This window comes from Medicago truncatula, chromosome 5, assembly GCF_003473485.1.
Source record: "Medicago truncatula cultivar Jemalong A17 chromosome 5, MtrunA17r5.0-ANR, whole genome shotgun sequence".
NCBI classification, from domain to species: Eukaryota; Viridiplantae; Streptophyta; class Magnoliopsida; order Fabales; family Fabaceae; genus Medicago; species Medicago truncatula.
This window is the reverse complement of record NC_053046.1, coordinates 27,126,307-27,191,313: the sequence shown is the minus strand read 5'-3', so window position 1 is coordinate 27,191,313 and position 65,007 is coordinate 27,126,307. Positions and strand designations below refer to the sequence as shown.

The following is a 65,007-nucleotide window of genomic DNA, read 5'->3' as shown; positions in this document are numbered from 1 at the left end:
CAAGCTATGTATGAATAGATTTTCATGAGTCTGACATATAACTCTGAATCCTTGGTTTCATTCTAAGAAGAGCCTGCTGAATCTCAGGGAATTTGCGCTTATGAGGCGGATAAATCTTTAAGGACAGTGCGATCAGCATGCCTCAGGTTATATAGCGGTTTACTATTGTGTAGGTTTTATAGAATTGTCAGTGGAGGATAATGATGGAACTGCATCGATGGCCAAGTCATAGACTAATACACAGCACAAAAATAAGTTTACTTGATATTTCTCTTGTTTATTCTCTTTGATACTTAATTATTTCTTGTTTTTATATGTTGATTATTATTTGGATATAATTCTATGTAAATATTTTACAACAATCTTAAGGATTTATCTATTTTATTGATTAAACCCTAATCCCAAAATTATTTGTGCTCATAGTAGATGAGAGTTATTGTTTAGCATTATACTACCTTTGAATTCGATTGCCTACAAGACCATAACTTTTGGATGTGGAAGAAAACCTTGATGTGAAGGTAAGGAACGAAAACCAAGAGTTTAGTGAACTCGATTTTGTGGAAAATGGAGAATAAATTCTGAAAGCCATATATGCCTCTCAGGTTCTATCTATTTCTTCTTACTTATCATTATTAAATATGATATACTTGTGTCAATTATAAACGATGTATATCTATATTATATTGTGTTCAAATTTAAGCTTATAAGAATTACTGGGTACGTGTATCCAGTTTTGGATGCAAATTATATTTGTTATGAATTGGTGGATAGAACATCTAACTTCGATAAGTCTGTTATGTTTTGTTTTTGTTACAGGAAGTTGCTGATGGCGGTGGTGGGTCTGTTCCGACTTGGTTTGTTCATATACCTTGATCCTGGTTTCTCCTGGAGTTGAGATTGGGTTCCCTAGTCAGTTGATGCTCGAAAGGGTTAGGTGCGTAGAGGCTTCCGTGATGGTGGTAGTTTTCTTTGATGGTACCTCCAGACTTTATCTGGTGTGGTTGCTTTATGCGCCGTTGGTGGACTGTGTAGATTCAAGACCGCTTGCGAATTCGTGCTTTGGTTCGTATCTGGTTGGTTTAACCTGAAATGGTGTTTTACCTGCTTCGTCGTTTTGAAGGGGTTTGTGGAACTTGGATCGTTACTCCGTTGGCAGACGATTCATACGCCTACTCAACACTTTAAATGCTCACTCTGTATTTTCTTTTGCAATTCGGTTTCGCGCCCACACGTGGGTTCGCTGGATTGTCCGTGGTAGTGATTGTTTAGGGTTTTACTGATTATTGTCCGTGGTAGTTTGTGGAACTTGCATACTGTTATACCCTGTTTTTGGACCTAAAAATACTGGGCCCAATTTCATTTCAAACTTTGTCAATTATCAAATTTCAACTGCACAGTTCAATTTGTCTCTGCCTCGCAGTATTTTCAATCACAATTTTACCTATGTTTTTCTTGCATAAAACCTTTCAAAATGTCTTTACTTGTCTTGTAAGTCATTCAAAAGTGTCTCTGGATCATTGCATTGCTTTTTCTACAGTTTATTTCAAAATTTGCAAAAAGTCATACAGAAGGGTATTTTGGTCATTTCCTGCAGTGGGACCCATTTTTATCCTTGTGACTATCTCTGAGTCTTTTCGGATTGTTTTTTACATTTCATCAGTAAACCTTGTTAAAATTCATTTCAAACTTGCGTCTGAGTCAGTGTTGAGTCAATTTCAATCTGTTTAGGTCGTTTTTAGCCCTAGGGGCATTTTGGTCATTTCACACGAAATTTTGGCATAGGGAGGTTACTTTGAAGTACCTCATTTAAGCCATTGGTTCGTTTTAGTCCGTTTTGTCAGTTTTATTTTTGTTTCACTTTACGTTTGGTCAAAATTACAAATTTTAATTCATTTTTTTTTACTTTGCATTTTAGCCCCTTAATTTTGTTAAAATTACATTTAAGTCCAAATTGTCCAATTTTATATTTTTTTATTTTTTTAGTTCTGTTTTTAAAATTGCAGTCCAGTCCTATATTTTACAAAATTGCAGGGAGGTCCTCAAGGTCCAAAATTACAAGGCCGTGCCATTTTTCTCCATGTCCAGATGTCACAAATCCATTGGCTCAAGTGTACACATGTCAACTATATAAACAGTGAGTCAGATTCAAAGCAATTAATCACACGCCACTTCACCAAAGAAGAAAAACAGAATCAATTTTTCTCTCTCTTGTCAGTTAGATCAAAACCAGAATCACAGAGAAATCATCAAGAACACAGAGAAAAATCAAAAACCCTAAATCACCAGAATCACAAAATCATCAAGAAATTCATTGAATTTTCCACGATTCTCAGAGATTCGCCAAGGAATCATCATCATTGAATCGTTGCTCTGCAATTCGAGTGCGAGTCCACCACTGAAAGCGGCGAACTCCAGCACGATCGCAGAGGCTTTCCCGGAGACGAAGAAGAGGGACGAAAATCCATATACCGAACCTGTGAAGAAGAAGAGCGGATCAGAACAGCAGGGAACCAAACCAGAACCAACGGAACAAGACTAAAATCAAGCTTTCCTTGAAGATCCGGATCGGAACCACCAAGAAAACCACAGGTAAAACTCAAACTTCCTTTTTTTCGCAAAAAATGGATAAAAAGGAGAATCAAGTATAAACATGTAGGATTCTAGAAGCACGTAGCCAAAAAGCACAAAGAACAAAGAAAAACTTCATTCAAAACCGCAACTTCAAACTTAGATCTACTCCGGTTGAAAATCTTTTTCAAAAAACCAAGCTCGGATTCATGAATAGCACGAAAAAGGATGTTTAAAAACGTAAAAAAAATTTTGAATCGGAGCAAGGAAGTTTTTCTGGCGGCGGCGCCGCCACCTGGAGGTGGCCGGCCACCGCGCCGGAGGAGCTAAGCCATGCCGGAGAAGACAACCGGATTTCTAGAGAGAAGTGGGAGCTTCTCTCACTAGGATGAGAGAAGAGAGAGAAGGAGAGGAAAAAATGAAAAAAACCGGAGCCTTTGTGTTTATATAGCCAGTGAACCGGACCGGTTTATTTCCGGTCCAGTCCCCTTTGATTCCTGGCCGTTTGATCTAGGGTTTCAGAATCCTAGATCAATCGTGTGGCTCCTGTGCAGTCTGAGTTTTGAGTGTGGGCTTTGGGTTTGGGCTTAGTTTTCTTTCACGTTTTTTGTTTTTTTTGCTATTTGCACCGTATTTCTTTGCTACTTGCACCTGTTTCTTGCTCACTTTTTTTACAAAAAAAAATCCTAAAAATCCTGGTTATTTCTTGGTATATTTTTGGCATTTCTATGGTGTTTCTTGCATAAAAAAAGATGTTAAAGTGGCATGAACTAATTCCATGTGTTTTTACACTTTTGGTATGCATTTTGCTATGTTTTGTTCTTGACATTTTGATATTATGACATGGATAAAGGATGCCTAATATGATGATGAATATGCCTCTGGAAATGTGTTTTTGTTTGCTGTTTTTGAATATGATTTTATGAATTTCTTGTTTTGCAAGCAACAAGTTTAGTTTTAAGGAATAAAGTGGCAAATTTCTCTATGAACTTGGTGTGATATTTTGCATGCATATGCCTCCATTAATTGCATGTCATGGCTTGAAACAAAATTTCTTTCTAAATTGCCATGATGTGATGATTATGGGCCACTAGCATCTTTAGGTATCATATCAAATGTCTTTTAGGTTTATTACCACTTTATTACTTTTTCTTTGCCATCTTTATGCATTTCCTTTTAATTACTTCCTACTATTGTGTGCTTTATGATTACTAACCATTTCATCTCATGTGCCATACATTTCATAGCATTCCACCACTCTCTCCACTTTCTTTAGCTTAGCATTTATTTTTTTCGCAAGTTTTAATTCATTTGGTAATGTAATTTGTTATCATTGGTTTGTAGCTTGGCAAAGAGGCCATAGAATGTATTTAGGCAATTTTTGTAATATGGACTATGGACACTATGACGCACCGACACGCACACACTCACCTTAGATGTATGCATAGGATTGTATGGTTAATTAAGCGTTTAGGTTTTAAACACTTAGAGAAAATCCATCTTTTTTTTCAAAAAAAAACAATTGAATTTCACTTCAAAAATTTTCATAATAAATATGAAGTCAACACTTCATTTTTTTTCCTTTTCTTTTTCTTAAGAAAAATTCAATTCATCTTAATCATTTAGACTTTCTTTTTAATCACTAATCAAGCCTCACTTTTTGCTAAATCTAATGCCCTTGAGGCCTCTCATCTCTATTCTTCAAAATCTCTTTTCAAACCTAAAATCAACCAATAAAAACAAAAACCATCTTTGAGCAAGAACTACGCCGGTTTTGATCCCGTAAAACGGTACGTAGGCAATGAGTCAAAACTCATCCAAGCCGAAATAAAATCAAATTCTACTTCTTCTCACCCCCCATTCTTAACTAATCATACCTTCTTTTTCACAAATAAGCAATAAAACTAAAGCGTAGAAATAAACTTAGGAGAGCGGTTCTTATGGAATACCATAATCGCTCCGGGTGCCTAACACCTTCCCGTAGCGAAAACGACCCCCGAATTCGGAAACTCAAGGGTTTTTCTCCTTTTACCCTTCCCAAGAAAAAAGAGAGATATCAACGGTCAAAAGGTTCAAGTCCAATTAATGGCTTGGCACCCAAAAACCATGATAACACATACTATTGTGATTATTTTGTCATTGAATAATTGATTGATTTACATGAGTAGAATTGAGAGAAGCTTTCTAAAGCTGAAGTTTAATTATATTATTGAAAAAAAATAGAGGAACTCATAGAAATACATGTAGGATATGCATGAGTGAAATAAGTGCAACAAAGATGTTGTCGCTTAAATTAATTTAAGCTAACCTATATATATATTGAGATACACTTTAAAATATTGGTGACATATTATGGATTGTTCATTGTATTAAAATAATACGATGATGTTTTGAAGTGAACATATATATTTGTGTGGATTTATTTTCCCCTATGTGGAGGAGTTTTCATTTAAAATATATTTTAAGTAGACCTGTGTCATAAATCCACGTATAGAGTTATATTTGCCCAATGTAGGGGGTTGTCGCTTAGAATTTATCTAAGTAGACCTGACGAATTATATCAAAGAAGTCAGTTTAACAATATGTGAAATATTATTTAGAGTTGATGTACCGTTGCATTGAAATGCAATGATGTTAAATGAAATTAAATTCCAATGAGAATAAATCAAAATGAAGAATTATTTTAAGGGATGTTGTCGCTTGAAGTCATTCAAGCAGACCTGTATAAATACAATTATTGAGATCAAGTTTATTGTTATAGACTTTGATAAATATATGAAGTTGATTGACTTAGAAACGCGTTAGTCAATCTTATATGATGAAAGAAAATTGTCTTCATCATTTGTGTATAAAGTAGCTACTAAACAAAGCCTCTTGGGATGAAATAAATTTGTGTACATCGAGGGGATTGAGACTTAAGCCACTCGAAATTAATAAGTGATGGAAACCCAACCTTTGTGATTGGAGATCCCATGAATAAGGTTCATATGGGTAAGAACAAGTCACTTATTAGTTCTGCTAGCACCAAAAATTAGTTAATTAATTTTTGTTTTCGTCCCTTTCCTATGGTGTGTGTGTGAGAAGTGCTAGATACTGCATTACGGGGATAAGTCTATCAAGCTTTTAATGAATTTCATATCCCTTATGGGTGGTGTATGATTTGCAGCATGCACTTGATGAAATCACCTATGTGAGTGTCAAGTGGGATCGCTTGTATGTGATCTTGGCGAAATCTCTGGAGCACTCATGAAAATTTCCAGGCACGTGCACGGCCTATTTGCGAACCACAGCGCCAATGACAAGAAATGTGGGGCTGTGATGCGGGTGTTATACGGCTAACATACGTTAAGTGATATTGGTTCATATAGCTTGTTACACCAACTTCACTATGTGTTAAGTATTATCATTCTAGAATTGGTTCATATAACTTGCTACACCAGTTTGATGCATCATATCCAGGTGTTAACCCAGTAAGTCTTTTTTTTATTTTATTTTAAATTTTTGAAATATGTCGGAGATTGTTGTAAATTTTGATTATATTTCAAAAGTTTTATACTATATTGTTAGAAGAAAATTATTATTATTTTATTTATAATTAATACTAATAGTTAACTTAGTCTGATTCTTTTAGCCACATTATTTTAAATTGATTTAGTCTAAGGATATTTACTTTCATCTTAAAGAGTAATTAAGGCACATGTTTTTTATGTTGTAACCGAAATAGAATTGATAAGGCACGTTGTAGCTGCTGTTGTTTTTGAGGAGATTGTGCCTATTTATGCTCACAAGCTAACTGCCAATTTTAAGAGAGTTTTATGTTCCTTGTAGGTGCTATCAATATCAAGATGAGGAACACCATTTTTCTTTTGGTATAAATACTTATGCACAGGCTAAACAAAAATCCCTCCTTTACTTTTTATGCTTCAAGCTATACATGAATAGATTTTCATGAGTCTGACATATAACTCTGGATTACATCCTCTTGAAAGAATTTCTTCTTGATAGTTTTGAATCCTTGGTTTCATTCCAAGAAGAGCCTACTCAATTCTGGGGGATTTACGCTTATGAGGCGGATAAATCTTTAAAGACAGTGCGATCAGCATTCCTCAGATTATATAGCGGTTTACTATTATGTAGGTTTTATAGAATTGTCAGTGGAGGATAATGATGGAACTGTATCGATGGCCAAGTCATAGACTAATATACAGCACATATAAGTTTACTTGATATCTCTCTTGTTTATTCTCTTTAATACTTAATTATTTCTTGTTTTTATATGTTGATTATTATTTGGATGTAATTCTATGTAAATATTTTACAAGAATATATTGGCTATAAGCTCGGTATAAGCTGTGCTAAGCTCAAAATTATGGTTTATTAAAATATGGTATAAGCGGCTTATGAAATTGTTATAAGCTATTTTATTATTTACCCAAACGTATTTGAAAGAGCTTATGTTAGTAGATAAACTCTCATAAGCTTAAAATAAGCCAATCTAAACGGGGCCTAAATATAAAACTGAAACAAATTTTCGAAAGCAGTTCAATGTGTAAGGTTTGTCATGGAAGCAATAATGACCTAGAGTGGATGCAGAGGGCATGGGCGGAGTTAGTGTGAAACATGGTGTGGCAGCTGCCACACCAAATTCTAATTTTTTTTTTCTTTTTTATATGCATAATTCATAAATATAAGGCCTGGCACGGGAGAAGGAAATTGAAAATTGAAAAAACATACAGACAAACACCTTTCTTCTCCTCCTCTTCTCACAAATCACAATCAATGAATCAAATATCTTCTTACAACAAACAAACAAACCTCTCTTTCCACTCTCATCAGTCAGCAACATAATTTTCTCTCTTCACTCTAAGTCTAAGCCAAGGTAAGTGAAATAGTCAATTGATTCTCTACTTTCTCATTCATTCTACAATTGCTTTTTTAGGGTTTTAGAATTGTGAATTGGGGATTTGGGGGTTTTTTTAGGGTTTGAATTGGGGTTTTAAAATTCTGCAATGAATGAATTTAAGCAACTTTAGGGTGATGTGAACTATGATTTCAACATGTATGTGCAAGTTTAACAATTCATCATTTTCGTTGTTTATTTTGCTACTGCCGGTGCCGAGTTTTATGGCTTTGTTTGTTTTGTTTTATTAATAATACAAGTTAAAAATTGCTTGTTTATGATAATTGATTATTGTACAATGGTGTTTATAAATTATAGGATGAAGAAATTCTTCCCTGTGTTGTCTAGAGACAAAGCTAGTTCTTCGACTACGGATATTTTGCTTGTTGTATATTCCAGCATCATGATCGAATGGTTTTGGTGTTTAAGTGTGCCGCCTATATACGGTCACTTTTGTATTTTCTGCCGTTTTTTCCGCGAGTTGTGGTGTGTCTTACACCCTCTCAACGATGAATAATATTTGCCGTAAAAAAATGTTATATATTATTTTTAGTATAATTGTATTATAGTTTCTTTAAAAAATTTGCCACACTAATATACAATGTCTAGATCCATCCCTGACAGAGGGACTTCAATATTTACGTCATTAATGTGTTTGATACTTCCATGGCATGTGGTGAGTTGGTATTTGAAGGCAAATCTCTGAAATGTCTCTTGGATTACTACTGTGATGATGATATTGACAAAAAAAAAAATCAGGAAATTTGCTATTTATTTTATTGCCTATAATATCAAATGAAAAATGACACATCAGACACATATATAGGAAGAGCATTTTGAGGTGCCATGACTAGGTCAGACTCGAACTCGACCTGCATGTGTGTAGGCCAAAACACGTTCAATGGGACACGACTGGGATCCCGTAGGCTAAAAATCCACCTGGGGTTTTTTCATTACCCGTGACACGCCGCAGGGCGCTCCTGGAGGTGTCATGACTGGGCCTCGTCCTGCCCATGTCCAAGCCAAAATTTCATGTGCTTGCTCATTAATAAGTTCATGCCGATAGGATGTTTCGTTCACAACTGGGACTCGATGTGCCCATGCCGAGGCCAAACCACGTTGGGAGGGACCCCGTAGGCCAAAATCTCACGCGGTTGTATTATTAAGGTCATACCGATAAGATTTTTGGTTCATGACTGGGACTTGAACTGCCCGTGCATAGGCCAGTTAACTCACGGTAGTAAATTCTAGTTTGGGTTAATTATGGAAATTCAGGATGGGAATGAGCAAAAAGGAGAATAGTGATTTTCAAAACAAGTCATCTCCCAAACCCTAACTACCTTTGCTAAAATCTAGCTAAAACGAAACAAACTCAAAACAAACTTGGTTACTATGTGTTTTAACCAAACAAGCCTTGATTAAAACACTAATCAACTATACTAACTTGAATTAAAACTAACATCCTTCCTTAATTCAAGTTTTCACTCTCACCATACCAATCAGGCTTCTCAGTTTGATGAACATGTCAACCTTCACAGGTTTAGTGAACATATCAGGAAGTTTTATATCAGTAGATCAATGGATAATATTCAGTGCCTCTTTGTTTACTTGTAATCTAATAAAATGAAAGTTGGCTTCAGTGTGCGTGCTCCTTCCAAGCAGAACTGGATTTTTAGCCAAGTTTATAGCTGATTTGTTGTCCATAAACAGAGTTATAGGTCTATTTACTTCAATTTTCATCTCCTTTAGTATAGATTCAAGCCAAACTGCTTGACAGGCTGCCAATCAACCTGCAATGTACTCAGATTCACATGTTGACAAGGCTGCCATTGGTTTCTTCTTAGCTCACCAAGAGATCAGAGCATTTAGAAATTTGAACAGGTAGCATAAGGTGTTCTTTCTATCTTGCTTATTCCACACCAATCTGCATCGAAATAAGCTATCAAATCCATGAAATCTTCAATCAGACATTTAGGAAACAATATGTCATACTCTAGTATTCCCTTAATGTATCTCGTGACCCTTTTAGCTGCTAGCAAGTGAGAAGTTCTTGGTTCACTCATGAACCTACTAATTATACCATGTGCATAAGCAATATCACGCCTAATATTGCACAAATACCTCAGTGATCCCACCATCTTCTTGAACAATGTAGGATCAACTAGTTCTTCATCTTCATTAATCACCAATTTCAAATTCACCTCAGCTAGCGATGATGCAGGATTGCAGCTTAACATATTGAACCTCTTAAGTATATCATATGCATACTTCATCTTATGCATATCATATGCCTTATGTGGAACATACTCTAACCATGTTAAATCAATGGTTACAAAAACAAACATTCAAGGTTGCATATTTAAGATTATAACTTTTAGCTACATGTAAGCTACATATCTAAATTTGTGTAATGCAATATAAGGAAAAACACCAAAGAAATACGTAATAACAACATGCATTAATAACCGAAAAAGAAATTTTAGATTTTGATACCTTAGTGAAAAACGATTGGTGATGAGAAAACGGGAGAAATGGAACGATTAGTTGAGAAAGGTGAAGCTTTGAAACTCGATTTCCAACTGCTTAGAGGAATATAGAAAGTTAGAGAGTGACATGAGAGTTTAATAGAGTATTTTTGTTTGACTGCAATGTGATATGATGGTGAACAGGAGGTTTGCTTCTCAATGAAGAAAAATGTGTATAATAGGATGTAACATTGATTAGCCGTTGGGCAATAGGGTGTTGTGGCACCAATAAGATAAAAAGTGGTTTTTACGGCGAGAATAATAAAAAGGTTTAATTGCACTTTTGGATCTCTATTTTTCTAAAAGTTGCGGTTATGGACCCCTAATTAATTTAAATACAAAACAGCCCCATATGTTTTGATTCTTTGGCAGTTTTGGACCCCCAGTCCATTGTTGACTCGATCAACATTGACGTGGCACCCTATGTGAGGTGCCACATGTCAATTTTTTTTTTTTTGCCTTGGGGGTCCAAAACTACCAAAGAATCAAAACATAAGGGACTGTTTTGTATTTAAATTAGTTAGGGGTCCATAACCACAACTTTTGAAAAGATAGGGGTCCAAAAGTGCAATTAAGCCTAATAAAAAATAACCTTGAAAGTGTGAAGAGAATATTTGACTGAAAGATTGGACATGGGTAGCTACGTAAGAATGGTAGTAACTTGCTATCATATATTGTAAGTAGAGTAATGCTAGCAATACATTATTTTGAACAATCACTTTCTAATTGGTTTAAATCATCGTGGGTCTACACTTTGAAAATTGAACCTATACAAAATAGTGGGATATACATTAATTTTATTAAATAAAATAGTAAATGTTAAAGAGAGTGTTGAAAAGTAAGTATTGCTAGCATTTCTCATGTAAATAGATAGATTTGACTTGCATTGTTTCAAATTCTACTAGTTAAACCCTTTCTTCACATTCCTTAAAAAGGCAAAACCCTTCACATTCTTGCAATCTCAATTTCAAAATTAGGAAACAGGAAACGAAAAAAATGGCGGGACCAGACCCCTCTCCTTCTCCAAAGATCCTTCTATCAAAGTCCGGACTCGTCACCTCAAAACTCAGCTATGGCGGTTCCGGCGAAGAAGATTCCACTCCCCACCGTCCACATCTTCCTTCCGTCGCATCCCTCAACCTTCTCTCCGATTCTTGGAATTTCCATTTCGATCGCTTTCTCCCCGTACGTTCTCTCTAGTTCATCATTTTTCGCTTAAAATCTTTACAATTCGATATTCGTCAACTGAGAATGAAATTGGTGTAGTTTTTGACTGAGAATACGGATTTCACGGTGATTGGAGTGATTGGGAGACCTGGTGTTGGCAAGTCTACGATTATGAATGAACTTTATGGTTTTGATTCAACTTCTCATGGTTCGTTTAGTTTCTTTACTCACACATGATTTTTGAGTGTGTGTGTATATATATATATATATATATTTTTTTTTTTATCATTAAAGATGGAACTTTGTACTTCTTATCGAATACGTGTCTCATGTCTGACATGTGTCACTGACACATACAATTACAGTGAATTATGTAATTTTCTCAAAATTGTAGCAGTGTCACCGTCAACGTGTCTTTTTTGTGTCTGTGCTTCGGTTGAATTAAACTCAGTATCTCGAAGTTTACAATACTCATGTAATCATACTTTGTGCAACAACCACATACGCTCTACTTTGATGGTAGTAAATATTCAATTTAGTCCCTCGACAAAATGTCGCATCTAATTTAGAAGGGGAAAAATGTACAGATTAGAATTGACATCTTTTAAATAGTGTTTCGCGGTTGTAGAAAATAGATTTTGTTCAAATTCTACTACGTAATAGTGTTATAGCTTCACAGCTGCAATTTGACAATATTTGGTACTAAGGAGTGTTATGGACACTCTACTTCTAACGATTTCTCTAACACCCACTCTCTTATTGGATGACACTCCTGTGGTACCCACAATTTGAAAATGGACATGTGTTAAAGAGAGTGTTAGAAATAGAGTGTTCTTAACATTTCTCTTGGTACTAAATAGTGTATTTTAGAACAAGAGAGATTTGTTTGACTTCTGATATGCTATAGTGCACGAATCTGGCTCCTCTGCATTCAGAAATCCCAACATTAACACATTTGGGACATCGGTAATAGTTCAATTAAGATTAGACGGTTCAGATTCAAGCTTGGTATTTTGAATAATAAAATGAAAATAAAAATTTGTTTTTTTAGACCATCTGATCTTGATGGGATGGTCACCTATGTCCTGAACATGTGAATGTGATATTCCCCTTACTGTTAGAATCCAATTTTAGCGCTATAGCCACTATTTATGTGTCCTTTAATTGACTAAGTTGTCATAATTTTGTAATTCTGTTGAATAATATGTGGACTAATTTTTTAGGAGTACACTAGGTTCAACATTTGTCTTAGGGACTAGAATGCGTCTTTACTATAATTTCAATTTTTTCTATTTATTTGAATAATTTTATTGATATATGAGAACACAGGGATGCTACCACCTTTTGCCATACAATCTGAAGAGAATAGAGCTATGGCAAAGGATTGTTCTATTGGCATTGAACCAAGGATATCTTCTGAACGTATTATTCTTCTTGATACACAGGTTCTATGTTCTAACCATGATAACTTCATTGCTCAAACAGTTTTCTTCTTCTTTTTCTTATTTGTGTGCTTATTTGTTATTTGTATTTATAGCCTGTATTCAGTGCTTCGGTTTTAGCTGAGACGATAAAACCTGATGGCTCTTCAACAATTCCAGTGATGAGGGGAGAATCCTTGTCAGCTGAACTGGCTCATGAGCTTATGGATATTCAGGTAAACAGTGACTCCCAAGCAGAGAATACTTTTTCGATAAAAATATAATTCTGTGTATAAACTTTCTAGCTTTATCATAATTGGTCTTTATTTTTAACTTTTACCGACCGGCGACCGCTGTGTCTACTGTCTGATCAATTTGTTTCCGTCGGGATGCTAAAAGATTCTTTCTAGCTTGCTGTTTTTCTAGCGTCAATATGTCATATTCTGCTGGTGGTGTCAGAGGGAGTCCTTGATAATAGCATGTGGCATTTGATGTTTATGATATTTGCTGATGCTTCATTTTGTGTTTAATGTGTTTATGATTATTTCATGCGGTGTTGAGTATGCTGTCATTTGAAAAAGTGTTGTGCCTTTTGGTTTCATCTTTTATTTAATGCATTTGATGGGTATCTTCTTCTGAGCTCAATTTTTTTTAAGGAATTGGGCTAGTCGATCAAGACCTTCCCTTCACTTTCTGAACTGCACAATGTTATATGAAATCTAGTGGTTTAAGATTCATCCATTATTTTAACAATGATCATTTCGGTGAATTGTTGCAAGTGGGACTTTATTAGATGTTTTTGTGTTGGAAGACCTTGTCATTTGCTAATCTTGTTTTTCTGTCAACTGATTTTGAAGAGGGAAGAACAGCAAGTGAATCCATAATATCAGTTTGTGGATCATATTACCTTCTTCTTTCGGATTTGTTTCTTCACCCAGTGAGAAATTAACTAGTAGTTTAGTAAATTTGTAACTACCCTCTTGGATTTTTATTTTACTTTATGCTTTTAAAAATGCCGGACTTCTCCTGTTGCTGATATTCTGGTTTGTTCATATGATGCTTACTTGATCAACCTTCTGCCGGCTTTGAGCATTGAAGATTTTAAGGGTCTGTTTGGGAGGAGGGGGTTCTGGTAGGGTTTTGAGGGAAAGGGCTTTGGAAGGCTAAGATTATATTTTAAAATATATTTGATATTTTAAAAAAATTCAAAGAACAACATGATAAATAATCATGTAGTACTTCAGTCGCACTTAATTGATTTTAAAAATCATTTTATAGTATTCATAATTTAAAAGAGAAAGGTAACCCCCCCTTCCCTTCCCCTCCAAACATACCATGAATACCTTATAAGGACACACACATGATGTTATTGAATTAAAGAAATGCCATATGCTTGTCTTTCAGTCGACAGTTCTTCTGAAAAAAAAATCTGTTTCTGGGCACCTTTGTCTTGCACATCTTGTGCAGACACTTGCTTGATTCTTTTATAAAATTATGTTGTGAAATCTATTGATGTATTGAAATGATTGACCATGCTGTGCTTGTTATAATGTAGGTTGACTTGCTGAAGCATGACATTTCAGACCCATCCTTGCTGGCTTCATCCCTTTCACAGAGCTCTAACTCCGGGATTGAGAAAGATAACAAAGTTCCTGAACGTGAATACTTGGCTACTCCTGTTTTTATACACACCAAGTAAGAAATGTCTTTTTGCCTGAATATATTTTAAGGAAATAATTGGCATAAATGAGTCATCATTCATCAAATGCTGTAATTATTGCATATTGCAATGCATTCAATATAGACCCCAAAGATGCTTCATGATTTCTCCAAACTGTTTGCATCTTGTACTTGGTTAAGGGGAATTCTTGAAAGATCTGAAGTGATGAATGGTTTTTTTTTTGAAGAAGCTAAACTAACCCCTCAAATTGACACCAGAGAGAATCGAACCTGAGACCTTGAGGAGGAGCACACTCCCAAGTTCCAAGCCAATACCACTAGGCCAACCCAAGTGGGTTAAGTGATAAATGGTTAACTTGTTTTATAACCTGATTTTCTACTTATTATTAGTAAAACTCCCTCTTGGTCCAAGACCCTTGGTAGCCAAAAGTTTTGTTGAACCCCATCTATTTCATGTCAAGCCATATGCATGAACCCATTTAAAAGAGTAAACTCAAATATGAGATCTTAAAGGGAATCAAGTTTCTGACATTAATATCAGAGAACTCGTTTTCCGAAACTTAACCTTTAAATTACCTTTATTAGAGTCTCACTCTCACCCACTGCATGTTTCACTAAGGGTCTGTTTATGAGTTTAGGAGGGGAGGGCTTTGAAAAAAGGAAGGATGGAGTGGAAAGAATAAAGGACTTTGGGCGGTTTATTTTTCTTCATGATACAAAATCTCCCTAATTTGAGGGAACTCAAAAATTGTACTGAATGAGGATTTTGGGGGATTTGGATAAATTCTCCAAATCCATTCTATGTTGTTATCATACGCTCAAGATTAAAAATATACTAATGAGAAGTATTCATTTATCATTATCTACGAAAACATTATTTCAATGTTTTTGAAAGATTTCCCCTTTCCTAAGAAACTGAAGAATCAAAGATGCAGAAGATTTTTAGTGGTGAAGTGGTACTGATTGGTAAAAGAAAATTAATTGCAAAAGACACCCAAACACATAGCAACATGATCCTAGCATTAACACATGAGTCATGAACACAATACTGGAATTGTGCATCATATATCCTTTCTTCAGAGTCAGAACCCTTATAATGAACTCGTGTGCATTATAATGTCCAACCTTGGTGTTTCCATGACAATCTGGCTACTTTTATGTATTTTGTCTATTTAAAACATGTCAATCTTATATATTTTAAATCTTTTAGCTTTGTATCTATCCACTTCCTTCCCTAATTGAAATAAGGTTGCTGTATGATGAAGCACTCATCTTTACTTTATGTGGCTTGTACAGGCTACAAGGTCGAGAGTTGAGTCCTAGAATTGTTTGGCTGTTGAGCAAGGCACTCATGCACGATTTCAAATCATCATCTTTTGTTAGAGAAAACACTGGAAACAATCCTGATGAGCATTCATCTTCTAAGTTTCACAATACTGACATGGATTCTAACCCGCTAAAATTGTTTGCTATCCCATTTAAGAAAAAAGAGGACAATCCAAGAGTTCAACATGAGAGTTACATTTCTGCTCTATGGAAATTACGGGATCAGGTAGCTTTTTCCGTCTCCATGCACACACCACATGCGAGCACACATACACTGAAATGAATTTCCTACAAATAATTCATTGTAGGATTTATCAAGTTTGTTATGCTACTGTAATTATATTGCATCCTTTTTAATAATCAACCGAATTCAGGATACATTGTGATATGTTTATCTGTTTGTCAGATTTTAAGCATGAAGCCACCATCTTTCAAGAGACCTGTGTCTGAGCGTGAATGGCTAAAAAGTTCAGCCAAGATATGGGAACAGGTTAGAAACTCCTCAACGATATCAGAATACGGCAGAGCACTTCAACATTCTGGTATTTATAGGACATAGAAATTTATTGAAGGTAGAACAATCCACGACTGACTTGTTATTTGATTTCAAGATCTATCTCGTTGTAAAATGATCCTACTTGTGTATGAATCTCAACATTTGCTGTGTTGATTGTAATACTTTTGAATACATTTCTACACATACAATTAATGAATTAGTCAAGTGCAAGACAAAATTTGGCAACATGCACAAGGGTAAATTGTATAGTAGATTGAAAATGCTACAGTAAAAACTTGTGAGAATTGTCTTGTTGACTTTATATGAGTAAGCAATTTTATCATTGTATTCCGTCTTGCATTCGCGTATTATTTTGGGAAAATTATACTTGCCTCGCTTGAGATATCTCTAAACAATACACTATTTTGGCTTAAAGACAGTAATTTGAAGTCTTAATTATGAAGCTAAATATTTCCTACCAACAAATATTAACAAATTAACAATTAATATATTAGTATTTTCTGTTTAAAAAATGGCAAAATTTCACATGCATTTCTTTAAGTTTAACCTCTATTTTGGATTGGTTCTTAACAATGAAAATTCCTAAATTTGTTCTTTATGATGCTTTTGTTTGCATTATTAGCCTGAGTCATTTTGTTGTTGCATTGTAATCTTGTTATATTTTGTGAATGTATGAACGGTTGCACAATTAGAGATAAACAACATTCAGGTGTTCATTCATCAGATCTCCCATTACAGATAAATGACTCTATTTTAGATTCATAAACATTAGCCATACCTGCTAAATGAAGATATTGTTTCAAACAATGAGAAAATTTGGTTCTAAAGTTTTTAGATTATAGTAAGACGGAGAGAAAGGATTTGGACATATATATGTCTACGTAAATTTTTTCAATACTAAAATATCAAACGTGATTTATTTTAACAAGAGGTATGAGGAACTAACTTTTTTGTTTTGGTTTTTCCTATGTAGAGGATTAGGCAGAACTGCAGTGAAATTGCATTCCTACAGAGACCAGAGTCGTATTCTCCTTCTTCTCTGTGTTCCATTAATACATAGGCAATGTAATTATTGATTGCCATCCAACTCCATCACAATTGGAACAACTTGTGATCAGGAATAGTTTACCTGACCCTACAATGGCCATGGAGTCTATTGGCTTATACTAATGGAACCTATTTGGCAATGGGTTTATTGAACTATGCTTAACATACTCTCTTTGTAAATTAAATCAAAAAGCTTACATGCCCTTTGAAAGAAAGTGGAGAGGTGGTAACCAAAAAATGAAAGAACAACAAAAAACCTATCATACACCAATACACACAACACAGCCTACAAGAAAACTCAGAAGTCCAGTTTAGATAGAAGATAAAATTTACAAGCAGATTAGAATTTAAATAGATTTAACAAAATTACCAGAACAAAAGAAGACATATAAGCGATAATGAATTTAACAAATGCCAGGAGTTAAGTCCAGGTTTGGCTGCAGAGGGTTTGGGGGATGTCTTTCCAGCAATGGCAGGTGGCACAGAACGAGTATTATTGGGGACACGCTGCTGCTGATTGGATGGTATCGAGTCTGGTGATCCACCTATGGACGGTGACGTAAAATTTGCTGATTCTCCCATGCTATCTTGACCTGCATCTTAGTGATTAGCATCGAGTAGACATTTACAACAATGAAAATAATAGGAACAACAGAACTACTATTTGAAAATGTCCCTGTTTGTTTGATCTTGAAATAGAAACAAATGAATGAGCTATAGAGGACATAGATAATCCCACAATACTTAAATATTAAAAGAAAGAAAAAAGTTAACAACTTTTTGAAAGTGAGAGAAGTACTCACAATTGGATCTAAACCAGCCAAACCTTAGATTCTCCCTATCAAAGACCATGTCATAGCCCATCAGGAAATTTTCTGAAACAAAAATGTCAATTGAAGGAAAAATCATTGTTAGCCAACATGCATTTGCTCTTAAACTTGTTTCTTGGGGAGAACAAAGCAGGAAAAAGAAAAGTAATATAAACCATTAAAAGAACATGAATAAGGGAATAGGGTTAAGAGAGAGGATGCATGCAGAGGGAGGAAATGTGATTGTGTTTGATGTACGACATGCAATGGTATACTTACGTCCAATGGTAATAAGTTCATCATCAGATTGGACTACAGCCAAACAAATGGTAGTATCTTCCTGCACACGGTAAGTTTTATTTCATCAAAATCATAAAAATAAAAAAATAAAAAACAAAAAATATAACTCAAAAAACGTAGGGATATGAATTGGGGAATATAAAAGACTATATCATCCTTGCCATGAATTTTTCAAACAAAATATAATCTGTGTATTTTCCAACAAGAAAAGTAAAATATTCACTTTGTGGTTTGATTTGAAAACTCAATGACAAGGGAATAGAGAACGTGATATTAGTTTTATCCGATTTTTAAATCATAATAGAATCACAGCTGATCAGAGGACTGACTTTCTCAATGGACAGCTGATAGTCATTCATATTCTATCATGTTTACTTGTTCAGCATAATGGTTACATAAAACATTAATAGTTTTCCTATTAAATGAACAAAGCATACACTATTTTTGTAAGGTTTCCCATAATTGTTTGCATTGAAATTCAATAGCACAGAATTACAAACTTTCAATTTTTCAATAAGATTTGGAACCCTTGGAAGGTCATACTTTTTGTGTTTGCTTAGTTTGTCATGTGAATTCAGAGAAAGCTAAGAAATTTTATTCCAAAAATAGCCTCCCCTTAATTTTTTTTTTCTCCAGTTTTCAAGCTGATAACAAACTTAGCCTCAACACAGATTACATTTCTTCCAATGACTAGAAGCCAAAGTGTGAAAGTAACACACACCACCACACGTCAAAAATTAACTGTCACTTCCCTAGACAATACTGAATTGAAAGTTTCAACCAAATACACTTACAAAAGGGCAAAGGGCAATCCGGTGCACTAAAGCTCCCGCATACGCAGGGTCCGGGAAGGGGTCCCACCATTATTGGTGTAACCAAATACACTTACAATTATATAAAAAGGAAATGGGAGTAGGGAATAATAAGTTTAACGTACCTGATCCATAGAAATGAATGGGTTTTGAATTATAAAAGATTGATTCTTAGAGAAAGTGAACTTCATCGGAGGAAAGTTATTCGACTCCCGTGAACTGTCATATAAAAAACAGCCGAGTTATAATGAATTTCAAGAATCCTGTAGGCCTAACTGCTAAATCATTCAGTACCCAACCTGGCATTATAGCAGCAGTTGAAATCTGATTGGATTTGTGAAGTAATCCTGGTTGCATGTACTTGTTTTTCAAACTGTACTAAACAAATAATTAATATTAGTCCTGTTTAAGCACAACGACAAATCACTACACTACAATAAAAAGAATAGTAAATAATCATTATGGTGTTTGAATGTGTCAAGCATTGTCACTATAGTCTTTGAACGTACCACAATTACATTTGGGAACTATACTGACACTGTCTCACACATTTAGGAACCAAAATGACAACTTGCTCTAAAAAGAATTACCTCTGCAACAACTGTTTCATAAACACCCTTGGGAAGATATGTGAAAGATGTTCCAGTGTCAATAAATGCTTTAAATTCAGTTTCCTTGTAACAAAAACTCCCAACACAGAACCTCTCTACCCCAACAAAATAGTTAAGTCTGCAGCAACTCAAACAATTAACATAAAAGACAAATGAAGAACGCTTGGAACATGTTTAGATGTGACGATGAAAATTAGCAGAAGCTAAATAGTATTAAAAAACATAACATACAATTCCCCATCATCAAGCAAGAATGGAGTAGATCGTCGTTGGGTGGCATGCCCTTGATCGCCAAAGAGGATTCTTCCGGAACCTTTCTCATTTAAACAAATTGAGATAGAATTCCGAATAAGTCCTGCCTTTGCCAGCAAAGCTGGGACCGAAATGCTTCCAGGTCCTAGCCCCAACATACCATTAGGAGCAGCCCCTTCTAAAAAGTAGCCACTTTGTTTCCTACCGCAACTGTACACACAAAAACTAATTATTTTCAACACTGAGGCAAATCAAACTCATGACTTGTAATATTTCTCAACATATCAAAACTCAATGAACAAAAACAATATGATAGTGTTAGATCGTAATAAACATACCCAAGAATGACAGAGGCTTGTATGGAATTCTTTGTTGCATTATTAGATGCCAAATGTAGTTTGTCTTCAATAAGAAATCCAGAACTTGATGTATTGTCTGATGTGTACTCCTTAATATATGGACAACGATCCTTAAAGCCTTTGCAATTAGAGTTTTGATTACACAACTGATGACCGCAAGGTAGATGTCTGCTGGAGCTTGACAGTGATGGGCTATACTGATTTAAATCCCTATCCTGCATCAGAGATGCCCCCATTTATGAGGGAGCATCTGCCAATCAATCATTGAAAACGGCTAAATCTCTTACCACTCTTAAGAGCACTATTAAAGAAGCCCAAACAAGAACATCTATAGTATTTTAGCATTTTCTTTTAAAAGAAAATTTTAGGCGAGTTGTGTCCTGCCTGGAGGCTCGCCAAGGTCAGGGAATGCCTCAAAGCTCAAAGAGTGCTGACAGAGGTAGAGGTAATTAAATATTTCCCACCAATGAAATCCTCATATCGGCGGCAGGATTCGAAGTCAGATCCTTGTGGGATCTGAGCTGAATCCTTACCAAATGGACCAATCTACATTGGCTACAATGGAATTTACTAATGAGAAATCTGAGCTTCATTATTACTAAGATCATTATCAGAAAGGTAAGAAGCCTGGATATACTGACATGGGATATGGCACAAACACTAAACCTGTGATACAACAAATTCTGAAGTGTCATAAGGATTTCAAGTGCCATGCCAAGGAACACATGTCCAGTAAAACATGCTTGCTTGATCTTAAGTACACTGTTTGATTTACCATATAACAATCATTGTATACCACACCCTACTTGACACAGAAAAGGTAATGCGATCAGCGTACTTGATCTTAGGTATACTGCTTGATCTTCTACTAGCCATTAGCATATTCTTAGCCCTCCCACCCTCAATTGTTTGTATTAGCTACTGAAGGGCTGTTTAACCCCAAAATCCCCTATATTCACACGACCAGTGATTCACAAAATAAAATCAAGAAGAAAAAAGAGACAACTTGAAGCTGAATGGAGTAACAATGAAGCTCTTCATAAACACACATTGACAGAGCAATGAATGATAAAAAGGCAAATGAAGTTTGCGGCTTTGACATACCAACGCATTGTAGAAAGCAGCTGACAATGGAGCACATTCTATGCAATCACAAGGGACCCAAAACATATCACTACCAGTGTCCAATGCAACTAGAAATGAAACATTTGGAGTTCCTATATCAATCCATGTGTAATGCAACCTGAAATTCCACAAATAATGAGTTCAAACATGCCGTTGCTGACCTTCAACTTTATTCCTACTCATTCCCCCCTTCTTTTTCCTATTTCTAGTCATTTGATCAATAAATAAAAAATAAGCCAAGTAGTTATTCTGATCTTCAGCAAAAAATTATCTATCAGAAGATTCAATCCATGCATTTCAAAAATTTAATTAATGGTTAAATATGTTTTTTGTCGCTATAAATATCTAGAATTTTGTTTTTAGTCCCTACAAAAAAAATAAAATAGAATTTTTCAGTCGCCAATTTTAGTCCGTGTAAAATTTTTCATCAGCATTTTGGTCCCTGTGAAATTCTCCATCACCATTTTTTTTGTATGCTACATTTTTAACCTATCAATCTATTTCTTTTGTAAAAATTACAATTCTAAAAAAAATTAAAATTTTACAGTCTTCTAGTAAATTTTAGTAAACTGAAACTAAAATAAACAAAATAAAAAGGAAGCAAAAATAGTCTTTTACAAATTATAAACAATAAACAGAATCCACATACTCATAAGATATATAAATAACAAAAAAATGAAACAATGAAATTAAGCTTAACAGAACCCAAAAGTTAAAACAAGACACACATAAACTCACCAAACAAAGTCATTGCCAAAGGAAAGTGTTTTACTTCCCTCAGAAGGATAAAAAGATTGATCCTGTGAACCAAGTTTCATCTTTTGACGTGTAAGGTCACTGTTCAATAGCAACCTGAAATACTCAGAACTACCCCTCTTAGGCCATGATTGAACATTTTCACCACCATTGTTCCTTAAATGAACCTTTGCCTCATCAGAAAACCTGTGAATAATCCTTGAAGAAAATGTGACAGCTATTACAGTTTCCAAAACAAAACCTTTAGCTAGTAACAACCACAGAAGAACACCAACAGCCATAAGTGGAAAAAAACTTAACTTCAGTTTCTGAAATATAAGCTTCTTTATATGAAATAAAACTCAAAAGGGTCACCAAAAATGGTGTTAGTTTTGAAGAAAGTGGACTCTGATCTTCAAATTTGGTGAAAAGTTTTGAGTTTTTTTTTTTTTTTTTTCTCTTTTGGAGAGTGTGAGTGAAGTGTGGGAGTGTTAAACTAGTAGAAGAAAATAGAGAAAGAGGAGAGAGAAAGTGGGGTGCGCAGTGCGCATGTTTGTACTTTGCAATAATGTTTTTAGTTGTGAACGTGGCGAAGGGTTAGAGGGGAAAAGGTATGTTGTTTGTCTAATCTGTGTGTAAAGTGAGTAAAAGTGTTCTCAAATGAATTTTGTTTTGTTTTGTTTGTTTCTTGTTATGGTTATGATGAATTTTTAATTGATTTTAGAAATATAGTGGTCCATAAAGCTTATGAGGGAGAAAAGAATATAGAGCTAAGGCCTAACAGGGAGAAAATCTTTTTTTGGTAGTGGCTGAGGTTTGAATTCGGGATATTGCATATATTACACATTCTTCAAATCAATTGAGTTAAGCTCACGAGCGAGGAAGAAAATCTAATATAGAATAAACTAATTGATTTTAGAGAAATAGTGGTCCAACAAGATTTAGTAGACTAGTTATTTTTTAAGTAAGTAATTGAGTTTATAGTGGATGATTTATAAGCTATTTAAAGAAAAGGAATAAACTAATTGATTAAATTTATAGTGTTTTAATAAAATAAATGGTAAAACTAATTTATAAATATGAAATGATATGAAAATTAAATATATTTGTTGAATATTTTTTTCAATCAAGATTACAAGGGTATAATTGAGAGAAAAATAATTATAAATTACTTGAATTAACTTTTCAAAAACTGCTCTAAACTAATAAAAATAAGCTATAAATTTGTGAGTAAATTTTCTGCCAAACATACCTTATATTTTTTGTGAAATTTTTTGTCGGATTTTACTTATATCCAGCTGAATTCTAAATTATTAGAAACACTTTTCTCAAAAAAAAGTAGTGTTAACACAAAAAATGTCTTTGATTGAAGTTAGTTCATGAATATACGCTATAAGTAAGTTTGTTATCGCTCGACTGAGATTAAACAGAACATATTTTAACATGTCATATTTAAAAAATTGAAGCGAAGTTTTTTCTAGAAAGCATTGTCGATAATATGAACTTTATAAGCCAATAAGAATTTTGATCAAACAATTCGCTAAGAGGGAGGAAGAAAATCTAATATAGAATAAACTAATTGATTTTAGAGAAATAGTGGTCCAACAAGATTTAGTAGACGAGTTATTTTTTAAGTAAGTAATTGAGTTTATAGAGGATGATTTATAAGCTATTTAAAGAAAAGGAATAAACTAATTGATTAAATTTATAGTCTTTTAATAAAATAAATGGTAAAATTAATTTATAAATATGAAAATTAAATATATTTGTTGAATATTTTTTTTCAATCAAAATTACAAGGGTATAATTGAGAGAAAAATAATTATAAATTATTTGAATTAACTTTTCAAAAACTGCTCTAAACTAATAAAAATAAGCTATAAATTTGTGAGTAAATTACCGTTACTAAACCGGTATTTTTTAACCATATAAACTTGTAAGTTATAAGTTCAAAATGTGTCTTGGCAAACATACCTTATATTTTTTGCGAAATTTTTTGTCAGATTTTACTTAGATCTAGCTGAAATTATTAATATCATTTTTCTCAAAGAAAAGTAGTGTTAACACAAAAAATGTCTTTGATTGAAGTTAGTCCATCAATATACACTATAAGCTTGTTATCGCTCGACTGAGATCAAACAAAACATATTTTAACATGTCATGTTTAAAAAATTGAAGCAAAGTTTTTTCTAGAAACTATTGTCGAAATTATGAACCTTATAAGCCAATAAGAATTTTGATCAAACGATTCACTACCGCATGTTAGGTGTAGTCAAGACATCAGAATTATATATGAAAAAAATAATAAAATTACTTTTAAAATTGAAACCGTTTAATTTAGTAATGAATGCATCTATAGAGCTAGAGGTTTGATTTACATCATTCCAAAGTACATATAGAGCTAATACACTTTATTTTACAGGTTAATATTAAAAGGAGAATTCTTTTAGCTGTGCATCTGAATCTTATAGACAAAATTTAGACTCACCTCCAACATGGGAGCTAAATAGAGTCTACTAAGATTAGTGAATCATACTCTCAAAAATCACATTCTCCCATCCCTTAACAATAGCCATATGCAGTCCTTCTAATAGTGAAGTAGCTTCGCATTCGAGGATTGATAAGTTCGCTTGTTTCCAACTTGTTTGTAACATCACAAATTCTTCATTGTTATTTCGTACACAGCACCCAATGAATGTAATACCAGCTCTTCGGTTAAATGCTGCATCCACGTTACGTTTGAGCAAGCCATAATTAGGCCTCTCCTAATCTGAACTGCTTTGATTCCGAACTGTACCAGCCCGCGTCTGTTGCAATCTGTTGACCTCATACCACTGCTGCCAAGAATTCATTGTTTTCCTTTCAACACTAGCTGAAGTTACTCTCAAACTCTTCCACTCCAGTTCATTTCGAAGATAATAATGATACCCGACCTGCTACCTCTATTTTCAGACCTGCAAATATCAAAATGAAATTCTACAACGATATGAATTGCGCCAGCCTGGGCAGTAGGATGCTTTGCAGTCCAGCAGCATAATACCACACACATGGACAGAGTCACGCCCAATGTAAGCATGTCAATTATCCTCAATATTTGAATCAGACCAGGGGCAGTTTCGACGGGCAAGGAACATGTCTCTGTAACAACCTCGCATGTGTTAGGATACACCCCCGACAAATGTGCCACAACAAATTTTTAGCTTTAGGTGTAGCAAGGACTCGCCACACATCATTTCAATCACCTGCATAAAATTTGTCGTTATGCAATATGTCCCTCGTAAGAAGGTTGTAGTTGGATTTAACCGAGTAACGCCCATTCCTAAGAGAATCACCCCCTAGCTCAGTAGAAATTCTAAAAGAATCCCATACTCTTCTTTTTTGAAATGGCAAACCATATTGATAACTAACTAACCAAAGCACAGGATACGTTACTATTAATATAGTAAATGATATATCAAAGTGTACTGCATAATTACATAAGCAAATCCCATCCACACCCACCGATAGGACACTAGAATTGTCGAACTCTATGAAATAAACCAGTAGAATATTTTAAGATCACTCCTATCATTAAGCATATGCCACCCTTCTTCCACTGCATTCATCATTTGCGCGCACTTTAACTCCAAGTTCAACAATGAACCATACTTTTGAAACAGTCATACCCAGTTGATATGCACAAGACAATTGATAAATTAACTTAATCCTGCGGCAACATTTATATGAAAAGCAGCAACTGCTGTGCTAACTTAAACCAGTACGCACTACCATAGAAGTCCTCGAGCCATCTCAAAATTTCCACCCACAACAAAGAAAACATTGGACAATCGAATAATAAATGTTGTTCTATTTCCTCCATCCCACAGCTTCTAACTTGTATTGATGATGCTTCTTCATATCAAATTATCCTTAGTTGGGATCGTGTTTTGGAGGTAGCCTCTAAACAAAAATTGAAGCTTCCGTTGGAATTAAATTGTTCCCAACATCCATTTTATGTATGATTTTCCAAGAGTTCTTTAACATCTGGAGCAACCTAAAATAAATAAAGGAATGCCAAACAAAATTACAAATTCAAGGACATCGAACATAGAAAGAATTTATGTAATACATTGAGAACAAAAATTTCAATTCAGTTGACAAAAAAAGATTCTATATCGAAGCTAAAACATATTAAGCAATGTATCTCATTGAAAACATCGATAACTGATCAGAATAAATCCACCACAAAATTTCCAAATGAAATGTCAGAATAATTATCCTTCAACCAAGAATTCATTTGAGTTTTGTTGTAATCAAACCCAAAGTTAAAGATATAGTTTAACTTTCAAAAGCAATCCACAACTAGAATATATAAAAATAAACTCATGTAAGTTATAAAAGGGACATAAAAGCCTGCAGCAAAGAAGTTAATTTAGGACGGAAAATATGGACATCAGGACGACTGAACAAAGACAAGCATAATGAATTCAAAGGGAGAAACACATAGTGACTGTTTATCTCGTAGATAATCACAACAATGGTGAATATTTAGTAATGTTGTATTGTATCTGATAAATTTTCTGTAAAATATCTCGTAGCATATTAAACTCTTATATGCACATTAAACTCATAGATAACACAAGAAAACCACGCATTGTACTCCAAGATAACACAACAAAATGGATCATCAAAATTAAACCAAGACAACTCACAAATAAAATTTATATAATTTCTAGTAGTATAAAATACCAACTTTCCAGACAATAGAGAAAACTAAAAGTAAAAGCATCCAAACAGAATTTTTATCAATCCACAATTGCAGTCCACCCTAGAACTCATTCATACTAAACACCATTATACTTATCAATTTTACTAGACGATTAAATGTTCTCCAAACCATCAATCTAATTGGTTGCATATAATTAGATGAGAAACTAATTGAAACACACTGATAACTCTAGTAAGTACTCCTGGGTAAATGATAGTTTACATCCCGGAGAAATCCTTGGACATGAGGATAACTCTTCTATAATTTGACTATTTTGCATAAGTAACCCATTTGAGCAGCAATCATTTGAGCAGCAAGTAGTAGCTTTGATTTCCATGTCTCGTAAGAGCTTCGCATTCTGCAAAATATATTTAGCAAATCCTAGATCACTACTGTCCCAGTCTTCTAAGTTTAAAATAGTACATGACCTGAGGTGACACGAAATACATTCAAGAGCCAAAATTGGGCATTTCCATTCCATGGGTAGACTCCAATTCCACTGTAAGAGGATAAAAAACAACAATTTTTAAAATACAGGAAGATAATAAACAAGAAAAAGAAAAATATACCATTGAGATAAAATGAAAATTAGAGGTCAAGAATGTTGTTCAAAAGTGGAGTCTACAAACCCTTCTGATGAAAAGAACTTGAAGCTTTGGGCATTGCTGGAGCAATTCTACCACTCCATTCCAGCCATGAATGAAGCCATACAACCATAGTTTAATGTGAATTAAGTTTTGAAACAATGGATGGTTTTGAAAATATTTTCTGGTGCCACATGTATGCTAAGAAACTCAACATTTTTAATTGCATGAAAGGGAACATCATATGAACTGATATCTGCTCTGACCAACTTGGACAAGGGTTTAAACCCTTCCGCTGCATTGTCTTCTACAAATCTCGTATATTCACGACCAAAAGTATGTAAATCTTCTAGAACTGGACAACCATTAAGAAGTTTCATGATATCTTTATTGTATGTAAAACAGATTTCTTTCAAAGATAGGATTTTGAGAGATGGAAGATCAACACACAAATTTTCAGCTTTAACTACTAATCTCTCAAGTTTCAGAACAACTAGGGTTTTGGAGGTGAAAATTGTAGGATTCAACTTCAAGGTGATACTATTGGAGAGATGAAATTCCTCAACACTACGCTGATTTGCAGCTTCTACCCATGCAGAGAAAATGCGGCTACCATTCTTACAAAATCCAAAGCGACAGTTTATGTAAAACGTTTTGATGGGATGATTTGGTTCCCGAGGAGAGAGCATGACTGCATTCACCATACGACAGAAGCTATTGAAGTGGCTGCAGTCTCGCACAGTTTCCTCGTCGTCAGAGCGGAGAGAAGTGAGTGAACCGCAGAGTTGGGTCCATTGTTTAGAAAGAACGGTGGTGGTGAAAGCGAATTTGGTTGGAAGAAGAGAGAGTATGTGACATAATATATCATCAGGTAAACTGCTGAGCCTATCGATTGCCATTAGGTTCTCCGATTGTGCCATTCTTTTTCGAGAGTGTGGTGGTAGAATGCGTACTGTTTGTTTCGTTTTTTTTTTTATAGCTAGGGTACGATAGATTTAGTTTTTTTTTTATCTATTTGGAAAACTTTTTTTTTTTTGTTTTTTTAAACAAACTAAAATCTTAACAAAATTTTGTTACAAACAATGGTTCTTTTGTTTCAAGAAGACATAAAATTTTATAAAAAAATGAATAGCAATTGTTAACAATTTCAAGTGAAAAGTAAAAGAGCAAATTTAAAAGAAGAAAAATAAAAGATTCCATGAATGTTCAAAAAAAAGAAAATTGACAATTGTTTGTTATGAGAGAGCACAAAAAAAAAATAGGAATTTGTTGGAGAAAAAGATAATAACTAGCGATTGTTTCTTACGAGAGAAAGATAACATATTAAATTTATTCTAAAGATGAAGCGTGTGCAAAAAAAATGAATTATCTAATGGATTAAATGAGGGTATAATAGGAAGAAAATGTGCAAAAATACACATCGCTAATTTGGTGTTAAATTTTTTTTTTTTCATATACGTTGTTGTTCTACAATTAGACGATGAATAACCAAAATTTGACTTAAAAATAACTTCTTTGCTGCAGGCTTTTATGTCCCTTTTATAACTTACATGAGTTTATTAGGCTGGACTGCAAAGCATCCTACAGCCCAGGCTGGCGCGGTTCTTAAAATAGAGAGGTAGCAGGCCGTGTATCATTGTTATCGTCGAAATTAACTGGTGTGGAAGAGTTTGAGAGTAATTCCATCAGCTAGTGTTGGAAGGAAAACTATGCGTTCTTGGCAGTAGTGATATGAAGTCAACAGGTTGCAACAGACGCGGTCTTGTGCATATTAACTGGGCATGACTTTCAAAAGTGTGGTTCATTGTTCAACTTGGATTTTAAGTGCGCACGAATGATGAATACAGTGGAAGAAGGGTTGCATATGTTCAATGATAGGAGTGATCTTAAAATTTTCTACTGGTTTATTTGATAGAGTTTGTCAATTCTAGTGTCCTATCAGTGGGTGTGGGTGGGATTTGCTTATGTAGCTATGTAGTACACTTTGATATATCATTTACTGTATATTAATATTAACATATCCTCTGCTATGATTAGTTAGTTATCAATATATTTTTCCATTTCAATAAAGAAAAGTCTGGGATACTTTTAGAATTTTTACTGAGCTAGGGGGTGATTCGCTTAGGAATAGGCATTACTCGGTTAAATCCGGTATTAACCTTATTGCGAGGCACAAATTGCATAACGACAAATTCTATGCAGAAGGTGATTGAAATGATGTATGGCAAGTCCTTGCTCCACCTAAACCTAAATATCTGTTGTGGCGCATTTATCTGGGTTGTATCCTAACGGGTGTGAAATTGTTACTTAGACATTCTTTGTCCGTTGAACTACCCCTAGTGTGATTCAAATTTTGAGGATGATTGACATGCTTTCATTGGGTGTGACTCTGTCAGTGAGTGTTGGTATTATGCTGGACGCGATTCAATACAGTTCCAGAATTCTCCTTTTAATATTTTACCTGTAGAATAAAGTGTATTAGCTCTATATGTACTTTGGAATGATGTAAATCAAACCTCTAGCTCTATAGATGCATTCATTACTAAATTAAACAGTTTCAATTTTAAAAGTAATTTTATTATTTTTTTTCACATATAATTCTGATGTGTTGACTACACCTAACATACGGCAGTGAATTGTTTGATCAAAATTCTTATTGGCTTATAAAGTTCATAATTTCGACAATAGTTTCTAGAAAAAACTTCGCTTCAATTTTTTAAGTATCACATTTTTAAAATATCTGATTTCTTTTCACATATACATTTTGAGACTGAACTTTTGATGGTGAAGCAAATGAGATGTTTGTAACAACTCAGTTTATGACATGACACTATCTAGTTGGGTTTTCACTTGGCAACTGATTACTATTTCATCAAAATTTACACTAATTTATATCACAAAAATAACTTAACTTCCATGACAAGCAAACATTAAAACTGAACCCAAAATGGAAAAATACCATCTAACCATGAAGAATCATACAATGGAACTTTACAGAAAAGCCAATCTTTATGTCTAAAACATTTGAAACTTTTTATCTGAATTAAGAAACAATTCCTTAGCATTAAATGAACAGTTAGAATATATTATAGTTGTTGGCTTCATTCTTAGTTAGGAGTCAGAACTACAGCTTTAGTTCTTCCTTATCGGAAACACCACGGTTGGTTGAAAGGCCGAGAAATTCAATATCCACAACACAGACTCTCTTTCCTGCATTACTTTCGTGGTTATGCATGTCCTTTTTTCTTGAACTCTTTATTAGCTTGAAAGGAGAGAAGTTTTCTGTGTTAGTTTCATGATAAGTTCTTCTCAAAACTTTTTCTAAAGAGAAGCTCTGACATCTTGTTATCATTTTTATTGATCTGAAGCTTCAAATACAAAAATTGATTACAGCTAAATCTCCTAAAACAGAATATCTTAAATCCTTAATCTACAAAAACAGAATCGATAACATCTAAATTTCCTATTAACAAAATATCTTAATATACTAAAACATATTTGAAAGCATCCTAATTTAATTCAAATTTAAAACCAAAAAACTGTTTCTAGAATTGAAGATCAGTACCGAAGCCTTTTCTAAACACTACTCGTCGCTTCAGTAGCTGAGATTCCGATCTTTTTACACAAGACTTCAACTTTCTTTTAGGAAGTTAGTGGCTTAGAAAAAATATTGTAATGAGATTTTATCCAATTGTTGAACTTAACTCAGAAAGTACAACTTCATATTGAATTCTTGGTCTTTCCATGAATTGAAACACTGCACTCTTAGTACTTTGCATCTTCTCCTCTTCAACATCTCTTCACTCCAATTACATTCTTGTTCTTAGGCCTTTGAACATTTCTACGTATGCAGATTTTTCCTGATCTCGGCTGAAAGATTCTATAGGCTTTAGAGACATTGTTGTAGCCTAAGAACATTCCAACATCAGCCCTTTTATCCAACTTAACAGACTTTACTAGTGGCACATGACTGATGCAAAATACTTTCAAGATGGAGTTTTTCCTTCAGCTGCCTTTGTACGTAGTCGGTTGAGAGAAAATAATGCAGTGTTGCAGATTCTATCCAAACCTTGTTAGGAATATTTTACTCATTTAGCAAGCATCGAGCCATTTCCATCAGTCCTATTCTTTCTTTCATTCACACCATAATCTTGTGATGAGTAGGGAGAAGTGAGTTGATGTGTAATTCCTGCCTCGTCACGAAGCTTATTGAATTTTTCTGAGGTGTATTCACTTCCATTATCTAATCTTAACATTTGAATTTTGCATTCACACTGATTTTCAACCCAAAATTTGAATTAACAAAAATATCAGCAACGTCAAATGTTAATTTCAATCAGCATACCCTTGTAAAATCATCTATGAAGAGTATCAATTATATATTCTCCCATTCCAGGACGGTTCAAGCAGTCTGGTTTGTTTTCGAAATTGACAAGCAGAACAACTGGTTATGTTTTTCTCCAAAGTTTAGTAACAGAAATTGATCTTACAACGGGAGCTTCTCGTTTTGTAACAAGTCTAATAAAAAACTTTTAACCTTCATTGGTTTACTGAAGAACTCTGTGGCATCAGCAGATAAGTATGAACCCCCTTCTGAAGAAGTATTGTCGCCTTCCGGATCTGCATAGTTCTTCTTTGCACTATTCTTTGATCTTCTCATTTTCTTCATATTCCCACTTAAGAAAATACCAATTATGAAAACTTTCAACATCAAATACTGGAGGTGTAAAAGATATAATACTGATATCGCTTTGAATGCTGTATGGTTGGCTCTCTCAATCCAATCTAGCTCGTAATACCTCTTGTTGGTTGAAAACAGAAAAAATTTATTTAAAATGATATTGATCTGAAGCTTTGTTAAATACAAAAATTGATAGGTAAATCTCCTAAAACATTATATCTTAATCTACTAAAACATAATTGATAACATTTAAATCTCAAACTAACAGAATATTTTAATCGACCAAGACAATGAGGATAGGTACTACTGAAGCACTATCTCAACAGAATTGTCACTGGGAATAATGTAGACAAGGGCACGCGCATGCGCGAGGTAGCACTATCATTGGAAAACAATCAGACTTACGAAGTGAATGGCACCATATATGCGACTGAGTGATATGAATGAAATCTTTCTCACTGACTTACAAAGTGAAAATCAATTTAGATTAAGAGAGGGCTCAAAGGGGAAGTTAATCAATTAATATGAGAAAATCTGAAGGTATCCAAGATTAAGAATACACACTCAAGGACAGAAATCATAGAAAGAATTTGTATAATATGTTAGCGAAGCAAACTTCCTACCATCTACAGCACATAGCAAATATTGAAAAATCAAACAAGCAGCGGAAAACAGTATCGAGTAAGTCATCATGAGTACAACAGAAGGATAATAATTTAGATAAAAGAAAAGAACACACATACCTTAGAATAATACCCTCCACTCCACTCCACCAGATCATCATGCATCACAAATAATAATAACTATGAGTTTGTATATATTTCAAAAACCAACACAAAAGAAGCAAATATGAAGGGATGCAACCTAACACGAATCCAGGTCAAACACTTAAAATTGATGCTCTTCCCAATCTCTTCACAAAAGAAACAAAGCAACGGTGTTGTGCCTGCAAAGACTCCAACGCTCTAGTATTTGGTGGTTTAGTGCTCTAACAGTTGGGTAGTTACAACTATAAGAAGCATACAATAAGGCGACATTACTGCACACACTAATCTCCACAAAATATGGCGACACTACTGGGCACACTAATCTCTACAAGACCATCACAATTGAGAAACTAATATTTCAATATGGACACAGGGATATTAAGAAAAAGTGGACTAATTTTATGAAATTTATACTTTTCTATTGAGAATCATGAACACTTGACAGGTAGAATTTTCTTACCAGAACTCCTTACCTTTATCCACAAAGAAGCAAACATGTCCGTAAAAGTTGTCATGCTACAGAAATATCAAAATACACACATTTTTAAGCATAAAAAACATACATAAAAGGATGGCTAAAAGTGTGACGGAAAATAGGACAGACATGCGCCATTTTTCTGTTTACTTGAACCTATCGATAGGTAGCATAAAATACAGAAAAGAAGCATTTAAACATAATAAAGAAATGTAAAGCACTCAAATATTGTAAAAATTTGTACATGGATCATGTTAAAACTTAAAACAAAGTCATTTTCAAGAAGTTCTGCAATCACCAATCAAAATTTCATTTAGTTAATGATATACACAACTAATGAGAGCTCACACAGTTTCAGATAAGATTCATCCAAACACTGTAACACTGCATTTAACAAGCATTAGTGCTTGGTCTAAAAGAGAAGCTCTGATATATCCTTTCCTTTTAGCATGGATCCAAACAGGACATTAAGCAAATGACTTTTAGTTAGTTAAGAATTCAACAAAAGCATAATAATTTTGATAAAAGAAAAGAACATACATACCTTAGAAGAATACCCTCCATTCCACTCTCCCTGTTATATTGTATTTATTTATTTTATTTTAAGAATTTTATATTGTATATTATTATAATTTTTTATTTGACCAATATATTATAAAAAAAATGTTAACAAGTTTCCTAAGTATCAAAGATAGAAATTTCAAGTCATCGTTTTTTAAAATTAGTTAAAAAATAAAATAAAAATTTAACAAAAAATATTGTTTTTAAAAAATTGATAAGTTGGAATTTTTTTATTTAGAATATAAAAAACCACACACGTGTGTACGCCACATAAGCGTTCACCTAGTGAAAATTGATATTTTACATAATGAAGGTATAGCTAGGAGGGTCATAAATGATTTTTTTTTTTTTGTTGAAGTCAAAAGTACACTTAACTACTTAAGTATGTTTTCTTTAAACTATGTGTTAAAATTCTTAAATAATACATAAATCATTTAAAAAAATGACAAGAAGAAAAACCATTTGTTGGCGACAATTTATTGATATTGAAATATTTGGTTTGGTTACAGTTTAAAACAATATTTATATTTTAGTAGATTACACTCTTCTAAAAGAAATTTGAATTGCGTCCCTGTGAGCATAGATTAGTTGATAAAGACAATGCATAATATATGCAAGGTCTGGGGTTCGAACTCAGACACCACAAAAAAAAAAAAAAAAAACTTGAATTGCATCACCTACCAAATCCCTCCTAGGAGATGCTTGGATTACAATTCCCTTCCCTAAGAATTATTTAGGTAGTATATTTCCATCCATATTTACATAAACAAATATTTTTATGATATCTACAAACAGCAGCGATGCCAATAATTTACATAAACAAATATTTTAATGATATCTACAAATAGTAGCGATGTCAATAATAACTGTACTACTTGTGACACTAAATGGATCCAGAAGATCTAGTTGATCCAAACTTTCAGAAAGAACTGGAATTTGTTCAACACATGTTGATTCGAGGTAAAGATTCTGACGTCCCTTTTACGCCTTATCTGACGAAGTAGCAAAAAAAAACAACTCAACAAATTTAATCCCTACAACACTCGATCCAAGGGTGAACCCAAGGACGGTTGAGCAACACTTTTTCTTCTAGGGTAATTTTTCTTATTTTTTACTCTTCTCTTTGCTTTTTGAAGGTTTTGGTTTTGGCCTCTCTCTTGTATATATATTTTTCTTTTATATTAATATATATCGAGTAGGTGGCATAGGATGGGGGTATCTTTCACTCAGACTCACCTTGATGTCTCGCCTATCTCTTGGCCTATAAAAAAGCAAATTATATCAATTAAGTTCTTTAAGATAGTTATCATATATTAATTTTTTGTATATTTAAAAGTGTTATTATAAACTAGAATTGAATTGTGATATAATATATAGTCAAATTATCTAAAATATTCATGTTAAATATCAAAAGAGAGTTTGATTTCGTTGAATTATTAGTTTGCTATTCTATTTATACTTGGATCATGTCACTTATTTTATTATGTTCATATGAAGTAGACTTTTAAAGAGCTAGCAAACCATATCAGGATTTCAAAAAGTCAGGCTTAGACCTAAAAAATAAACCTACGATAAGCTGCACACTAGACTTATGACTTACAATTTTTTATAGGTCAGACTTAAACTTTACAAAGCCTAGATCGTTTTAACCTATTTCTACCCCTAACTAGAGGTGTAAAAGATATAAATATAGGTTTTCTTTGTATGTTGTATGGTTGCTCTCTCAATGGAACCTAGCTCGTGATACCTCTTGTTGTTTCAAAACAGAACAAAAAATTAAAATTATATTGGATCTAAAGCTTCATTAAATACAAAAATTGATAACTAAATATCCTAAAACATTATATCTTAATCTATTGTAATGAATACACACACTACATCCATATTTTGGAAATTTGTATGAGTGGTACTGCCACTACACCATTTTCCTTTTTAACAACAATCGAAAAATGTTACCAGAACAATGAAAAATGTCCCCTAAAAGTATAGGGGACATTTTTTGGGCGTCTCCTATACGAGCGTCGCCTATAGTCTATGGGGACGTTTTTTCATGTTCTTTGGGCACAATTTTTGAAAACGTCGCCTAAACCTTAGGAATAGGAGACGATTTTTTGGGGATTCTGAGGGGACGTTTTTAAATGTTCCCATAGGTTGCTTCAATTAATAATCGTTGCCTTAAATTTGAATCTTTAAGAAAACATAAAAACGTCCCCATAGCTTCCAGGCAACCTTTTTAGAGTGTCCTTGTAAAATTTTAGAATTTTCCAATTATTTTAGAAATGTAACTATAGCTTAAAGGCAATATTAAAATTGTCAATTATAACTCAAACAAGATCGAATTTAGCAATACAACCACAAAAGATGTAATATAATAAAATAGTTCAAACATTAATTCAAGACATAATAGTAATCAAAATGTGAAACATTACTTGATAAGTTTAATGCTTCGAAGTATAAGCTTAGCAAAATAATAAAACTATAGTTCGGACAAGTTTAGTGGCTTAACTACAATCCAAAATAAAACACCATCCAACTCGATCATTCAAGTTTATCTTGTAATTCATCAGCCAAATCGTCCACTTCAAATTCATCACCGATGTCATCCTCTTGAATTTCATCATCTAGGTCATCCTCTTGAAATTCATCATCTAGGTCATCCTCTTGAAATTCATCATCTATATCATCCTCTTGAAATTCATCACTTAAGTTGTCCTCAAGAAATTCGTCCTCAAGAAATTCATCATCTACGTCTTCCTCTTGAAATTCCTCATCTATGTCATCATGTACAACATCTTCATTGATAACTTGCTGCATAAGAACAAAATACATCAACCATAGATATTGTTGGTTCAAAGGCCAATCAAAGACATCAAAAAGTGTACCTCGCACAAATAAAAACCAAAACAACAAGTAAAACACAGTCAACATAGTCGCAAATAGGAAACTTGTTTCTCTATTCAAATAAATTAAATAAAATAAACTACATAATTTCTCCATTCCTAATGGAGAACATAATCTATCATGTTAACATGCCATATATTCATTGTAGAAACATAGTGTTTTGATAGAAGATATGAAGAAAGGTCAATCAGAAGTCAACACATTGGATCATAAGAAAAGGACACCTCTCAGAAGCTAAAGAGATCATCAGACTCTTGGAAGATCTTCTGACTTCAGAAGCACCTGAGGGACCCATACACCACATCAGTTTTGCCGTTGGACATCCATACACTAGTATTTATTTGGTCCGTTGGACATCCATTCACCAAAACAGATCAACTTCAAGAAAATACACATGCCTTAATCCACATTCTACAATTATCGCAAAAAACAAATCTTAGCATATATTTAAAAAAAACTCCAACTCACGGAGTCATATGTTTTCTCAACATCAACTTTAAAAATCAAACTTTCCTTCCTTTTTTCTTTGCATCATCTACTATCGCCTTCACCACTAAAAATCCATCCAACAAAAATCCCCCCCATAATAAATGTTGATTAGTTTTTGGAAACAAGAGAATCCATTACCACCCCCAACTTTTTTGTAAGAACTTTTGACAATAGTTTATATAAGCTTACGTACCAATAATGAGTTGGGCGAAACTCATTGATAGAATGTGGTTTAGTTGTCACCGTGAGCTTAGCTCAGTTGATATGGACAGTGCATAATATATGCAAGGTTCGGGGTTCGAATCCCGGCCACCACAAAAAAAAAAAAAAAAGAATGTGGTCTAATTCTTTGGAAGTTTTTCATTTACAAAAAATTCATCAAACATTACCCTTATATCTTCATTGATCACCTCCAAAAGACTCTTGAAGAATGCAAAATTGAACCTATCCAGACGCGTACTTTTGTTACCGTATGCTAAGACAATAACCTTATTAAAATTAGAGGATGTTCAAATCTAAACCGATTTAAAATGAAATCCAAATCAAATTTTAGATTGATTTTTCAAACAGAAATAATATTTGAACATTCATTTTTTAACGACTTTTGTGACAACTCTCTCATATACACTCATTGTACTTTTATTCTCTCTCTTCCTCTCTCTCTCTCTCTCTATTGTTATTGTCCAATAAAAAGAGGAAAAATGTTATCACTAAAAATTGTTAGAAATTGGTTGTCAAAATATCATTCATCTTTATCAAAACTGAATCAAATGACATACATATTTTTTTTATGAACAACAGACATATCTTCATACTTTTTTCTTTTTTCATATGCATGATATTTTTTTTCTGAAATAATTGTATTTATCAGTTATTCGTTGTTTTTTAAATAATTCTTTAATACTATTCTCTTTAAATTTAACCTATTTTTTTCATCAAAAAATGATTAAAAAAAGCCGCATTTAATTGAATGAAATTGAATCAATTTTTTTACTTAATCATCATGCAAAATCAAATAAAACTGAATATAATTTTATTTTTAGATCGAATAAGTTTTTATCTCGAAAATGACCGAAAGCAAATACCCAACTTAAAACACTCGTGAATAAGACTCAAATAAATGACAAAAAAGTGCAATTAAGGGATTTTATTATGATTGTATATTCTCAAGACATAATCTCCTTAAAATTTGGCATATAAAATGTTTCATTGTCTACGTGTACATCTTTCTTACCCAAATCATGCCCCCTTTTCATGTTTATCTGTCATCTTAATCTTCCTCTCTATATAAATCAAACGGTTTATCTCTTCCTCTCTGTCTTAATCTTTCAAGAGTTGTCTCTTTCTAGATCGTGTTGTCTCCACAGTTTTTCTTTCAATCGAGTTCTTCAATCCAACATTGACACATGGTTCCTACAAATCGCAATCAACATTTTCCCGGTTAGAGGTAAACTCAATTACCCTTATAATTTATTATGCAAATTTTGTTCAATTCAATTATAAGTTATAACCCTTTTTTTTCATTGTTCACTTATTGTTCTTTCATCCCTTGAATGCTTCAAATCGCAATCATTCATTCATTTTGGATATTGTAATTCTTTATGATATTTCTCGCAAATATTTTGTATAGTTTTGGAATTTCATATTGTGTTTTAGTGTATAGTTACAAAATAAATTCAAACAATGGCATCATGTCATGCCTTGCATCTATCTGTGAATGCCAGCTCTATTTCCTTCACTTGTATTTTTTTTTTTGTATCAAATATATATAAGGAAAGAATCAAATTAATTTTATTATGTTTCTTTTTTTATAAATTAGAAATTAGAATAAAGTACAAATTGAAGTACAAGTTATCATGCATGGAAACCAACTGGAATTAACCAATGCATGAAATAACAATTAACACTTGGTTCAACCCACCTGCCAATGTGTATAGTCAAACTGCATTTCATTTTAACTCTACATCTCCTGTTCATCTGGAATGATTTGATGTATTTCCTTCTATTTTTTAATATATGTTCTAAGTACATTTATTTTAAATCCAATATATTTAGTTTTTTAAATAATTAAGTAGTATTTTTTCACTGAATAATTAAGTTGCATGAATAGGAGTAATAGTTATATTCATAAAAAATAGTTTGTAAATTCATAGTGTGATTTTATATTCATATTTCAAAAATCAGTTTTTATTAATTATGTTAAATCGAGTAAAAAGAGGCATGATCTGTGCATAAATGATGGGAATCATGACCCAAAAAATTTTGGGATATTGAAAAAGTTCTTCTTGATTGAGATTATAAATATAATATCCTATTTTAGGATAAAAATTATATGTTTTAACTTAATTTTTATTTTTTTCAACTTCATATCAACAAAATAAATGCTCTTTTAATCTTTTTCCTTTTTTGTAAGAGATCATTTTTTTTTGTTACAACTTGTTGAAAAAGATCATTTATGTTTGGTAGTGGTATTTTCTCTGAATATTTTATTTCTAAAATCATTTTTGTCCTTCCAAAGAATATAACCATTTCAAGTGATTTCTATGATTAAATTTCTTGTAGAGTAAGGATTTTTTTTTTTTTTTTTGTTTTTACTGAAAGGATAGTAGGATCTTCTTATGAAAAACATAAACAATATTATTTTCAATTTATCAAAGTAATTTACTAAAGTAATAAATAATTGAACTATTTTTTCTTTGAAGGAATTGAAGTAATTTTTGTTCACATAAAAAATTAAATGAAGTAATTTGTAACAATTATTTCTTCGATTATAATTAAATGAATGTTTTTGGAGACTAGGGACCTACTTACTACATATATGTAATTTAAATCGTTATTAATTTCAATTTAACACATTAATAAGTAATTGAAGTAAGTCTTATAAAAAAAATCAAGTCCCTCAAAAAAAAATCAAGTAATTTTTGTGACAATTATTTATTTGATTACAAATTTAATGATTTTTATCGAGTAATGATCTCCTACTTACTACGGTAATTTTTTCATATTTAAATCATTAATTTCAATTGAAGACAATAATAAATAATCGAGGTCATTTTTGACCCTTTCAAAATATAAATCAAGTATATTTTTTTGACAATTATTTCCTTTAATTATACAATTAAATGAAACTTTTAGGAGAGTAAAAATCTACTTTGTTTTACTACGTTAAGGTTATACTCACTACAAAAAAAAAAAAAATTGAGGGAGGGATATACTCCCTCCGTTCCTAATTATAAGACCCTTTTGAGAATTTTTTTTGTTCCTTTTTATAAGACCCCTTTTTTATTTCCAACTACATTAATTATTTCTTTACATACATGCCCCTATTTATTATACATCTTTTTATTCAATCAACAATAAATAATATGTTGAAAACATAAACTAACCTTCTTTCTTAAAGGATAAAATTGTAAAAACAATAGTGATTACAAACAACTTTAATATAAATATCCACTATCTTAATTCCCGTGATTTTGGCAAAAGGATCTTATATATAGGGACAGAGGGAGTACTTTTTATTTTTTTTTATTATTGAGTGACATTAAGTAACTTTATCATATTGTAATTTTAGTCACTCAATAATCATAGTGATTGCCACCTCAATTTCTTTTAACTACTCCATCCGTTTTAAAATATAAACAAAATTCACTTTTTAGGTTCATTCATTCAACCACATACATCATTAAATGAATGAACCTAAAAAGTGAATTTTGTTTATATTTTGACACGGAGGGAGTAATTCCTAGTAGAGATGATGATCATTGCTTTGCTGTGAAATTATTGAATTAAATTTGAATTAAGTTTTGACCAAATTCATTCTTCTTCTTATGTGTCATTGGATTTCTGATTTTGGAATTTGAAATTTTCACAGGAATCAGATTCGGATACACTCATAAATAGAGCCAGCACTCATATTAGCTGTCTTTGTTTCATCCTTTTCGATTCTCTCTTCATTGCTTGCCACCATTTTCACGAAAACCTAGCCACTTACTTCACTTCCTCTCCCTGCTACTATCTCTTCATTCAAAACATTTCACTTTCACACCCCATCTTTTTACTTTCACTAGCCCTAACTCTTTTTTTGTTTTTTTCACCTCTATCTCTCTATATATCCTTCATTCCTTCTCATTATACAAACCTACCCACATTTATCTTCATAGTTCAAACAAATCATGCCCTTCGGCTACAAACCCTACCCTTCAAACGACGACGACTACATTGGCAACGAGAGTTGCAACGATTACATTGACTTCCTTAACTTTGATCATCACAATGCTCTTGCTCCATCCAAGGATAACAAGAAGGTTAGAAGGTGTATTAGAAATAAGGAAGAGAAGAAAGAGTTTCCTCCTCCTATACCTTTCTTAGCTCAAACACAAAACCTTGCTTCCCATATGCCATATGTGTTGAAAAGATTCTACACTAATGAGGGTAGGTTGATCATCAAGGAAGAGAAAGTGAAACATCATGAATATTTTCATGCACGAAGAGAAAATGGTAGACTCACCTTGGAGCTTGTTCCACTTGATCATGACGATTACAATTTCTTTGCGAGAAGTGACGAAGAACAAGAACAAGAACAAGAAGAAGAAGAAGAAGAAGAAGAGGAGTTAGCATCACCACCAACAAGACCACATGAAGAAACCAATGATCTTCATGTTCATCAAAGTGTTGTTACTAATGATAGTTTTGAAGAAGAAGAAAAAGATGAACAAGAAGATGAATATAAGGACAATGTTCAAAAGAGTTTTAGTGATGAGGTTGTTGTGGAAAATGAGAATGGGATAATAGGTGGTGCAAATAGTAGAGGAAATTGTTTGAATTGCAAAGTGGCTCCTAAGGGTATTTTTGGGGTAATGCCTCTGCATCCTATTAGGACAGTTCGTAGTTGATGAGTTTGTTACTTGTTAGATACATGCATTTGTTAAGCTTTTAGACTCTTCAATGGCTAGGGATTGTATTTCTTGGCAAGATTGCGTTTATTTTGAAAGTTTTGTTTACTAATAAAATCATCATCTTATCTTGACCTAGGACCAAACCTTGATATTTTGGGTGTAGATACTATATCCAATGATTGCATTTCTCCAAGCATGGTTTTAAATTGCAAATTTAGATTTCTAATATTACGCCTAAAACTTTTATATTGCGGCAAAAAATACAAATAATTGTGATAGATTTCCGGTTGAAATTATGGTTGCAATGTCGTTACGGATTTCAAAATTCTTAGTATGACAACGGCTGCAAATATTTAAAACCATGGTGAGAAATATTTACGTAGTACTTTAGTTTATTTTGAGTTAGTGGCGGTCTTGAACATGTTTAAGACATGCGATCGTGAGTGCCTCATTGTTAGAAGGACACTAATAACTTTTTCCTATGTTTAAGAAATATAAGACATTGGGAGGAGAGGGCTGTGGGGGTTAATTTTTTATTCATAATAAAAATTCCTCCTTATTTGGGGGAACTTAAAAATTATATTGGGGAAGAGTTTTTTTTTTTTTTTGGGGGGAGGGGGGTTATGGAGAGTTTATATGAATTTTTCAAATCCAATCTATATTGCTATAATATTTTTAAAATTAAAAGTATATTAATCATAAGTATTAGCTTATCATTCTCTAAAAAACTGTTCTTTCAAAAAATGTGAATTTTTTGTCCATTTTTCTATATATTTTCAACCCGCCAAAGTCCTCCCCTCCCTTCCCCTCCAAACTCCCAAACAAAGCCTAAGGGCTCAAATTTTTTACTCTCTTAAATTGTTTAAGGCCTAGAATTTTAGGTTCATAAACTTATAAGCTTCTTAACCTTCAACATATGAAAAATAGTTAACTTCTTATATTATTCAATGCACTTAATTTTCTTTGTAATGAGGTTTTTTTCCCACTTTTCTCTAATCCTCTAACTTGATATCTGGAAAAGTATGAACTTTGATTCTATTGCATCTGCAATGTGATAAGGCCAATTGTCAGCTTCAAGTTTTTGACATTCTAAAACCTTCTACTAAAACTAAAGATTATTTTTAGAATGCTATAACGGTAACTAAAGTTTTTGACATTCTAAAACCATCCATGTACTCATTACTGAATCATTTTCAATACAATTAAATATGATGAATTCTAATGGTTTTCCCTATGTTTCTACCTATCAATCATACTTCTCCTATGAAGTTCATCTCCACCTTCTCCTATGAATCATTTAAAAAAATAAGAAAGGATATAAAAAAAATCCAATCATTACACAATAACTAATTGACAACTCATGAAATATTCTAATTTTCTTAGATCTTTTTCTAATGCAAAACCTCATTCTTCACCGCCCAATCTGCTTAGTCTAAAACATTTCAACACAGTCACATTGATTTCTAACACACACCACAATAGAAGGAAAAATACACATATCTTTAGGACAATCAAAGTAAGTATAACATTCAATAAGTGCTGCCATGTAAAAAAATAAGAATGTTAATAAAAGGAGATAAAATGTTAATTACAAATTAGAGAAGCGTATTGTAAAAGGATGGAAAATTGTCTCACCTTGGGTATCGGTTGCCAAAAGAAATAGTGAAAGAAAAATGATTCTAGAGTAAACAAATTTTATAATTTCACCCATATTTTGCTCCCTAACAAATAGAAAATGATTTGATCACTTTATAATATATAAAGCTCATGATGTCTTTACATCAATTAAACAATTTTAGTTTTTAGTAAGGAGGTTACATAAAAACTTGTTAATCATAAACTTGTTTACTAACTTTTTATTATTGTTTTAACCTTTCATGAAAGAAAAGGAAAAAATATTACAAAAATGAAAAAGAAACGTTGTACAAGTTAATGCATATGAAATTTTGGAATTTGATGATTTATCCCACATGCTCATTCACATCTGTTTATGATTCATAATGATTAGAATTTACCAAAAAAAAAAAAAATTATTAGAATTTACTCCAAATAATTCATAAATATTATGGAAATATGTTTTAAGTAGAGATGATTTTACCATAGAAAACTACACATTTATAATTTGATTAAAATAAGGGATATGCATATTTTTATACACAAATTTCTTATGTTTTGCTTTTCAGTTTCTCACGATTTTTACAAGACTTGTACTTTATCCTTCCTATGTAAGTGTAACTCATCAAAATCAATTTTTTTAGGAATTTTCAAAACTCAATTAAATTGTTGCCATTGAATTATTTACTAGTTATTAGGATTTGCTTATGATCTTTGAATCTCTCCATTGGCCATACTTTAAGTATGATTCAAGAGATGTTATCATTTTTTAAGTAGGAATCATATCATTTGAGGTTTAGGGTGTACTACTAACTTCTCCAGTTCATCAAAATGAATATGCTCTATCTACACACCGAAAGAAATTTAACGAATATTTAATGGTATTTTTCATTGAAATAAGCGCATTATCATCCAAATAAATGGGATTATAGATCCACGTCTCTTCGGTTCTAACAATTAAAATTAATGGGTCATGTTTTGTTAAAACTAAAGAGACGTGAAACTATAATCTCATTAATTTTGATGACTATAGGCTTATTTCCATGAAAAATACAATTAAATATTCATTAAATTTATTTTGGTGTGTAGATACAACATATTCATTTTGATGAACTTGAGAAGTTAGTGTGACGCCCTAAACCTCAAATATTTATAAATAAGAATATACAAAATTTAGTAAATATTAGAGCAATTTTAAAATAGAGTATCAATATTTCTTTTTACAAAATTATACTCTCAAAGTCATACTCACTCCGTTCTTAATTATAAGCAAATTTAACTTTTTAGATTCATTCTATTAATGATGCATATGATTTATATTAAGGACCACATACATCATTAATTGATGAACCTAAAAAGTTAAATTTGCTTATAATTAGGAAAGAAGAGAGTATTTCTGATATTACCGAAGTGATTTCTCTACAATACATATTAATTTTCTCAATTTCTAAAGTGGGACGAATTTCTTGAAGGGAAATTATGAACATACATAATTGCAATATAAACCAAATTTTACTTTCAATGGATCATTACAAATGATCATGAATCCGTGATTGAGTGATTACCTCTTGTAGCGCAAAACCTTTGATGGTAGGAACAAAGTTTGATCACGAGTGCTGCACGAAAAATAATGCCTTTACTGAGTCCACATAAGAAGAATTCCTCTACTATCAACTATGTTAGCTATGACCAAACAAAATTTTTGAGAGAGACTGATTTTAGATCAGAAGCTTGCGCGGTAAGGGTTTCTCAAAAGTGAATATTGAATATTCTTTAGCTCAAAGGTCTATTTATTGACCTGGTTATGTAACTGCAAAATCGTGCCATGTTATGAGAAATTAATCTTACGTGTCTAGTGTCTTAATAGATAAATCGTGTCACACTGCTGAAATTTGTGGCACGATATGCGAGTATTTTCGAATTATGCTTTTAGTGCTCTTCTGATGGTTCCACGATTGTCATAGATCATCGCATAATATTTCCAATGATGAAATGATGATTATATGCACAAAATTATGTCAAAAGGACCATAAATTATAGCACAACGATAACACTTTATTTCTGCCTTATCTTGAATTATTTCGTTATCTAAACACTCTAATATTATATTAAGGGTCCTTTTGGTTCAACAAATGGGAGGGGAGGGGTTTTAATGGAGGGGAGGGAAAGGGAGGGTAGATAATTTAATTAAATATATGTTTGTTCAAAAGAGGGGAGAGGACGGGATGAGAGAGATTTTAATTAAAAATGTGTTGGTTCACAAGGGGAGAGGAGAAATTTTAAAATTAATTTATTGTTTTACGCTTAAACTTGGTTAAATTAAATAAGGATAATAGAGTAAAGAAACAATAACGATGTAATCGATATCAACACGATGTAGACGATTGAATAATAGATTACTCACACTTCACGTTAGAGGATGTTTGAAGTAGCAGTTCGCGGAAACAATGTAGCAGCAGGGTTGGAAGAGTGTTTTTTACGGGTAACAAATTAGAGTGATGTATAACCTAATAAATAAAGTTGTTACAAGGATAAAATAAACGTAATATGGGTAGATGACGAAGGACTATGTTTACCACTGAATGTAAACATATGTTCAACGTCACTCAAAAAAAGCTTCGTGGAATAAAGAAACTCCCAAAAGTGAATATCTGTAAGGAGTAATGAAATTTTCAACTTGAGGAAAAGAGTTTTCAAGAATAAGGAAACCTCTATGCGAGACATAAAAGGCGATAATGGAGAAAGAAAATACGACGAAATAACAATAAAAAGAAACCACTATCTATAACGAGGGGAAGATCCCTCATAACTGACAAAATCAATTTAAAAACTAGACAAAATTGTCCAATGCAACCATTTTGCAGGACATAAACAATGGTACATCAACTAGATGAAGCGAATCAAAGAAAACAAATGCCAAAGTACAACTGATGACAGAGCATCATATATTATTTTTGGCTATGTTTTTAGTACTTTTATTTGCATTTGAAGACAAATAAGATGAGAGTTAGAGGATTTCTCAATGGTTTGAGGAACATATTGTATTGTTTTCACTGGAGTTGTTGTATTTCATTTTTATCCTAAATGATGCAACTTCATATGTGTTTTGAGTGTTTTATAGTGAGAAATCATGTAAATCGAAAAATTAAGACATCACATGAACGATCAAGGATATGAAGATTGAATATCAATGGATATTAGAAGGTTTTTGTAGATAATGCAAAGTGAAGAAAATTCATTCAAGTTCCTAGGAGTTTCCAGACGGAAGAACAATAAAAAAACGGGACGAGAATGCAAGATTTCGCACACAGGGTCTACCTCATACGCCTCCTACGCATAGGCCATGTGCCACTTGTGCATGAGACAGTTTTACCACTGCCCCATGCACTTCATCTGCCCCTGTCATGTGCATATACGTACAGCTGCGGGTAGAAATTGCCCGTAGCTTGTTTTTCAAGATGAAACGGTGGAAAAGGCCCACTTTTCTTCTCTTAAACCCTAAGTAAGCATATGCTATCAATAGACACCCTTGAACATATTATTATTCATTTATAAAGCTAGTGGTTCAAGGCAAGGGTTAAACATCAGAGCTCCAAGGAAGAGGGTCTTCATCCTCCTCTTGTTCTCTCTAAGATATGTTTTTCTATTGTTTTGTTATGATGTTTGTTGCAATGAGTAACTAAACCTCTTTGATTAGGGATATAGATGAACTTCTTTTTATTTATTGGATTATGTTATTAAAGTTTTCATTCATTTGTGATTTTCTTGTGTCAGATTTAAATTTGTACTTCTCTTTTCCTAATGCTTTTTCAACTGAGAATCTGCATCAGTAATCTTAAAAATTGATTCGTATTTGAAAATTAGGATTGATAATCCAAAATTCTTTACCCGTTCCTAATAGTACCAATTACTTATTTCTCAATTATGTTAATGAAATTTAAGTGGAAATCTAGGGTTTTATACTCTCTTCTTTGGCGAACGACGCAATTTAACTAGGTTAAATTGTAACATATGTTGTCGTAAGATCATTAATGGAGTTATTAATACTAGTTTCATAAATCATAAATAGACACCACATAACTTCTTTTTTCTAAGTTAATTTCAATAAAGACGGAAGCGTGAAAATTTGACAAAGAAGACCATAAAATTACTATGTTCATTCATTGTTGTTGTTTTACTCTATTAAAAATCCAAGGCTTTCTAGTTCTAAGTTATTTTTAGTCGGATTGGATTTGAAGAATTATGAGTCTGTAATTGACAAAATCAAAATTGTTCCTGAGGGAGAAAACGAAGGCGCAGGGTTGCAGGGATGAAGATGTTGCTAGTCTACAACAAATGAAAGTGTGAACAACTTAATCTGATCCATTCAATTTAATCTAATGGTCAATATTTGTTCCTCTCATCTCTCACCATAAATACTCCTCTCACTTGATACACATTAATTTTTATGAAGGTGTCTTTTAGCAACTCACACCTTAAGGTGTAATTATCCACTTTTTAGTTATAACTTGCTAAAAGACAAGGTTTCTGTTTCAGCTGATAGTGTGGCTTCGGGTCCTAAGAAAAATGGCCGGAGAGTCCGTAGGTCGTCTTGTCCACCCCTGGCTGCTCGTTCTTTAGAATCGGGAGCGTGGAGCCTTGAGTGGTTAAGTGATCAACACCATGGTGATGATGGTGTTATCTCATCCTTTAGAAAGAAGGTGGTGCGACCTAGGGATTCAACTATTTAGGTTGGTACCATTGTCAAGAAGCGTAAGAAAATGGATGGAGTCTTACGTCATTCTATGCATAGTCTAAAAACAGTGGCAAGGTTACCATGTAAAGATCATTCATTTGTTTTGAAAATTCTAAAGAAAAAAGTCAGGAAGCGACAAGGTTCAGATAGGCTTAAGAAGACGGTGGATGTGGTGTCACAAAATGCATCTGATGGCACTTCTTCATCAGCCTCGGTGAATAATGATTGGTCTCATTGGGTGGTTTTGCATGGGAATAAGAAGGTGGCAGTGGAGGATGTGTAGGACATTGGTAAGGCAATTGGGGTTCCTTTCAAGGGGATACTCATAATATGTTTGGGGTGTTAGCGAGGAATGAGAGAGGGAGAGGGAGGGGTGAGGCACGCTGTCAGGAGGATGGGGAGGGAAGGGGTACGGCTAGGCGGTGGTTGTTAGGTGTCGGAGGTGGTTTGTGTGGGGGGGGGGGGGGGGGTGGGGGGTGGGGGGTGAGGGTGTTGGAGACGAGGTTGATTTCTTGGAATGTGCGGGGGTTAGATGGCATTGAAAAGAGGAAGGAGGTTCGTTCTTTAGTAACAGAAAAAAAATCCATTTATTTTGTGTTTACAAGAAACAAAGCTGCAAGTGTGTGACGATGCTTTTTGTGCTTCATTGTGGGGTAACCATCCGGTTTCTTTTTCCTTTCGTCCTTCTCAAGGGGCATCCGGGGGGTTGTTGTCGGTGTGGGATACTTCTGAGGTGGAGGTGTGGTCTACTGTCAGTTGTGCTCTCGGAGGAGGCGCCATAATGCATTGTGTTCTATTTTGGTTGACGGTGTGATGGTGGAGGGTGTGCACCCTATCCGTAATGTTGTTTTCTCGCATTTTGCGGGGCATTTTCAGTCATTAAATGTGGACCGACCCATTGTCTCAAATATGCAGTTTTGTTCCTTGTCTGTGGCAAAGGGTATGAGTTTAATTAAACCTTTTTCATTGGATGAAGTTAAGGAAGCTATTTGGGATTGTGACAGATTCAAAAGTCCGGGTTTCACCACAATGGTAAATTGACCAAAGGTATCAACGCTACTTTTACTACTCTAATTCCTAAAGTCGATAGCTCCCATAATAGATTGTGTTGGGTTATTTTTTATGTTATTTCGGACTCTCAGTCAACTTTTGTAAAAAATAGACAAATTCTGGATGGGATTTTGATAGATAATGAAGTTGTTGATGAGGCTCGTAAAAAACAAAAAAAAACCTTATGTTTGTTCAAAGTGGATTTTGAAAAGGCATATGACTCGGTAGATTGGGGGTATTTGGACTCTGTTTTGGGCCGTATGTCTTTTCCTGTGCTTTGGAGAGAGTGGATTAGAAAGTGGGTCAGTACAGCCACAACGTTTGTTTTAGTGAATGGCAGCCCCACTGACGATTTCCCGCTTAAGAGAGGGTTAAGGCAATGTGACCCGCTGTCTCCTTTCTTGTTTTTGTTGGTGGCAGAAGGACTTAATATCCTGATTGAATCGTTGGTTGGGACTCAGTTATTCACTGATTACAGTATTGGGGAGGTCAAATAGTTTGGTGTGTCTCATCTTCAATTTGCAGATGATACTTTGTTGATTGAACTATAAGCTAGGGCAATGTCTGTGCTTTAAGGGCAACTCTTATTATTTTTGAGGCTCTTAACATCGCCCTTTCCTGGTTGAATGAGGCTGCATCCGTGCTGAATTGTAAAGTGGGAAAGGTTCATTTCTTGTACTTGGGCCTGCCTATTGGTGGTAATCCTCGGAGATTGTGTTTCTAGGATCCCATTGTGAATTGTATTAAATCTAGACGGGTTAATAGTGCTTTTCACCCCTGTAATATATGTCATTTCCGGTTTTCGCCCCTATAAAATTTTCGGTTTGATTTGCACCCTCGTAAAAATTTTATTTTTCTAAAAACACCCTTTATAGGCCATTAAAAAACCAAAATTTCTTGAAAAAAAAAATCTGAAAGAACTTATGCTTTAGTTGCTTTAACTTCTCATGAAAGAAAAAATTAAAGTGAGAAATTTGATAATAAACTTGGAAACATAAACAACTTATGTTAGATGTAGCACTAGTACCTACTAAGTAGAACAAATTTTGAGTTAGAAATTATGTTAAAAGAAATTCAATAGAAATGAATTATCATTTGAACATATCTTGAGCTCTTGATTATTGTATGCTCAGACCTATGCGGTAATGATATGAATTATCATGTGAATATAACAATAATCAAGAGTAATAGATGCTAATGGATTTGCTAATTCATTGTCAGGGATCTAACTGATAGTAAGTATGCACAGTTAGGGACCTAACAATAAGATTTGTTTAATGGAAGATTAATTTTGAACAAAAGAGAGAATTAGATGACATTTATGGATTTGAGATTTAAGGATTTAGGAATTTGATATTCAATTTGGGAATATTGATTTTTGGTTCAGAGACCAAAGTGACCATTTTCTACTTTCACTTTGGTCCCTGTGACACCTCATATGCGCCACATCATCACTTAACAAAATTTTTTAACGTCAGAGATTAAAGTGATAACAGAAGTGCAGAATCAGAGACTTATTTGTATTTAATCCGAGTCAGGGACCTATGTGACAGCGAGGTGCAGAGTCAGAAAACAAAGTGACTATTTGCTCAATTAAGAAACCACCAAAAACATAGTTCCGTAAGAAAACAAGAAGTTCACCATGCATGCATCAATATTTTTATTGATATTATTATAATAGTCATTATCAAAAACATGCTAATGAACATACACGACCGGATATTATTAACAGTAGTGATAGAATAACGCAGCAAGCAATACCAAAAAAATAGGAATTAATTTTACCTTGGATTGTTTAGAGCTCCGTGCTGATAACGTGTTATGAAATTAATCTAAAGTATTGCATGATATTGTACAACATATAAAAGTAGAGAGAAAAGGATAAAGTGAGAATAAAAGAGTATATTGCATTGCTTCACAAGTGTACCTTTACTTTGCATTATAGGTCATATTTATAAGATACAAATAGGTGAAAGAATAGACACTTTACAATCCACTTACTCGTGGAAGTTACAATCATGTGGAAGGATAATAGATCGACATCCACTAATAGATATACATAACACTGCAAGAGTAATTAAGTTGTGCAGATATGGAAAATTCTATGTTAACACTTATAATGTGATGTCACTCTATTGTAGGACCCACTTTAACTTAGCCCCACGTTGTGGTGTCACACTGTTGTAGAACCCACAACTCGTTGCTAATTGAATTGGAAAATTCCATAATCATTTATGCTTGTAGGCATTGCATTCTAAACTGGGAGTGATGCATACATAGATTTATATGAATTTCTCATTGATATATATTTTTTGATGAATGATGAACATGAATAATAGTCTAATAGTCGTCTACGTCGGAGGTATGAGTTATTTTGAGATTGTGAGTATGTTGTGGGAGCTTCAGATTAAACAAACAAATCATGCAAATAATTGTTCACGATTTCGCCCATGTGGTGAAGACGAACACAAATAACATCAAAACATACAACAATATAATATATATTGAATATTTTATTTCATTTGACAAATCAATACATATTGAATTAATCACTATATAATATAATACATCTCTGTGAGTTTAATTCAGTTGGTAAAAACACTGCATAATATATGTAAGGACAAAATTATCTAATCAATACCTTCTTTTTCCGCTCGGTCTCATTGATGTCTCTAATTCGTGTAATTCTTCCTAGCTTCTTAGAAAACCAAAACAAACATCCACTTGATCTTTGGGTCTTTGCTTCAATCATGCTATTCTTGGGTCCCTTTGCTTCTTCTCCTTCCTTCATTTTTTCTTTACACATCTTTCTTAACACACATGCTTCTGCAACATCAACTCCCACTGCCATCTTATACGTCCTCTTCACTCTTCAACAATACAATAGTGTGACTTTTTTTTTTGGGTCAGTTATGTAGTTGATTTGTTCATTTGTATATATAGACATGTTTGCATTTTATTGTCATACGCAATAAATTATCAATAGTGATGTTTTTTGTTTGATAGCTAGTAGACATATCAATCTTGGTGACCAAGCAAAATTGTGAAGCTTCCGTGAAATACCATTTCTTTTTCATCATCATTACATTGCCAATCTTTTTATCGTATTGTGTTGACTAAAAAAGTGAACTTTTCCTTGACCCAAAAAAAAAGTGAAATTCGATATATGGTTAGGTAGATTTTTACTCGGAATGTTTGAAAACTAATACAATATTTTGAAATTATTGGATATATTTAATTCAAAACTTTTTTTTTTAAAAATAATATAGTGGGTAAAAATTCATCAATTAAGATGAATAAGTAAGAAATTTAAAATTTGAATTCCGACAACCGCATACTGCAACATCTCTGCCAATTGAGTAATGCTAACGGGACTACGATAATATTTGATAAGTATTATGTAATAGATTACATAGTTCAAAGTTGATCCGGCGTTGAAAATCCTTTAGCATAAAATATACTCAACAACATAATTCAAATTGTTTTAAAAGAAGACATCATAGATTTCATAGTTCAAACAATTATATAGAGGTTCATCATTCAACCTTAATTTAAAGTATTTTAGTTACTGATATTGACAAAATACATAATCAAAGAATAAGAATTACTCATCATTAATTCAATCATTTTATACCCTTTTGTCCATCTTTTTATTTAACTAATATTAATTCAAAATGAATTTAAATTTTAAATTAACTTTTTACAAGTTATCAATATCCTATCAAAATCAAGGATATCAAATAATATATTTTTAATCTGAAAATTCTACAACCGAATCAAATGATAGTCTTATAGTTAAAATAAAGTAAATATATAAATGAACATATATAGAAGTTCATCAACTCTCTTATATATCCAATATTTTATTCATTGAGAGACGATGCCAGATTTAATCACTCATCTTACAAGTGTGAGTTTCTCTTGAAAACAAACATAAACTAACCAGAAGAGTGGCACAAAAAGACTAAGTTGAGAAAGAGCTTAGACGTCCAAAATGATAATATTAATTCATTGGATAAACAAACTTACAATTTGATACTTTATAGAACAGTTCATTACATGTTCACTTGCAAATAATATAATTTTCTAACCAACAAGATGAATTAATCAGCATCTATTGGAGATTAAAAAAAAAAAAAAAGAATGAAGAATTAATTATGTAACACAATTTGAAGTCATGAGTCGTTGGAATCTGATATCCGAGAAATATTCCTATGCTGATGTTTGGGAAAAAAGGAGAAACAACCAATTGATGTTTTGTGAATAGAATCCTTTCTAACCATACCAGGAGAAACATCTTGTTTCTCTTCATGTGCTATTTTCTTCATTTTTTCATTGTACATCTTTTGCATCACGTATGTTTCAGCTAGTCCAAATCCTGCAGATGCCATTTCTAGTTTCAAATTTATCAATGATAATCAAAATTGTGTTGGAAGTGAGAAGAAAGAATGAATTAATTTGTATACTTATAGGACTTGGTATAGGCTTGAGGAACAAGCAAAGAAACCCATCTCACACCGTCTAGTTTGACTTTGACCCATCAGTTGCCTTTTTTCTTTTCTTTTTTCTTATTTATATAAAATCTTGCAATTGAGAATAAAATATTTACTTTCCACCAACAATATATTGGTTCAAATGATAAGAGATTTTGACTCTTTAAACATGTAATTAGAGGTTCAAATTATATGACTCATGCATATTGAAAAAAGAAATGGTTGAGAGGGAAGAACCCACCTTATGAGCCCTACAAGTTTTTCGATAAAAATTAGTCATTGATAAATCACGGTGAAAACTTCATACAAATTTCTTGGTTATAAAAAAAAAAATTAGTTAATAATATGCGTTCATTTTTTGTAAAAAAAAAATGTCTTTAGTTAATATTTCCCTCTATAAAACAGTTCAAAGAAAGTTTTTTTTTTTTTGAAAACTCGGTATCCGACCGCCCACTTGGGGGGGTCCTGTTTAAAGCCAGAGCAAGCTCTGTATGGACTTAGCCCACCGAAATTGGCACCAGAGGAAATCGAACCTGAGACCTCTGGAGGAGCAAACTCCAAGATCCCAAGCCAACCACTAGGCCAACCCCAAATGGGTTCAGTTCAAAGAAAGTTGTTTACCATTTTTAGTGAAAAAAGAGTTTTATATAAGTAATAATCAGAAAAAAAATATTATGTTTTATTAAAAATTATTATAATGGTAAAGAAGGCGCTTTCTTTTCAAATAGGCTTAAATGCTCTTTTGGTCTCTAAAGTATTTAATTGGTATCGCTTTGATCCCTTCTGTTAGGTTTCCGTTAGGTTTAATAAAAAACGTTAAGTGTGGACACATGTCACCTTGTCATTGGCTCTAAGAATTTTTTTTAGAATTTTTTTTAATATATATATTTTATTTTTTTGTAAAAATTTCCCATAACCAATGACAAGGTGACACGTGTTAACTCTGGGACACATATCACTTTGTCATTGGCTTTGGGATTATTTATTTTTAAAACATATATTTTAAAAAAAATTTGTAATTTTTTTTTTTGTAAAAAAAACTCAGAGCCAATGACAAGGTGACACGTGTCCAGGAATTAACTTTTTTTTTAAACCCTAACGGAAGCCTAATAGGAGGAACCAAAACGAGACTATAATAAAACTTAAAGTACTCAAACAATCTTTTTTTTAGTTAAGGGACCAAAGCAATACCAATTAAATACTTAAGGGACCAAAAAAGCATTTAAGCTTTCCAAATAATGACAACCGAGTGGATATTGGTGTATGTATTATAGATGAAGAAGGCACGTTTGTGCTTGTGAAGAAGGAATGTTTTGAGCACAAGCATGAGGTGCATATTTGAGAAGCGTTGGGTTTGTTATCAGCTATTCAATGGGTTCATGAATTGGTTAGCATCAATAGACTTTGAACTTGACTCGAAGAAGGTTGTCGACAGCTTTGCCTCTAACAAGCAAGATTATACGGAATATGGTGCTATTATTAATGAATGTAATTAAATCCTATTTAGTTAGTATTATGAAAACTCTGGTGTTGAGTTTGTACGGAGACAAGCAAATGAGGTTGTCCATAAGTTAGCAAAGGCGGCCCTATTATCAGCTAGTTTCCAGCTCTTAGTTGAGCCACTTGATTGTATTGAACACATTTTGACTAGTGAAATGATATAAGTCCTTTTCTTTAAAAAAAACAAAAAGTCTGCATTGGAATAAGATTAGATTTCCTTAATAACATAATTAAAATAGAAATTCTCTAAAAGTAAAAAAAAAAATTGGAAATTAAAGTTATCATTAAATATATCTTCTAAAAGAAGTTATCATTAAATGTTTAAGTGATTATGATTTTAATAAATTCATTTGTTTTCTTGCTCAAAAAAAAAAAATTCATTTGTTTTCTTACGATATTTTTTTATTTCTTATTTTATGGATAAAAAGAATATCTTACCTAATTTGTTTTATTTATTAAATAGTTTTTTAATGTTTATTAAATGGAGGGTATAATTAGAGAAATGATATTTGTACAACCATTTTTGTACAACTTTTGTACAAATTTCTCTCTCATACTCACATTATGTTCTTATTCTTTCTCTTCCTTTTTCTCTCTATATTGTTTTTGATCAATAAAAAGATAACACAACAAAGTTCTCCCAAAAGTTGTAACAAAATAGTTGTTCAAATATTATTACTCTATAAATTTACGGTGTCAATGAAACATTGCTCTTTTTAAATAGCAAAATGATATTTGAACATCTATTTTTAACAATTTTAATGACAATTTTCTCTCTTATACTGACATTATTTTTTACTTTATCTCTATATTGATTTTCGTAAAAATAACACTTCTCTTAAATATATCTAATCTAACATTGTTTGAGTGATTACTGATTTCTCCGTTGTCGTTATCATTGTCACTATAGGGACATTTATTTGTGTCTTTCTACATCTATTGCTAGGAATGTCATTACAAACGCATGCCGTGGCCGTCACACAAATTGGACTATTATTGTTTTTGTATTTTTTTTTTTGTAGGGAGGGATAGACCATTATTGTTCAATCTACGTGTTATGCACCATTTGTATTTCTCATGCAACCTTTTTTTTTTTTTCCTTTCTAAAATACTACTATTTGTTTAAATAATAGAATCTGAATCATATTTCGAACTTTATAATTCAAACATTTTTTATATATATTTTATCCAATTTTTCTATTTTGCTCTAAAACTTGGATCTCACACCCCAAAATCTGAAAATCCAACATTTGTGTTTCATGAGGTTTTTTTTTTGGCTGAAAGACAATCTCAAACAATTTCAAACGGCGGACACAAGGTAAGATATTATTCTCTCGAATTATCGATATTGGGATAACATTTTTCCTGAATTACTGAACCTGTTATGATTTTATAATTCGAACCATATTGTTCCTAATTTGGATTATATAATCCGAACTGTATAAGTATATGTTGTTTTTGGCAATTTTGTGGAGTTTTGTTAATTGCTTATGTGATTTTGCATGTTTCAGATTTGGACCGGAAAGACCGCCTTAGAAACGAGAGAACTAACATGACTGTTTTTGTTAGGCAAGAGTGAACACATAGGAACGAAACAGAAGGGAGAGTAGGAAGGCGAGTGGCAGTGGTGTCGTGCGGAAGGCTCCATACCATATCAGGCGAACTAGCCCAAGCCCGAGAAACACAAAATAGAGCACGAGGAGGTGGAGGTGGAGAAGGAAAATGGTGATGACGAACCTCAAAAGGAGATGGAGGTGGAGCCAGAATCGATGGATGACTATCCTGATGGCTAACATGACGTGCCTGTGCTCACTCAGTACCATTTTCACATGGCCATGATAATGTATGATGAGTAGTAAGATTTTATAAATTTAATTCTTTGAACAATGTTTTTATTAATTAAACTGAACTGGATCGTATTGATATTAATTAGTGGCGTGGCCATTTAAAGTGTGTGAACAACGGAAAAAACCTGCAGGCTATACATGAAGCCAATTTGAAAAGGATGTAAGAGCAATGGTTAAGAGATGGCACAAAGAGGCATCTAGCTTCCATATTTTTGATTGGGGATATGATAGTGAAACTTGACGACATGTCATGTCTGCTGCATCTCCCAATCAAGGGTCGGCTCCTAAACTTCAATGGTCCTCCTTCTAGGTCTGATGAAGTTGATTTGATTTCAAAAATATGAAGGGTGCTTATCCACCTTTCGGCTGGTTGAGGGCATATTTTAAGAAGCTTCTTCAGGAAGAAGATGGCGCTCAGGAAGATGGTGATGTTTGTAACACCCTAATTCCCAACGTTGATTTAATAAATAATGCGAATAAATTTAAACAAAAAGGATGTTATACATACTCATCAATCATTCACTCGAATAATAAATAATACGTCATATTTCAGAATGCGGAAAATACTTAAAACATATTTCATAAAATAAACATGTCTGATCCTCAATCGTCATTGTGGAAAATATCATAATGATTCAAATACTTAAGATTCCTAAAATTAAACATTCAATGTTTGACCTCATCCATAGTGTTACAGATCAGAGCACATGATTATTCGACAACATAAATATTTAGATAATAGTTACAAAAGTATATTTTCGTCGCCACCTTCTAAACGTCCCGCACACTAGAGCTCCTCGTCCTTAGTGTATGTACCCCAAGAGTACAGACACCATAATACACAACAACAACAAAGGGATGAGAATATTCATCATAACATATATTGGGATACATGAATAATATATAAATAGGCATAACATCATTTGATCATCATTTACAACATATTCACAATTCTTCATCAGGTTATACAACATCATTAACACATCATCATTATCATAATTTTTCAATTTTAACACATAAAAAAAATGTATATATCACGCACAATACATCACATTGACACATATCACATATACTTCATATTCACCTAACATGAGACATATGCAAATGCATTTTGTTCCTAGACTTATATGCATCCCAGTACATGTTTCTAATCAAAATTTGTATGTTAGAGTTGTGTTACTGAACAACATGGTTCTAAATATGATATGATGCATGAGGTGAGACTCTCTAAAGACCACATATAACACATCATCAATAACTCATAACTACAACAGAATTTCATATGTCAGACTCATCATTTACGTCATCATTAATCAACATTATTCAACATTATGATTTCTTCATTACACAACATTGTTATTACTCAACATTGTCATTTCTCAACATTGTCATTAAAACTTGCACTCAATATTGGCTCCCCTTATTTACTACGCACTTCATACTAACGGCAACACGCCGTATCCCTACATTAATCATTAATTAATACACAACTTTCTATTCCTATTCTATTTCGTCCTATCAATTCTCTCAGCATCATATACACTCTTAAATTGACCTCACTCATTTCATTTTAACATAAGTTTGTTACTTCATCATTATCAATGTTTCTAACATTATCCCTTACTTTAACTTACGCCTTTATATTTTCAATTATGTTCATGTTATTCCTTCACCTAGCATCTTCATTACCTTAAACCATTTCTCCATTCTACTTGTTAATTTTGACTCTACACCTTACCCTTTTCCCCCTATTCTTTTAGGCTCATTAAGCTTAAGATTCTATCTTCGTATATAGTTTCATAATTACTATATATTTTCTTACGTCACTATCATCAGTTCATGTTTTAGACTCGCCTTTATTTTGAGGTAATCACTTCTACTTATGCCTAAACACACTTTCTCATTTAGATATATAGTTTAGGAATCCTTACGTTTACATTACACACTTCTAATTGCTTTTATAGATGTTTTAGAGTCCATAAAAAGGGTGTGCTGAAATTTCTTGAAAAATGCAGCATAACCCAGATGTGGTGTTTAAAATTAAATCATAACTTTCATGAAGACTCCCAAACCTAATTCAGAACATAAAGTGACAGAAAATTGATTTTTCTATGTTTGGAAAAAGAGGACGACCCTGCTGACCCCTATGTAGTATTTTCATCATATCTTGAGTTCTAGATACTTAAATAGAGTCCCTCCAAAGGCTAGTGAAATGTAACATCCATATCTACAACTTTCATGAAGACATCAAAACCTAATTATGAATAGAAAAGTCCCAGTTTTTATTTTTGTTTATCGGTTACATAAATCGACAAGAGCACGGCCATGTTCACCCCAGTGTAATATTTTGATCATATCTAGAGTTCTAGACGCTTAAATCGAGTCAATCCAAAGGCGAGTGAAAGATAACATCCATATATACAACTTTCATGATGACACTTAAACCCATTTCGGAACTTAAACTTGTCAAACTGAGACAGTAAGAAATGCACGGTGATAGCAAAATCACAGTTATGCTGCGTTTTCACTTCGGGAACCCTTTTCGACTCCGTTTTTGATCGTATACTCTCCAAACTCGACCCTAATCTTCACCCCATGATTACACTATCAATTGAACACTAATTCTTTGTTAACCTACTGGATTATCCACTCTTTTTATGGTTAAAAAACTCAATTCAAAAAGTTAAACAAGTTTTACTCAATTCTCATCTTTCAACTTCATCTTTTAATTCGTTCATCATAAATCTCTCATCACAGTCTCATCATAACAACAACAACATAATTAAAATTAAAGACGTTCCTCCAATCATAGATAAGATACCCTAAAGTGGAAAGATTCTCCCCCTTACCTTGATGTTATGCAAATTGATGAATTCCTACGATTGAATCTCTCCTTGGCCGTCTCTTTATGCCTCCTTTCCTCTTAACCTTAGTTTTCTTCTTTTGCCTCCGCTATCTTTTTCTCTTTTTTGTTGTAACCCTAATTCTCTAATCTACTCCTCTATTTATAACCACCAAGTGTTTGTTTCTCTCTTAATCTTTTTAATAGGTCTACTTTCTCCACACCCTCAAATTGGTTACTAATTCTATTATAACTATTCAGCTCCACTATTTACACCTCATTTTATTTATTTAATTAAAACACTACTCAACTTACTTAATTAAACCTCCATCTTACTAATACTTCTCTATTCTCTCATTTTTGCTAAAAATATGTCTTTTCCCTTAATCTCTAATAATCTCCTATTTTTCAACAATTAACTGATTCATCTACTTGCTCAATACCCACAATTTTTTTCGAAAACATCAACAGACAATTACCTAATAATACTAATATTACTAATATTAAATAACAATAATACTAATAAATTTATATTAAAAATTGGGGTGTTACAATGTTGGATAGATGCAGGTGAAGCACAATCAGGTTATCCGCATTTATCTGTTATACTTGGCAAGGGTTACACACTTCAGTGAAAAGAGCACCAACTATATGAACATGATATACCTGAAGTACTAATGAGACCTGGAGCTAGTTTCCAATTAAGCACGAGGGGCAACTTCTCTTGCTCACTTGTACAAGGAGTTTAACAGTGGATCCCATAATAAGACTGCATAGCTAGCTGGATACTTAACTTGTTACATATATAAATAAAAAAAGAATTGCGCATTTATTTACATGTTAAACATGTTTTTTAATAATGATAATGATATGGTGTTGTTGCAAATTCGATATTTCAGCATTTTTAGGAAGTTAGTGCTAGGGATTATTGGGCTGGATATAAGGAGGATCGACACCAAGTGTCATCATGTTTGTTTCCCTAAAGGGTCAGGCAGTCATAGATCCCACACTTTCACATTTGGGTCACATGGATCGTATCTCCACTGTCAAGAACTCATACCACGGGCACCGTGATACATGTCCATTTGAAGCAATAATTCTTTACTCTAGATGTCTCAAATATATACCTCTTAGGGTCCAATATATGTCGGATCGAGTTATGCGCCAATTTGGTTATGTCCAAACCATCCATAAGATTCTACATGAGAATACAATTCCCCAGACAATCGGGCAGGAGATCAGTAAACGCTACGTTCAGTATCTTGATCATGTATTGAGAGCGTAGGATTTGGGCTTGCCTTCTCCGACTGGTCTAGAGACAGAAGTTGGATAAATGAGATGATTGTCTGCCATTTCACATCCATACATCATAACTCCATCCAAGGATGTTTATATCACGAGGCCACATGAGAAGGAGGCCGTTGATAAGATTTCTCCTAAGGAGCAGGGAGACCTTCTAGTGGTTAGACATGAACGAAAGGTTAGGGCCCATCAGAGACCATGTCTTACCCATCTCAATGTAGAGACGGTAAAAATGCATTCTAGGGAGGAACCGATAAAATCCAAGTCTCAATGTAGGAATTCTAATGATTTAGAATAGAATTCGGTTCAAACGAGAAGTCATGTGAGAATAGTGTTGAATGAGAGTTTTAGGTTTTTAAAGAGAAGAAGATAGTTTTTGAAATGTTTGATTAATTCCAAATGTGGCACAATGCCTTCTTAAATACATTCATCAAGGTTAAAAGAGTAAAATGACTTAAAGTAAGACTAATACTTAAAATAACCTAATTCACTAATACTTGTTTACTAATACTTTATTCCTCTAACATACTCCCTCAGGGGTAATTGAAACATAACATAAACTAGAGTTCCTAAATTTCCAAAGGTATGGTGGCCAGGTTTCCTTAAGGTTATCTCATCCATGAATCTTAGAAGTACATAGCATACTCTCCCTCTCGGTATTTCTATAAATGAGCACCCCTATCAGCGTCTACCTTACCAAGGTGAGAGGAGAATGAAGTTACTGGGCTAAACCAAGTTGTGATTTCAGCAAATGTTCATCAATATTAGGTATGTCACCTCCCTATGTACTTACTATCAGGGTACGCTCACTTTCGGTTTGTTTCGAGTTACTAAGTAATTACTTCATGGTTAGACAGATATAAATATCAATATTAGGTCATGTCACTACCTAAGTGCCTAAATCAAGGTTATGCTTCAAAGGAGACAAATCTTATGCATTATAGTAAAACTAAATAGCGAATAGAAAATAATTGAATAAAGTACTTTAAAATTAAATAATTATCCTACAAACATAATAGTGGTTCATCTAAGAACCCTAGCCTAAATAGATTTGGTTACCTGTAACACCCCGTTTTTCCCAACATAAAAATTTCGCATAAATAATCAGAGTAATCCACATAAACGGAATGTCACACTTCTTTTTCTTAAAATCATAAAAGGAAGTAAATAACTATTTATCCTTCAAAGTTCAACAACATAATATTTAATACTTCGCAGCGGAATTTATTCAACATCTAGAACAGTCTTTAATTTGGCACGAAGACCTCATCATAAACATCTCATAAAAATCCAATCTAAAAACATAATCATGAAACTCCATAAAGTAATTCGTAAGGAATAGAAAAAGCAATAACAAAGTTCCCATCCCGTTACGTATCAGAACACCTAATGACACAGGTGAGGGAGAAACCACTCACGACAGCAACTAACAGCAACTTATTCTCGATCACCTGCAAGTTACCCATACGAAGGGCAATATTTCCAAGCAGAAGGGGTGAGATTTCACAAACAATAATATTAAGTATATAATTCATCAATTATATTTAACAACATAAACATCATCAACACATCATAATAATAATTCTTCATTAAATATTTCATTAAAACATATCAACTTAACAACTTGACTCGACAATGCAACTTATCTTCTTAATCATGCATGTGGTACCAATCCAAGGCATCAAGCCCTCAACTTATTTGAGCATAAATACACTCCTAGGGCATCAAGCCCTCAACTTAATTGAGCAAAGGCTCCAGGGCATCAAGCCCCCAACGTGTTGAGCAAAGGATCTAGGGCATCAAGCCCCCAACGTGAATGAGTATGCATGGACTCAACAACTTACATCTTAGAAACATCGACATCTTATATAACTCCAATATTTTGGAACAAACATCTTACATCTTGACCGACTCATGCAGCTTAATTAATTTACAACATGATGAGTCATTTATATACTATTTTAATATGCTTTTTAGTTTAGTTTTATTTAGATTTTATATAATTTTATATTAGTATTATTTCCTTTTTAGGATAGTTTACTTTAAATTGCAATTTATTATATTTCAGGAAAGAATATTGGATGGATTGAGTCTTGGAGCAAAAGAAAGGGATTTGGAGCCGATTGGACACGAAAATATGAAGATTGAGAGACAAAATACGTCTCCACACCTTTTGCTGCTTTTGCTTGGATTCTGAGCTATTCTATTTTAGCGCGCAATCTCTCGTGGAATATTCTTAGAATATACTTGCTTAGATTTTAAGTCAAATGTGTGCTATAAATAGAATAGCTAGCCATCACAAATATTCATCTTTTCTTTGAATACAATATGTGACAATTGTCTTTCTAATAAAAGTTCATTTTACTTTATTGTTATTTACTTTTATGCTTTCTCTCTTCTTCCCCTTGTCTACGATGAACATTAGTGAGTAGACTTCTCCTGTCTTGGGATTGTTGGATAAGTCTAAATGACATAATCCTAATCAAGCCAAGCTCTAAGCCTTAATCTTATGTAACCCTAATTTCTTATCTAAATTCACCGCTTTAACATGGATCAACCATTATCAAACTGTGGAAACGAAAGTGGAGGGTTTGATAATTGTTTATCCATTATTCCAAATATCAATTCATAAAACGAAAGTGGAGTTTTGATATTCGAACAAGTGAATTTAGACAAGGATTGTGAAGTCAGCGAAATAGGCTTTGCAATCTTTGAGACATATAGTTTCGATCTTCAAGGGAACTAATAACAATCAAGTCAGAGAAATAGGCTTGGTTGTTAGAGGAACCAAAATCTAATAGTAATCAAGTCAGCGAAATAGGCTTGGTTGCTAGAGGAATATAAGAGAAACTGTCTTGAGAAATTAGGTCTAACATAACATTATAAGCTTATAGTTTTGGTTTGAGAAGGACTTGTTATTTAGATGAAACCAACGATCCCAAGGCTTTTATCTTTTCTTTTATTTACTTTCAATTAAAAATCCAGACTTTTAACCTTTGAAACTTTCATCTAATCATTATTAAAAGTTAATTGAATTCATAACTCCCTGTCGGAACGATACTCATATTTTACTACTTCGGTAAGACCGTGCACTTGCGGTCTTATCTCATCACAACAGTGACATGGCAGCACATAAACATCTCAAGATATAACAATATCAATAATAATCAACATCAACTTAAACATCTTATATAATTCACATCATGCATATACAACTATATCACATTACTATCAACATAAAATCATATTATATCAGACTCACTGAACATCTGTAATATTATAATCAACCTCCATTCCTACCCCAAGGATCAACTCATAACCTCACGTGCGACAAAGATCGCAAAACCCTAAACAAGGCTGTCTTTCTCTG

The 65,007-nt window shown here is 33.1% G+C and overlaps 4 protein-coding genes and 1 long non-coding RNA gene across 5 annotated transcripts; 2 read left to right on the top strand and 3 right to left on the bottom strand.

Annotated features, from left to right (window-relative positions):
• Positions 1 to 9,333: 9,333 nt before the first annotated feature.
• LOC112422124 (uncharacterized mitochondrial protein AtMg00810-like) lies at positions 9,334 to 9,741 on the bottom strand. Its single transcript, XM_024784886.1, has one exon. The coding sequence runs from the start codon at positions 9,739 to 9,741 to the stop codon at positions 9,334 to 9,336; it is 408 nt and encodes a 135-aa protein (XP_024640654.1).
• Positions 9,742 to 10,956: 1,215 nt separating this feature from the next.
• On the top strand, positions 10,957 to 16,380 carry LOC11432478 (protein SMG9). The gene is made up of 7 exons (XM_024785299.2): positions 10,957 to 11,178; positions 11,260 to 11,368; positions 12,490 to 12,605; positions 12,698 to 12,817; positions 14,137 to 14,276; positions 15,558 to 15,813; positions 15,994 to 16,380. The coding sequence occupies exons 1-7, from the start codon at positions 10,990 to 10,992 to the stop codon at positions 16,144 to 16,146; spliced, it is 1,083 nt and encodes a 360-aa protein (XP_024641067.1). The 5' UTR covers positions 10,957 to 10,989; the 3' UTR covers positions 16,147 to 16,380.
• Positions 16,381 to 17,414: 1,034 nt separating this feature from the next.
• Positions 17,415 to 22,727, bottom strand: LOC11435455 (aspartic proteinase-like protein 1). Its single transcript, XM_003614904.4, has 10 exons — positions 22,158 to 22,727; positions 21,399 to 21,537; positions 20,274 to 20,509; positions 19,915 to 20,145; positions 19,663 to 19,801; positions 19,372 to 19,445; positions 19,198 to 19,291; positions 18,240 to 18,300; positions 17,955 to 18,026; positions 17,415 to 17,744 (listed from the first exon to the last, which is right to left on the bottom strand). The coding sequence occupies exons 1-10, from the start codon at positions 22,454 to 22,456 to the stop codon at positions 17,518 to 17,520; spliced, it is 1,572 nt and encodes a 523-aa protein (XP_003614952.2). The 5' UTR covers positions 22,457 to 22,727; the 3' UTR covers positions 17,415 to 17,517.
• Positions 22,728 to 41,531: 18,804 nt separating this feature from the next.
• LOC11435454 (uncharacterized) lies at positions 41,532 to 42,331 on the top strand. The gene has a single exon (XM_039834708.1). It carries the CDS (start codon positions 41,532 to 41,534, stop codon positions 42,249 to 42,251), a length of 720 nt encoding a protein of 239 aa, XP_039690642.1. The 3' UTR covers positions 42,252 to 42,331.
• A 1,070-nt stretch (positions 42,332 to 43,401) lies between these two features.
• LOC11431987 (uncharacterized) lies at positions 43,402 to 45,618 on the bottom strand. The gene is made up of 3 exons (XR_003012159.2): positions 45,434 to 45,618; positions 43,890 to 43,975; positions 43,402 to 43,793 (listed from the first exon to the last, which is right to left on the bottom strand). It is a non-coding gene; the product is annotated as an uncharacterized lncRNA (long non-coding RNA).
• Between the last annotated feature and the right edge of the window lie 19,389 nt (positions 45,619 to 65,007).

Coding starts and splice junctions, on each gene's coding strand:
- LOC112422124 (XM_024784886.1), bottom strand. CDS start 9,741: ATGAAGTATGCATATGATATACTTAAGAGGTTCAATATGTTAAGCTGC.
- LOC11432478 (XM_024785299.2), top strand. CDS start 10,990: ATGGCGGGACCAGACCCCTCTCCTTCTCCAAAGATCCTTCTATCAAAG. Junction 12,818..14,136: donor ATGAGCTTATGGATATTCAG/GTAAACAGTGAC, acceptor GTTATAATGTAG/GTTGACTTGCTGAAGCATGA. Junction 15,814..15,993: donor TATGGAAATTACGGGATCAG/GTAGCTTTTTCC, acceptor TCTGTTTGTCAG/ATTTTAAGCATGAAGCCACC.
- LOC11435455 (XM_003614904.4), bottom strand. CDS start 22,456: ATGGCTGTTGGTGTTCTTCTGTGGTTGTTACTAGCTAAAGGTTTTGTT. Junction 19,446..19,662: donor ATGAAACAGTTGTTGCAGAG/GTAATTCTTTTT, acceptor TGTTTAGTACAG/TTTGAAAAACAAGTACATGC. Junction 18,301..19,197: donor CATTCATTTCTATGGATCAG/GTACGTTAAACT, acceptor TACCGTGTGCAG/GAAGATACTACCATTTGTTT.
- LOC11435454 (XM_039834708.1), top strand. CDS start 41,532: ATGCCCTTCGGCTACAAACCCTACCCTTCAAACGACGACGACTACATT.